The sequence below is a fragment of the Ascochyta rabiei genome, chromosome 4 (genome assembly GCF_004011695.2).
Source record: "Ascochyta rabiei chromosome 4, complete sequence".
In the NCBI taxonomy this organism is placed as follows: Eukaryota; Fungi; Ascomycota; class Dothideomycetes; order Pleosporales; family Didymellaceae; genus Ascochyta; species Ascochyta rabiei.
Genome location: NC_082408.1, coordinates 2499924 through 2570669, shown reverse-complemented (window position 1 = coordinate 2570669; position 70746 = coordinate 2499924). Strand labels below are relative to the sequence as shown.

At 39.6% G+C, this 70746-nt stretch overlaps 3 protein-coding genes across 3 annotated transcripts, besides 84 other annotated features; 1 reads left to right on the top strand and 2 right to left on the bottom strand.

Moving 5' to 3' along the window:
- Positions 1-82: part of a dispersed repeat that runs on past the window's edge.
- Positions 83-7097: a mobile genetic element.
- Positions 3813-3887: a tandem repeat.
- Positions 4336-4374: a tandem repeat.
- A 247-nt stretch (positions 7098-7344) lies between the features above and the next one.
- Positions 7345-7431: a mobile genetic element.
- Positions 7432-7952: 521 nt separating this feature from the next.
- Positions 7953-8721: a mobile genetic element.
- A 1571-nt stretch (positions 8722-10292) lies between these two features.
- EKO05_0003201 (uncharacterized protein) lies at positions 10293-10865 on the bottom strand (the record flags this gene model as incomplete). The annotated part of the gene is made up of 1 exon (XM_059636113.1): positions 10293-10865. One exon carries the CDS (start codon positions 10863-10865, stop codon positions 10293-10295), a length of 573 nt encoding a protein of 190 aa, XP_059492096.1.
- Positions 10866-12967: 2102 nt separating this feature from the next.
- Positions 12968-13357: a dispersed repeat.
- A 3-nt stretch (positions 13358-13360) lies between these two features.
- Positions 13361-13510: a dispersed repeat.
- An 18-nt stretch (positions 13511-13528) lies between these two features.
- Positions 13529-16227: a dispersed repeat.
- Positions 16228-16421: 194 nt separating this feature from the next.
- Positions 16422-16456: a mobile genetic element.
- Positions 16457-17263: a mobile genetic element.
- Positions 16761-16814: a tandem repeat.
- Positions 17264-17944: a mobile genetic element.
- Positions 17945-18074: 130 nt separating this feature from the next.
- Positions 18075-18248: a dispersed repeat.
- Positions 18249-19720: 1472 nt separating this feature from the next.
- EKO05_0003200 (uncharacterized protein) lies at positions 19721-20380 on the bottom strand (the record flags this gene model as incomplete). The annotated part of the gene is made up of 1 exon (XM_038945241.1): positions 19721-20380. The coding sequence occupies one exon, from the start codon at positions 20378-20380 to the stop codon at positions 19721-19723; it is 660 nt and encodes a 219-aa protein (XP_038801761.1).
- A 1378-nt stretch (positions 20381-21758) lies between these two features.
- Positions 21759-21793: a dispersed repeat.
- Positions 21794-23661: a mobile genetic element.
- Positions 23595-23686: a dispersed repeat.
- A 256-nt stretch (positions 23687-23942) lies between these two features.
- Positions 23943-23995: a tandem repeat.
- Positions 23943-24008: a tandem repeat.
- Positions 24003-24101: a dispersed repeat.
- Positions 24089-24092: a direct repeat.
- Positions 24093-24330: a long terminal repeat.
- Positions 24093-39160: a mobile genetic element.
- Positions 24097-24339: a mobile genetic element.
- Positions 24338-30447: a mobile genetic element.
- Positions 24540-24568: a tandem repeat.
- Positions 24852-24903: a tandem repeat.
- Positions 27919-28082: a mobile genetic element.
- Positions 27934-28046: a mobile genetic element.
- Positions 27934-28076: a mobile genetic element.
- Positions 30440-30502: a mobile genetic element.
- Positions 30503-30548: a tandem repeat.
- Positions 30549-33576: a mobile genetic element.
- Positions 31390-34557: a mobile genetic element.
- Positions 34553-34993: a mobile genetic element.
- Positions 34991-35501: a mobile genetic element.
- Positions 35502-37369: a mobile genetic element.
- Positions 36463-36575: a mobile genetic element.
- Positions 37296-37385: a dispersed repeat.
- Positions 37370-39166: a mobile genetic element.
- Positions 37767-39445: a mobile genetic element.
- Positions 38933-39160: a long terminal repeat.
- Positions 39161-39164: a direct repeat.
- Positions 39446-39537: a mobile genetic element.
- Positions 39538-40159: a mobile genetic element.
- Positions 40131-40204: a dispersed repeat.
- Positions 40140-42006: a mobile genetic element.
- A 92-nt stretch (positions 42007-42098) lies between these two features.
- Positions 42099-42167: a mobile genetic element.
- A 161-nt stretch (positions 42168-42328) lies between these two features.
- EKO05_0003199 (uncharacterized protein) lies at positions 42329-43836 on the top strand (the record flags this gene model as incomplete). The annotated part of the gene is made up of 3 exons (XM_038937966.1): positions 42329-42820; positions 42876-43123; positions 43188-43836. 3 exons carry the CDS (start codon positions 42329-42331, stop codon positions 43834-43836), a joined length of 1389 nt encoding a protein of 462 aa, XP_038801759.1.
- A 204-nt stretch (positions 43837-44040) lies between these two features.
- Positions 44041-44068: a tandem repeat.
- A 195-nt stretch (positions 44069-44263) lies between these two features.
- Positions 44264-44314: a mobile genetic element.
- Positions 44267-44327: a mobile genetic element.
- Positions 44310-44727: a mobile genetic element.
- Positions 44728-44925: a dispersed repeat.
- Positions 44729-45018: a mobile genetic element.
- Positions 45019-45038: 20 nt separating this feature from the next.
- Positions 45039-47936: a mobile genetic element.
- Positions 47198-47255: a tandem repeat.
- Positions 47935-51549: a mobile genetic element.
- Positions 49520-49543: a tandem repeat.
- Positions 49566-49590: a tandem repeat.
- Positions 49782-49858: a tandem repeat.
- Positions 51548-53169: a mobile genetic element.
- Positions 51770-53174: a mobile genetic element.
- A 9-nt stretch (positions 53175-53183) lies between these two features.
- Positions 53184-59274: a mobile genetic element.
- Positions 53383-53411: a tandem repeat.
- Positions 56762-56889: a mobile genetic element.
- Positions 56762-56919: a mobile genetic element.
- Positions 56762-56925: a mobile genetic element.
- A 2-nt stretch (positions 59275-59276) lies between the features above and the next one.
- Positions 59277-59324: a tandem repeat.
- Positions 59325-67127: a mobile genetic element.
- Positions 60805-60986: a mobile genetic element.
- Positions 60808-60956: a mobile genetic element.
- Positions 62671-62732: a tandem repeat.
- Positions 64556-64597: a tandem repeat.
- Positions 67128-67301: a mobile genetic element.
- Positions 67292-69167: a mobile genetic element.
- Positions 68093-68301: a mobile genetic element.
- Positions 68093-68304: a mobile genetic element.
- Positions 68099-68295: a mobile genetic element.
- Positions 69168-69281: a mobile genetic element.
- Positions 69264-69549: a mobile genetic element.
- Positions 69550-70746: part of a mobile genetic element that runs on past the window's edge.
- Positions 70278-70444: a mobile genetic element.
- Positions 70281-70447: a mobile genetic element.
- Positions 70512-70624: a mobile genetic element.

Here is a 70746-nt window from a genome sequence, read left to right as displayed (position 1 = left end):
TGGGGGATCCACTCAGGTTGGACATGTTACTTAGGTGGGGCAACTACTTGGGTTGACGCACTACTTGGGGGAACCACTTAGGGAACCACTTGGGTTGTAGGTCTTCTTGTTGGCTTCTGTGTCCTTCTACATGCTGTTGTCTGCTTAACCTAAATGCGGCAAACCCTAACCCTATCCTGACTTGCGTCTAGGCCTGACCGCAACTCCACTACCCTGACTTCCGTCCCGCCCTGAACCTAACTTGGCTGCACCGCTTCTATGAATCGTGAACGGAAAATTCTTTCATTTGCTACTACTGCATCTACTGCGTCTACTCAGCTAACAACCGCGTAATCTAACAAAATTCCTTAACTAAATTGTTGCTCTCCACGTTGTCTAACGGCTGCTTCTTCCCTAAATATTCGATTAACATCCTACCCAGTCCTGCATCGTCCACCCCAAGCTCCGCTAATTAGGCCTGCTATTAGGCGTTTGCCTCTGTGTAACTGAATACTATGCCTATTAATCCTGCGCTTAATACCCTGGTGTACTGACAAGTTCTGTCCTCTACTTGTTGATATCGCCCCTCCCTGTTCGGTTCCTAGCTATTGCAAATCTCCTGCGGCACGCCACCGCACGGGAAACAGCCTGAAAACATGTTAAACCGAACTTGATCATCTATCCTCTGTACCATCTCTTTTGCTTTTTTGCTTTCTGCCCTCTAACACTGCTGTATGTCGTGTCTGCTCTGCGCGTTGCCTGCTCCTTCGCATATCCCGCATCGATTCGCCTACCACGCTAACTGCCTGCGCACCCACTCTATATCGGCAAACTCTTGCTGTTGATGCTCTGTCAACGTCTGCCACAGCCCCTGACGCGCCTGCTCCTGCTGTTGATATACCTGCTGCATCTCTTCTTGTTCAGCTTTAACAACGTCTATCTCTTCTCTATCGTTGTTCTCTGTCCCGCTCTCTTCTTCTGTTTCTTCCTCTACCATCTCTTCTAACTGCCCGTCTATCCCTCGGCACACGTCGCACATCTCCTCGTTGTCCTCCTCTCTACACCCTGCTCGATCCTTCCTCCCATCCAAATACCCGTCCAACACCTCCCTCTAACAGCCAGCTGCCCTGCTCTCGCCACCTTCCACATACTCCCTCACTAACTGCTGCTTAGCTTCTGTCCTGTTGTCGTTAGTGCGTTGTTTCCCATCCTGAACAATTAAAACGGCCTCGCTTCGCAGCCCGTCCTGGCCTGCCCTGCTGCTCTCTTGCGCGTAATCTAATATAGTGAACAGCCAATTAATGTGAATGATGCACTGTACATCTGGTATGTCCACGCCTATACCTAACGCGCTTGTTGCCACAATTGCGCGCTGCTTGCCTGCTATGAAGTCCGCCAGCATACTCGCCTTGCCTACAGCATCCGCGTGATACGCGTGACAATCTAACTGCTCTGCTAACGCCTTTACCTTTGGTTTCGAATTGCTATACACAATAAGCTTGCCTGTCTTGTACTTCCGCATCTTCTGCTGCACCGTCTTAACGACCATCGACTTGACGTCCTTCTTCTTCGCGGACTGGCTGATCTTGATGGTCTGATACGCCACGTTCGTCCTTGTGGTTGGTTGTCTGAACATCTTGACCTGCCCTTGCTTGTAATGCATTCGTCGATACAGCTCGTCCTCTTCAGTCAGCAGTAATGTTGCTGTTAACAGCACCATCTGTGTCTTGGCTGCTGCCAGCCTGCCGAGCTGTTGTATCTGCTTGCGGAACGTGTAGCAACAGTTTAACACAATGTGACACTCGTTAATTACAATGCGGTCCAGCTGCCGCGTCGCTCGCAGCCGGTTCAAAAACGTCGCGAACGCTTCTCCTACTGCCGACTTGGGCGTTACGAACACGATGGCTGCTGCGTCAGGCAGGCAGCGACTCTGCCACTTGGCACACGATATCCCCAGCTCCTTGCATCGCCGCATCATGTCACTACGCAGCGAAACCAACGGCACGACAACGACCGTTGTTCCGCCTTGCTCTGCCCACGCTAGCAACATGAACAACATGCTCTTGCCTGCGCCAGTCGGCATCACGGCCACGACGGGGCTCTTGCCGGCAATGATTGCCTTGATGGCCTCCTTCTGCACGCCTCTGAATTTTGCTTTCTTGCCTTTCATTTGCTTAAGTTGCGCTGCCAGGTCTATCTTCCTTAGCCGCTCCAGCCGCTCTATCCTCGCCTCGTCGGCCTCGCTCTCGAACGGCGCCTTCTTCCGCTTCTTGACGTCTGCCACTGCGTCTACAGCGGACTGGAAACCCAAAAACCAGTGCTAATTAGTGCTCGAGTTGCGGAACAGCTGCTGCCTGTCTGCTGTAACGCCTGCTATCTCTATGATCCCGCGCGCGTATACTATGCCGGCTACGTACGCGCTGTAGCCGGCCTGCTTGTCCTGAATGTTGGCGAGCATATTCTCCTCATTCCACTCCTTGTTCTCCTCTCCCTCCTCTGCTCGAAATGCCGACAATGGCCGCAAAAACCTCTGGCTAATGCTGATGGCAATCTTACAGTATGCTGCAATTGTCAACTCTTGCTTTAAACCTACTCTGCTTTCACGCTTCAGTATTTTACAAAATTGGTCGCTTGTCCACTTCCGTCTGCTGGGGTCTGCTGGCCACATGTGCGATGATATTGCCTCTTTCTCCTACACCATTGCTTCTAACTGCTGCTAGAACAGCAACACCAACTACATGTAATACACCACCAGCTCGCCTACCTTGCGCGGCAAGTACTGGTAAATAATCTTGACATCACTGCTTACGGCATACCCCTTGTAGTACTGCGTAACAAACGCAACTATACCGTCCTTAATAAAAATGTTTCAGTAGCCCCCCTTAATGGTGTTGCTGTGTTGAACGCTGCCCAACTCTGGCTACCTTGCGGGTTGCCCTTCTGCCATGTGCACTAACGCGGCCAGCTTCTCTTGAAACGCAATTACTTGATCCATGTACCGCTCCACCTCTTTCCAGTCAATGCCTGAGCGGGTTCCTGGCTTAATAAATCTTTCCCTAACGCTGGCGTCCTGCCCTATAAGCTTAAACAGCCACTTCTCCCTATCTACGGGCATGCGCGTGCAGTGGTCCTTCAAAAAGTTCCACCCTGGCCGCTCGTCAGTCGGGTTGTCGCGCAGCTGCTCCCACGGAATCTGGGGGACTTGATCGGCTGTCTGCCTGTTGCAAAACAGCAGCTCCTCTACCAGTATTCGCTTGGTCTCAGCCTGCATACCGTGCACTATGCCGCAGAACTAGGCTATAGTAAAGTGCAAGTTCTTGTACAGCAGCTTATCCTTCCCTATCCACTTAACGTGGCCGCGCGACGTGGTGTTGTAGTGCACCTTCAGCCCGTACGTGCGTAAGTCGAGCATCTACTACATTAGGCTGTGGCTACCTCGCACTATAAACCTGTCCATTATCTGCTGCACAAACTCTAAGCAGCCTTTTGGTTGACGCTGACTAGGGAAACTGCTGCCGCTATTGCTCCCCCTGTACGCGCTGTTGTTGTTAAATGCCTGCTCTTTAAACGGCTTAGACAGCTCCAGCGCGTGCTGCACGACCATGAAACGGGTGATTTTGATTACAGACGACAAGATTGGCGGGTACAGCTTAGGGCCCTTCCAGCCGTCCTCTTTAACGCCGAGTACAGCTAACGCACACACCAACGCGCAGTTGTATTCCTTGCGGCAGATAGTCTGTTAGAGCAGCGCGATGCAAAAGTCCAAGCACGCTTTTTTGACGGGTCTCAGCTTCGCGTGCTCGGGCTCATGGTCGCGTTTGGACGGGTCCTGCTCGTCGTCGTCGTTGAGCTCATCGATCATCATCTCGTCTTCCTCTTCCTCGCCGTCTTCGGCTTGATCCTCGTCTGCTATCTCCATCTCTGCCCCGCCTACGTCTCTCTCTGCCTGCTCGATCAATGCCTCCCACGCCTCGCGCTGCTGCTGTGTGAAGCGGTACTTAGGGCTGTTCTAACGGTGCTCCCTCTGCGTCTGTGTAAAAAACATCAGTATCTGCTTCTATAGACGTGACTGCTCTTTAATCAACTTCTTGTCTATGTACGCCTGTAGCGGCGTGTACCTAGTCTGATGCTTCTCTGTACAAATGGCCTCTATGCGCACGAATATGCCTGTCCGCTTAATAACAGATGTCTGGCTTACGCAGGCCAGTCCATCTATCGCGCTCTAAATCGCAGCCTTGACAGGCTCTTTATCTTTCTCTGGGTCTATATTGGGCTCCTCAACGCTTGCCAGCAATTCCGGACGATCCAGTTTGTTCAAGTACGGCAGCTACCTAGTCCGCTCCAGCTATAGGGCCGCCTCGTCCTTCTCCCCGTCTTTGATCGTTGTCTTTGTCCGGTTCTCAACATTGGCCCACGTCTTGGCCATCTCCTCGCCTACCTGCGCCCACGCCGCCTCGCCCTCAACGGGGACGGGCTGCGGACCGCTGTCTGGGTTGTGACAAACCTCAAAGTACTATGATCTGTGCTGGCTGCTGAAAAGTCGCTGGCAGTGTACGCGCTTGCAGCTATCTTCAAGCTAGGCCTGTAACGCCTTTGCCTAGGTTCAGCTGGGGCGTCTACATTTCTTTCTAGCTGACCACCTATGTGTCGTACGCCAATGTTCTTTTAGCGTCTTTAGGCTGCGGAACACTAGTTGGCATGTCTCTGGTTCGAGTTGACACAGCAGCCCGTCGTCGAATACGGGCAGCTGGGGGATCGCCTGCACGCCGTTGCTGGGTATCTCTAACTCTGTGGGGTACTGTAGCAAGTCTGCCCACTAACGTACAGCTTCTCTAACCGCTTTAGCGTTTTTAAGTGACTTCTTGTGCTGTTTGTGCAAGTAGCTCTTGATCTAATCTGGCTATACGGCGTATCGGCACGCTCTGCACACCGCGACCTGGTACTCAGCCAAGTGCTCAAAACACAGATTCTCGACTTCTTCTGCCGACATGTTAGTGGCTTGGTTCTTGCTTGATCCAACGCTGCAGTTGCTGTTCTTATCGCTGGGTTATGTTGAGTTTTACACCCCAGCCTCTGCGTCAGCTTATGATGTACAGACTAATCTCCGTTTAGGCTGTTACCCTGGTCCAGGGGCTTAGCATAACACGACTGCTTCTTCTTTCCCCTTATCTTTAACGTTAACAAACAAACATGTCGCTATCTAATCTGCCGTGGATCTCCGCGCTGGAAGATGCCGCCAAGCAATTCGATGGCGGGCCTTGGAGCTTCCCCTTGGCCAGCGAGTCTAGCTTTGCCTACAGGCTCGCATACGACCTGCCGAACAAGGACTACTAAAAGCTGTTCTAGAGTAGGGCAACTGTCTTAAACTTGCAGTGTGATGCTCTACTCCGCCTGCACAGCGCAGGCTGGCTGGTTCCGGACGAGACGAGTGTCTGCAAGCCTGTCTTTGTCGCCTACTCTGTGCTGTCGGCGATATGGCTGTTGAGGGAGACGCTTGCTAAAAGCGCGTTGCCTGCTGATACGTGGGCGCGGCTGGTCTCTGCAGCGCAGGACCTTGCCGACAGCGCAAGCGACAGCTTTCAAACAGAACCCCCTTCAGCGCAGCAGCCCCGCGACTCCCTACTGCGGTCGACAAAGCGCGCTGCTGCGTCGAGTTCGGCGCTGCTGTTGAAGCGTCTCCGGCTAGCCACCAAGCCTCCCAGCCTAACGACGCCGCAGCTGTCAAGGTTAAACGAGTCTAACAGGTTGGAGGAGCCTGAGCCTGAGGAGCCTGTCCGTGAACAGATCAGCCAGGAGGAACCCGCCCAGATCACAACCATCACCAACAAAAATCGCTGTGCTGAGCGAGAGCGCGCCAAGAAGCTGGAGCTTATGCGAGCGCAGAAGAAGCAGGACCTTAGATTGGTACTGCTGCCTAAGTCGGCATCTTGTAGGGAACACGGTGCCTATACCTCCATCTCGCGCCAGGACAAGCTGTTCATTTCATGGATCCTCAAGCAGCCAGTAGACGACGACGACAACCTGTACAGCAGCGCCACAGCGCCTTACCTGACAGCTTCTGGCATGCTTAACAAGGCCCGCTCTATTGGCAATGCTGCTTCCTAGGTCTTGGCTGCTGCCTTCCTGCGAAGCTGGCGTATGCAAGGATCGCCTTTTGCGCAGGAGCCTGGGGAAACCCGCCTGCCCGCTTCCTCCCGCAGCCGCTGGCAGCTGTCGCAGAAGAGCAGCGCCTCAACGGTGCTCCAGAGCGCGCTCGCCTCCGCCTGGAGCCTGTGCGATCGCTACGAGCAGGAGCTGGACATTATCTACATTAAGTACCGCTGGGCCATGGCTTTCCTTGGCAAGGCCTACACTAAGAAGATTGACCAGATCTGGGCGCAGGACGCTGTAAGGCTGAATAACAAGGGCAATAACCGATACGGCAAGGGCAAGGTCAGCTCTGAGGCTATAGACGCCCTGCTGCTGTCTGTCACCGCCGCTTCAGGGCCTGAGCAGCGACAGCAGTTCAAGAGGCGGCTGCACCAGGCGCTCCGCTGGTACGAAGCAGCTAAGCAGCTGGGCTAGGGCATGCTCTGCCTGATGCTGCACGACATTATCTCCAACTTGTGGGTAGAGAACAATCTCCGCGTCCCCTTCTGGCACATCTGGCTTGAGCTAGTTGTGAAGGTGAATCTGGAGGCCTACAAAGCAAGCATGGCCTTGGACGCCTGGCTAGGCTTGGAGGGCATCTCTGGCGGATCTATCAGCAAGAAGGCAACGCTGTCAATTAAGGCAAACATGCCTATGTCAGCGACACAGGTAGAGGAGATTAAAGACAGCAAGGTGGAGGACAGCGAAGGCGGCGGGGACGAAAATGACGTTGAGCCTGCGCCCGCCCAGAAGACAGCAAAAAGCCCTGCACCCGTCCATCTAATATGCTAACTTACTTTGCTTAAGCTGTGTAAGCCTTTTTAAGGCAAATAGCGTACTACAATTTTTTATTCTGTGCTGTATAGTAAGTGTGTTTACTTCTTATATTAGTGTTTGCAGAGTTATTCTGTTGTGGTGATGCGGCGCGGCCCTGGTCCTCCGCGCGCTAGCCTAACCCTAACTAACCCCAACTACAAGCACCAACCCTAACACTACTAACCAATAGGACAATAATGCTGGGGGTTGCATAGATAACAGAGTTAAGTGCTATAAGAGCGTTGGCTGCATCTTAGCTTAAACAGACTTAAAAATAGAATTCCAGCGTACAACTGAATAGTATTCCAGCGTACGTTGTGACTGAAAATACGCAAGTGTCCTGTAGCCGTTGTCACTAACAAACCCAAAGCTGTAACTCCAGTGAAGGTACACTGCAACTACCCATTTGGGATAGGTGAGATCAAGGGGAAGAAGACGCTGAGCATCGAGGTTAAGGCTCTAGAGACGACTTACGAGGTGGAGGAGATTAAGGACAGCAAAGACAACAGCGAGGAAGAAGAAGAGGAAGCAGACAGGCGCGTTGAGATTGCGCAGTCGCAGGCCCGCTTCAAGAGCGCGCCAGCGGCGTCTCTGCGCTAGACAACGCTGCCTAAGTTGTTTAAAGCTATATAGCATAAACGTTAGTATATTTAAGTTATAGTTGCTAGCGCTTATTGTATGTTATAGTGATGATATAGTTAGTCTCTACGCGCAGGGGCGCGCTCGCTTACAAGTGGGGAAGGGGCCGGCCCCGCGAACCACCAACCTCACCTCCACCTCAACCCGCAACGTCATCTACTTTTTCCATCCACGCAGTAGTCAGGCAGCGATTCTGAAAAGTGCAAAATGCGCGCAGGGCTCGGTTGCACCCTTTCGCCGGGTCGCGTCTAGCCGGCGGCGTGGCGCTGGGGTCTTATTCTATTGTTGAAGCGGTAAATGAATTAGGGTCGCCCCGCCCTACAAACCGAAGGGGCCGCACAGGCCGCAAACAAATGAATTAGGGTCTAATTCGAAAACGACTAGGGGTTAGGACTTAAAGTTGTAAGTAATGTATTATTTGCTAACAACACTATAGACTAAAAGAGTTCTTAAGGATACGCTATTAAGCTATTTAGAGGACTTATTGCCTAGAGAGCAAATAAACAAGATACTGTTACAACGTCAACTACTAAGGCCAAGCTCCTAGCACTGTCTTAAGTAGCTAAGGAAGTAATATTTACCTCTTAACTATTAAAAGAGCTTTAGGTCACCCTAAGCAATCTAACAATAACAATTAAATATAACAATATGCAGATAATATATTAAGTTACTATAGATATTACTAAGATATAAACTAAGCTCTAGCATATTAATATACATAACTACTAGTTATAATAAGAAGCTAATTATAAAATAATTAAAGTAGAATATAACCTATCTAATAACATAATTACAGTTAGATTTACAAAGTTATTACTAATTAGCAAATAGGCCAGCTTTCTTAATTAGTTAGGACTTGTTAAGGGCTAGAAGGGTACATTAAGGGATATCCTGCTTAAGAAGATATAAGAGCAACTAGAGGACCTTATATTAAAGAGTTAATTAACTAGTTTACGCAGCTTGCAATAGGATTCTAAGCTAAGGGGGTGTGTTAAATAAAAGATATTAGAGAAATAGGTTAGGTAATATACCTGCTAAGAAACCATGCAGGGGCCCCTACTAGAACCAAGATAAGACAAAAATCACCCTCACATAGAACAACAACAGAGTATTAATACATTATCATCAACTCATTACTATTACCATCCAATCTGACAGCAGCGCTTGCTTACCGCTACCAGTGCCGGTACCAGTACCTAACCTAATGCCCTAAGCATCCCCAACATCAATTATCTTAGATAACAACACTAGAGCTCCTTAGCTCTTTCTTTATACATCTAAACGCAGGGTATAAGACTACTTAGCTGTACCAATCTTTGCAGATGCATCTACATTAGCAGAGGTGCAAGCCCCTTGTATGGCCAAGGCACGCTGTAAGGAGCAGCAAAGGACGCAAAATGAATCTCTCTTTTCTTATTGCGCGTAAAAGACTAAAAAGCGATTATACAAAGTAATATTCCTTACTACGTAGTAAGAACTACTGCACTTGCGCACACTAGCACACGCTAAGCTGCGTTCTATTTGCTCCCTAAGTAACCAGAGCCACAACAAACTAACCACCATGGACCTAGCCAGTCCAACGTTAAGTAAAGCAACTCCTAATGGCATACCCAACACTCTCGCAGCTAGAGCAGCACACTTGAAAGTGGCATCCTCTACCCTTAATTATCGCAAACTTAAACAACACTTTATAGAAGCTAAAGCCTAAGACCAGCGGTACCTTACCCTTTACAAAGGAAACGTAGTTTTTAGGTTTCTGCTGCAACAGAAGGCTTTTAGACAACCTGTGCGACTAAAGCATGTACCCTCTATAGCCTTTATAAGCTAGCTAGCTGCTAAACTCGCAATTGCATGTCCTACATGTCCCACACTCGTCGCAGTACATCCTAAGCTTGCCTTAGGTGCTGCTGTGTTAACAATTTGTAGATTTAATTACAGATCCTCCAGGAGCAGTAAAGGTTAGTCACAGGATAGGCGACGGAGCGGCACAACGTAAGTGTTACTAGTCACTGCCTTAGTCATCGCTGTGCCACAAAAAGCGCGAAGTGCGGGACTGAATGTGTAACATTATACACTGATTGAGACAGCCTTCCACTAGGCGCGTTGGCTATTCTCAAGATCCTGTCGACATGCAGCGTACAGTGGTGTTGCAGCCTTTGTAGCTTTCGCGCTGCAATCACCCAGCAGAGACGGAGCAGTGACTAGACATTGTACTTTTACTCTAGAAGCGTGACACGCGTAACTCGTCTACTTCCGCAACTAATTGTTGTCCAGACCAAGACTGCACCTTAGAGCGTTGCCTTAATCAGCGCAAAGGTGCTCCCCTGTCCCTCGCTGAGCGCTTTAACAAGCTTGTTAATCTTCTGCAACACCCAGATGCATCCTTTATCGCTCACAAGCCATCTAATAGCTTGCTCTGTGTCAGCACAAGGTTCCCGTTTCCACAACCCGTCCTCCCATGCCTTCTTTAAGCCGCAAACGTAGCCAAGCAGCTGTGGCCCAACGCCCTATTGCGCTCGCAAGCACGCGATCGCGCACAGGCCTTGTCGCTATCCTCCCGATCGCCACCGAACATAGGGGTAAACCTCATTTATGTAGAATCGAACTGTCCGCTGTCATAGCAATGCAAAGTAGATGCCTTTGCGTTCTCTTTGGCTATGACAGCCACATTTACCGCGGTACACCCTAGTTTGGTCGTTGTCGATCTGTATTCATCTTGGTCCTCGCTCCTACGCTTCAGCGTCCAAGCGTCTAAACGTGAGACCTACCTTTGGCTTCGCCAATCTTTCCTTTCTCAGCTTGCGCCTCTCTTTTCGCGACCTCCTTCTCTCATTTCGCATTCCGTCCGTCATGATCTTAATCTCCCGCTTTATTTTCTTGAGCTTTTTTCTTTGTCGCACCATCTTCTTGTGCTGCTGTTCCAACTTCTCTTCCTCCCTTCTCGCCAAGTCTCCTATTCCATCTTTAAGTCCATTGATCCCGTTTAGACCTTCTAACCTCTCAAAGATATCATCAAATATTTTGTCAGCGGATTCTCCCAGTGAATCCAGAATGTTTTCTGCTGTGTTCCTGAGCTCATACAGCTTATCTGTAGTCGCTTTTTCGATATCTTCGATACTCTGATTGCGTTTGTCTTCAAGTTCCAGCCTATAATCATCACCTTTTTCAACTAGTTCATCATCGGCGCGAGACAACGCCGCATCAAAGAATTTGTCTAACGCGGTCTGGGCAAGAGGTTCCAAAATGGTATCCAACGAAGGGACAGCTTGCAAGACTTTTAGGAAGTACCGCCTCAACCGCATTTACGATAGTAGCACGGAAGTTGGCCGTATCAAGATTCAAATCATCCAGAACTCTGCTCGATGCAGAGTGCCAGAGATTTTCCAATTTGATGCTCCAGAGCATAGCCGGTAACACTTCAGGCAGCACTGTCTTAACAGCATTGGCAACAATTACCTGGAAGTCGGACGCGTCGACATTGAAATCGGGAAAGCCGTAGAAGTCGGGAACGGTGGAAGATAGAGGCTTAGGACTTCGTGACAACGCTGTGGTAGTTACCTCAGTCACATCCTCAGTAGTAGAAGCTTCAGACACCAGAGTGGGAGGTCAAAGTTTAAGTTCCGATAATGAGGCTTCTGAAGGTAGTTTTGTCGTAGCTGCGTGACACACATTAGTAAAGGTATTCCCTTTGCGTGCATAGAGACTCACCGGTCTTGCAATGCGTTCGCACAGACTCGTACGAAGGCAAGTCGTCGTCTACCTCTTGGACACCACTAATCAGAGACCAATTTACGGGTTCGTAATTTCTGGTATCTGTGCTACTCCTGAAAGCGTTCATTTGTTGACCTTGGACAAAATATTCGAAGCAAGCCAATCTATCATGATGGAAGGACTGGTAATCGAATACTGTGCTAACCTTCTCCGCTCAAGCAAGTGTTGCGAGTTGGCGGGACATCGCAATAAATTCAGGGGGAGGCGCCATGCTTCCGAGAGGTTTGGAGCACGACACGTGACACAAAGCGTTGGTAGTGAGGTGCAAGGTCTATATGTTGGCGTTCCCCTGTCAACCAAGCCGATGTCGCTGCGAGTCCAAGAGAGGCATGTTCCAGTCCTTGTTTGCGGCAGGAGAAACCGCAATATTAGAAGCGTCATACTGAAAGGAGATTACTCGTTCTTTGTCGTTTCCAGCAACCAGAAGTAAGAATCGAAGAAAGAAAGTGAGCTCCATATGCTCCTTCGAAGCCCGGGTGGCCATGTCACATTCCAGGGTGCTTAGTACTGCTGAAGAAGCTGCTTCAGATTGGAAGTAGACCAACGCGGGTATTATATCGGGACGTTTTTCCGAGCGTTTTTTGGAGCGTTCTCTCGGAAGATGGTTCGGGCAAGTCATATCGTAGACCAAGGCTCGTCAATGCTTCCAACCACTGATTCCAGCTTGACTTACCTTTGAGAAATGCCCTCTGCCACCAAAGTGGCAAGATATACCCGCCCACCCGAGCTTTGTGTACGCCGGTCGCAATAAGTAGCTCTGACTCTGTCGCAGAAGCAGCACGGCGCCGCCTCGCCAACTGGTTGCTCTGCCGAATCCACGCTCCCAGTGTCTGCGAAAGTAACACCCTACAATAGACAAACGGCCAGCAGGTGAGGCCTGTGAGCCAACACCACCGTGCGGAATGACCTCGTAGAAAGAACGGTGTACTACGCAAGGCTACGGGCAGGCAAAAACGGCTCGGAGGCGATGCGTATGGCCAATACGGACCTAAGTGAATGGTCAAAGTGAACGGTCGAAGGGGGGGGGGGGGGGACGAGGTTTCAATAGGTAAAGACCACGCAAATCGAGTGTGTGGTGTGCGAGCGAACGAACGATGGTAACGACCGGGCCAAAGGAGGTGGGGGTCGCGATGTAAAATAGAGCGCTTATTCAGGAGGTTGGGCAGGAACAAAACTTAACCAGTGGGGACAATCTCGGTAAAACAAAGCCTGACACCACGCCAAGCACGGATAGAGCAAGGGCTGTAAGTGCCTAGTAGCATCTGTAAGCCTCGATTTCCACCAATCACACCTATCGTGCCGTTAGCAGTGGAGAGCGGCATAGCGGTTTCGAAGGGGCACAGCCATCTGCATCACACGATGGTCATGCGATGAGCCGGCCTAGAACGATGGGAGTTTGGCGAGATGATAGGGGAGTGCGCTTGCATCTTCTCTGTGCGGCACTGGTGATCAATGCCTTCCTGCGGGCAACCTCGAAGCGTCGAGTCGTCCTGTTGTCATGGCTGGCGGAACAGAGAAGCCGCGAAGCCACCGGAAATGAGACGGCCGAGACGAAACAGCTTCTAGTGCTTCCCCAATCCTAACGCTGGTGAGCGCATGATTCATGGGTTGAGCTGAAAGACTTGCGAGGCTGAATGGAGGGGACTAGGTAGTTTACTTTTCCGTGACAGATCACTGTTTCTGTGGCTTACCAAGACGCGCGGCGTAACACTAATAATAATGCCTGCTAGACATGCTGTTCAGCGTTAGTTTAGATGAAAACTCAAAACTTTTCTTAGCAGTTAACTACTAGTTTATAACTAACTAGTTATAAAGTTATAGAGTAAACTAGATTTTTTGCTATAGTGTATTTTATTACTAGATCTAAAAGATAGAGGATCTACCTAGTTTACAACCCTATACCTAAATAATAAGCCCTAGTACTACTACGTAGGTAGCGCAGCAGGCTTCTAAAGTTAAGGCCTCTGCAACAGAAGTTACTATCTTACCCTACCTCTTATTAGTGTCTATTGCGTTGTTGTTGTCAAGGCCACGGCTCTGCCCACCGTGCCAAGCATGCCAAAAAGGTAACAATGCTCACTTTGATAGTGAGACAGCGGCCAGAACAGTACTTATTTGCCCTAAGGCTTCCTACAGGTCAGAGGTGGACGCATCCACATGCCTGAGGCTTAAGAGTAAGGCCAAGAGCCTAACAGTTGTTGCAACTGCTAGTAACACTACCACGTCTACTACAAGGTCTACCCCTTAATATTAGCACTAATCTATCCTACCTCCTAACCCCTACACGCAGGTTTATTGCCTAGACACTTAAATCTCTTATTAGAGTCTTAACTTAACTACGTTAGACAGAGCTCTAAGAAGAGGTAGTGTAGGACCTAATAGCAGCAGTAATAAAGATATAAGAGGGTAGAGGCGTCTAAAGTATATAAATACACAGGAAAAGCGTGTAATTATAGAGCTAGCAGTAACTTTATATTATTACTATCTATATCTATAAAAGAAGAGTAACTTTAACATATTTATACAATACTAGTTTATTAAGAAATACTAAGAGGTATTAATTAACGCTAAAACAAAGTTTATAGACTCTTAACTACGCAATTAGGATATAGAGATAGCAGCAGACAATATGTCTAGGAGCAATATTAGGCGTAGTAGCTACTAGGAGCATGTTAACACTGTAAGAGAGAGGTTAGCGTAGTGTATAGCAGAGCACAAGGCAAATAAGGAAAAGTAGAAGAAGAGAAAGATGCTGTAGGAAACTGCTAAGCAGACTGTAAAGACAACATTAGAACAATCTTACTCTAATAAACTAAGTAAGATTAGAGTTATTAAGGGTAATAGTAACAGCTTTAAGGATTTAGATAATGTACATTTTGTGTTAGGCACTACCTCCTAGTTAATTAGAAGTAGTTTAACGCTTAGAAGTGCTAAGAAGAAGTAATAGTAAGAGAAGGATAAGTCTGTACTAGCCTTAAGTTAGTCTATAAGAGCCTTAGCTAGAGCAACAGAGGATAGGGCAGCTAAGTTAGCTACTACTGCTACTAGCATAGGTAGGGGATCTAACCTTTAGTAATTTGTTAAAGAATCTTAATAAGAGACTGTATAATGTCTTATAGTACTAGAAGAGCGTAATAAGACATATTATAAGAAGATAGATAAGATAATAAAGCGTATTTTAGCTCTATTAGGTAAATTAAGGTAGTTAGGATAGGTATATAGGCAGCAGCGTGGTATTATACTTAATAATCTAATAAATTTAGTATTTTAAGCTACTAGACAGACATTCGTTAGTAGGGTCTACATATTGCTGTTTTTAGTTTAGCACTATACAGATTAGGCGGTAGTAAGCGCTAGCGCTGTAGGGCAGTTACAGCAGCCTGCGAAACTAAGCTAATTTTCGGTAATTTTATAGATTCTGCTAGGTTTAACCTTTAGTGTTTATATAAGCTTGCTATATAAAATAGACCTACTTATAAGGTATATTCCTCTTAACCTACAGATAGCCTGTAGACAGCTTACAGCTATTAGCTTTGCATAGTTTTCTACTGTTTTTAGCACGTTATAAGCCCTATAAGTATATTAGACATAGTAAAACTTAACACTAATATACCAAATTTCTATAATTGTTACTATCCTACACCTCTACTCCTAATTTAACTTAAATTTACTGCTTACGTACTCCTTTAGCAATAGCACCTTTATACTAAATAACTGCGTAATCTAATTTATCTACCTTAGGTAGGTCTACTAATTCTATAGAAATAAGAAAACTAGAATATAGATCCTAATTAGTAATAACCTAGTAATTATTAAGGTGCGTAGTTAGAGTATTTTAAAGTTTCGTTTTACCCTACTAAAGCCCTACTTAACTACTATCTGCTTAGTTAACAATTACTAATTAATCTTCTTCTGCGTAGGTGTTAAATACTCTGTATTAACATCCTTATACAGTTCTAGCACATAATCCTAGCTTCTAAAAGCTACGTTGCCATACACGTATTAGTACTAGTTTAGTAGCAGCTAGCTTATTAATAAACTAGGTTAGCTGCTAAAGTTAAGTATAATACACGTAGTTACGTCTCTACTAGATAATAGGACGCTAGTAAAGCAACTACTAAATAATCTGTTAGGTAAGACAATTACTATATAGATAAGTAAGTGTTACTTTTTGTAACTAGAGTAGTACAGTTACTAATCTGCAAATATAGGTCTGTAAACCACAATCTCTATACTATTAACAAAGCTAAATATAAGGTTGTTAGCAGTTATAAGTAAGCTACTAATAGCTTTACAGCATGCCTCTATTGTTAGTTGTTTTATTATACTTAAATCTAACTTAATCTAACTACCCTACGTACCCTAGATGTACTGCAAAACACCATTCTAGACAGCCCTAAGCTATAAACAACTCCTACTAAATACATAGATAAAATAGCTAAAGGCTAACAGGTAAGCAGCACGCTAGTAAAACACTAGTAAGGCCTCCTCTAGTAAAGAAACTAATGCTAACAGATACCTAGATCTCTTATTACTACTATATTTAAGTAGTAGGTTAAGACTTATAGCTAGCTGCTTTATTTCTGCCTTTATAAACTAAGTAAAAAAGCAAAATAGCTTATTATTAATCCTACTGTTAGCCTTAGATAACTATACATTTAGTATTGCTTTAAAGATAGTAAACTAGCAGGATAGTCTCTATAGCTACTTTAGACCTTTACTCTTATCTAGCTAGGTAACAACAGTAACAGCAGCACAGGCAGTAGTAATTGCGTTATTAGAGGTAGTTTAGAGATACTAGGTTATAAAACTAAACACTATAAGGTGTTAATTAGCGTCTATATTATATATGTGTTTGCTAATAAATCTGAAATAAAAAGATAATTACTAATAACGTATTTCACCACCGAGCGGTCACCACCACCAAGCGGTTACCCCTTACCAACATTGCGACTATCACAGACTATTACAACAATGCCACCACAACACAACGCGCAATTAACCTACAACAAAGGCACACTCTACCTTACTATCCAGGCTACCTAAGCTACCCCTCCTAATACTACAAAACACGTGTCTAGAGCATTTAATATCCCTTAAATAACGCTAGTACAACAACGCGCTAGAAAGCGCGCCTAACATAACTGTTAACCTAACTTAAGCAAGCTAGATAAGATAGAGGAGGAGGTAATAGTAGTATATATACTTAAGCTAGATATATAAGAAATAGGCGCTATAAGGACTATAGTGTAAGAAATAGCTAATAATCTCCTTACTACACGCAGTAAAGGACCTGTTAGTAAGAACTAGGTAGACAGGTTTAGGACGCGTACTAAGGAGGTTAAGCTTTAACACAGTTACTTATATAATTATTAATAAGCCCTAAAGAAAGATCTATACATTATAGAGCCCTAGTTTAAGCTAGTTAGAAATATAAAGGAGAAGTATAGAATTCTAGATAAAGATATATATAACTTTAATAAGTCTAGCTTTATAATAGGCATAATTACTGCTTAGATAGTCTTTATAGGCTCTAAGAAGCAAAGTATTCCTAAGAAGATACAGCTAGGTAATTGTAACTAGGTTATAATTATCTAGGGTATCTACGCTAGTAGGTAGGCTATCCCACCCTTTATTATCTTTAGTAGTAAGGTCCTTATATTAAGCTAGTATACAGGACTACCTTATAACTAGGTAATTAAGACTAGCGCTAATAGCTAGATAATAAATAAGCTTAGTGTAAAGTAGCTAAAGCACTTTAATGCGCATATAAAGGAGCGTACTGCAGACATATACTATCTGCTAATTATAGACAGCTATAAGAGCTACTAGAGCTATAAATTCTATAAGTACTATAAGGAACAGAAGATTATTACTCTCTGTATGCCTTTTTACTTATTACACCTACTACAGCCACTTAATATAGGCTGTTTTGCCCCTTTAAAGCAGGCGTACTCTACTAAAACTAATAGCTAGGTAAGGTACTCTATTACATAAGTTAAGAAAGAGATATTCTTACTAGCCTTTTGTATTACTTTTAATAAGGCAATTACAAAGGAAAATATCCTAGCAAGCTTTAGAGGCTCTAGTTTAGTACCCTACAACCTAGAGCAAGTGCTATTAAAGCTTAATGTGGTGCTTTACACGCTAACACCTCTACTACTAGAGGCTACCCTATAGGAGTTAAAAACGCTAGCTACCCTAAAGGAGATAGAGGCGTAATTAACACTAGGTTATAAGCGCATACAAAGGCATAGAGAATTACTAGTCTCTTCTCTTCTATAGGCTGTTAATTTACTTATAAAAGTTATAGCTATTATAGGTTATAATTTAGTATTGTAGGTGCAGGAACTAGCTAGTTTTTATAAGGTAATAGCTACTCTAACAGAATAGTGTAGTTGTAAAAGAAAGTATATTTAAACAGAGGAGAGTCTTATAGTAGGTAATATACAGGATTTAATAGCTAAGAAGGACTATAGTAGTAGGGAGGCAGCTTAACAGCCTGTAAAGAGGGTACGCAGGGAGAGGCACTGTAGGCGTTGTAGTAAGACTAGCTATAACACGCGTACCTATACAGCAGAAATTATAAATATAAATAATAGTAACGCTTCTAAATAGTATATTAGGCTAGAGTAATTATTAGTGCAGTGTTGTAGTGTAGTGGTAATAGTCTGTAATAGTCACGATTTTGGTGAGGGGTGACCGCTCGGTGGTGGTGACCGCTTAGTGGTGAAACACGTTATGCTAGATTTACTGTACTTTAATTAACCTAAACCCCTCTGCTGCAAACCTCATTTTTCATCTCGTCCAAAGTCCTACTGGAGCCAGTTAGGGGTGAGCGACCCGCTATACCTGACCTAGTTGGCTGCTAAAATCTAGTAAGTACAACACAGAAAAGCACCTAATCCCCTCTAGTAAGACAGAGATAGGATCTAGCTAACGAAAGCTATTTAGCTTGTAATCACGAAACTGTACAACTTGTGTTTTAGTTTCATTAATATGATTATAGGAAGTAAGTGCCTGCGCAAAAATCAATATGCAAGGCTATAGCTAATCTTAGTGTGTCTAGTAGTGTAGCTTGTAAGTTAACCTACAAACATTGATATGCGAGGCTGTACCTAACCTTGGTGTGTCTAGTGGTATAGCTTGTAAGTTAACCTGCGAACATTGATGTGCAAGGCTGTAGCTGATATTAGTGTGTCTGGTGGTGTAGTTTGTAAGTTAACCTGCGAACATTGATGTGCAAGGCTGTAGCTAATATTAGTGTGTCTAGTGGTGTAGCTTATAAGTTAATCTGCGAACATTAATATGCAAGGCTGTAGCTAATCTTGCTATCTCTGGTGGTGTAGCAGGTAAGTTGACCTGCGAAGATTAACATGCTAGCCTGCTTAAGCCTCTAAGAGAGCTCTTATGCGAGTACAGTCAGACGGCTGGAAATACGGCTTTAACAACAAATCTGCTTTGGTGTTCTTAACAAGCTTACGCACAGATGCACTAGCCCTTATTAACTGCGCAATTAACCAGCCACTGCTCCTTCTGCGTGCGTATGTACTATATTAACATCAACATCAACACCTGCAATGTCGTAATTTGTTATAACAGCTAACTGCTTAGGCATGTCTTCATTGCTTATCATATCCTCCGCTCAGACAACCCTCCTCTCTTAAGCTTAGCGCAGCCACAATTATTCTAATCCCATCACCAGGCTATCACCAGGCCATTGCAGTGCAAAAAGCACGCTTACAACATACACCATCGCAACTCTTTTATCTCTAATCTCTAATTAAAGCCTCTACTAGTTGTAGTAGTTAGAGGGTTGTAGTTACAGGGTCGTAGTTATAGTAAGGCAGAAATTCTAAAGTATCTAAAGTTTTAGAGTGTCTAAAGTAAAAGAGCATTTAAAGTCCAAGAATAGCTATGCGCAGAGCTAGCGAGCTAAGAACAGAGGTTTATGTATATTCTCTATCTCCTATTTTCCATCTCCCATCTCCAGCATTTCAATACTCAACTATCCAACTACTAATTAAGAAGGTAGCTGCTTTCTTTACACGCGGAGTTTAGCAGCACAACAGAAAGACGCGCAGGCAGTATTAGCACTATTTGTTACATCTAGGACTAGACTGGAATTAAGTGTGTGCAGATTGAAAGCTATATAAGGAGATTAGCGTACAAAGATTGTTAGGGAGGAGAGAGGAGGGCTGGGGGTGTAGTAATAGAAAGTAACTAGATAGCTACGAAATTTGTAGGAATGGTGGGGGGGATGTGTAACACAAGTAAGGCAGCTAGAGAGTACTTATCTTTATGCTATACAGATGCCACTAACTATAACAATATTAAACAATAATATTAGACAAAGATATTAATCAGACAAGGTCTACGCGCAATCTCAAAACCTAGACCTTACCTGTTCTGGTATGTTGTCCAGCTTCTGCACCACGCTGTCCCTGAAAGCACTCCTTCCCCAGTCCATGATTCGCACAAGGAAAAGCACTAGCTTATTTGCACTACGCGTGTGCGTCGTGCGCCATAACCACAGCAAGACCATGTAGACTGTGCTGTTGTGGTGGAAGTGCACCCACAGCTTATAAACAGGGCCTTCGGTAACGACAGAGAAGCACAGAGCGGGCGTTGTGGATGACAGAGGTCCTGGATCCAGCGCTGGGGTCTGGGAGTTGAGGTCTTTAAGGATCTGGAGCATGGAGGCGCTGCAGATGGCTGATTGGTTCTGCGCGCTGACAAGGCTGCCATTCACGCTCAGTCCCTTCGCCTCAACAACTAGGAATAGAAAGCAAACGCCTATATCTGCCGCATGTAGGTCGCTCAGTATAAACCCAGCAGCCTGGTAGTCTATAAGCTGCTGCTGGTGGCGCAATGTAAAGGCGGTGTGTGCCAGACTAACGGTAATGTCTGGTTTCAGCGTTGAGATGTAGTATGGGTCTGCAGCCTTAAAGGTGGTGGTTAAGGTGACTAAGTATAAGTTGGGCGGCAGGGAGGGTATGGGTCCGTTGAAAGAGCTAGAGTTAGTGTTGAAGAGGCTGTACTGCATTGACGCGGTCAACGGAGTACGTGCGCTGCTGGTGTCTTCAACATTGTCTTACAGCTCTTCAGGCGCCAGATTTGCTGTTGGCTTTAGGTCTGCGTTCCAGACTAGGTGTGTTAGCACTTAATCGCGCACCGCCAAGCAAGCTCACCTTTCTCCAACATGTGTGTCCGCAGCGTTGCTGGCGTGGAGTCTGCGAGGGTGCGCACCAGAATGTTCAGGGTGGCCTTCTAGTCGCCCTTAAGCAGACATTCGCGCGCGTTGCGCCGCAATTCAGCCAGGAATGTCGCTGCTAGCCTGGTGAGCTGCGGATTGTTGGTCTGCACAGGGTCGTCTACCGACACCAGCCTAAGAATCTGCTGCACCGCGTTGTTAACGGCAGGTGGAAGGTCAGCCAGGTAGTTGATGAGGACACCAGCATGGTACATGTTGCGCGTGCGGTACGTCTGCGGCAGTGGCTTCTTGCTAGGGCTGGGCGTTTAAGCTGGGCGTTTGTTGATACGCCCTTGCCTGCGCAATGTTGCTGCCAACGTGCTGTGTGGGGTTGGTGGTGCGGTTGACATGTCTGGCGGCGGCGTCGCTATGCAGTTGTTGAGCCATTCCTGGATCAACGCTGGGGCGTGCTGGAGGTTGTCTTGTCCAATGGGCTTGTCTTGTCTAGTGGGCGTGAGCGTCTGCGTAGATAGGTTAGAGGGCAGCAGTAAAAATACGCAGCGACGTTTCTCGCTAAAGATGCTGCCATTAATGTTGGAGAGGCTGCGCTTCATAGTAGTAAAAATGAAAGTGTGTTCTTGTGGTAGGGTGCAATCATACATATGTGTTTACTGCGCTAGATAGCTATATGTTGTAACGTTTGCCCAGAGTGCCGTGTCCGTGCACTCAACAATTATTAGCCTTAAAAAAAGGCGCTTATAATAATACCCTTCTGTCCTAATCCACCATTCCACGCATTAACTGCTAAATGTCTACACTCCAGCGTTGCACCATATGCGCAATAATCTGTCTTACCGTTCCTGTCTTAAAAGCCTTAATAAGACGAAGATTTTAGATAACGTGATAGATAAGTAGCCCTGGTGTTTGAGATTTGTAGAGAAGCTGTTGTGGACGTCGTTGGAGCTATTTCGTCCATGTAGTGCCAATTTGTATGCGTCTTGAGATTGAGATAACATAAGTGTGGGATTTTGATGGCTGCAAAAGAGTAGTCTGCCTGCTGGTGCTGCTTGTGGACGGTATTCAAGCGCCTAATAGGTTTCAATGAAGCTGAAGATTGCGCGGATCTGGTCTGAAACTTGATTGATGCTATTAATAATTGCCACCCAACGCAGGCCATTTCCAACGGAAACCATGGATGGGGGTTTACTAAGTAATTACTTAGTAAAATAGTAATTACTAAATAGTAATGCCGGAAGAGATTTAGCATAACGTACTCCACAGGTGAGCGGATCAAACGGGTGAGCGGATCACTCTGCCAAGACCACACTAAACCTCCACCTTACCACGCAATGCCTTAACAACAACATTAATCTACGCCCTTAAGAGAAGCTGTAATATAGCTTGCGCTCTAGGTAATTAAATAAGACGTAATTCTTACCCTATAACACGCTGTAGCTATATATAACATACCTTATAGCACACTATATACTTAATACACAGGATAACCTACATAAGCTAATTATACGCTAGTTTAACAGATTATAGACTAGACTAAGGAGGACGTAATTACTAAGTATATCCTTAAGCTAGATACATAAGGATTTGCCTCTTAGCTAGCTGCTATAGCTAATATAGCTAATTCTTTACGTGCTAAGCATAACATAGGCTATATTAGCATAAACTAGCCTAACACGTTTATTAAGTGCTGCCCTAACCTTAAAGTAAGGTTTAATTGCAAGTATAACTACAAGAGAGCCCTCTGTAAGGATCTAGAGATTATTAGGGGCTAGTTTAGGCTTATAGTAAATGTTAAAGCTAAGTATAGTATCTAGGACAATAATATATACAATATTAATAAGACAGGCTTTATAATAGGCTAGATATTAATAGAAGTAGTTATTATAGGCTTAGAGTGTTAAGGATAGCTAAAGGTAGTGTAGTAGAGTAACTGTAAGTAGACAACAGTTATACAGGGCATTAATAGCATAGGGTAGGCTATTCTACTATTTATTATCTTTAAAGGCTACAACTACCTCTCTGCCTAGTACAAAGAGGACAATCTGCCCTATAATTGGGTTATTAGAGTCTCTAAGAACAGATAGACTACTAACAAGCTTAGTCTAGACTAGTTAAAGCACTTTAATGCCTATACAAAGACGCGCACCTAAGGAGTGTACTAGCTACTCCTTATTAATAGCTATAAGAGCTATAACTCCCTTAACTTCTAATAATACTATAAGAAAGCAAAGATTATTACACTGTATATGCCTCTATACTTATTACACCTCTTACAGCTACTAGATATAGGCTGTTTTACCTCTCTAAAGAAGGCGTATAGGTGCTAAGCTAAGAATCTTTTATATAACTATATTACTTATATTACTAAAACTAAGTTCCTACTATGCTTTATAGGCGCCTAGAAGGAGAAATTTACTTCTAGCAATATCTAAGGAGGCTTTTAAGGCGCTAGAATAGTCCCCTTTAACCTAGAATAGGTTATAATAGGTCTTAATGTCTGCCTACGTACCCTACCACTACCTCCTGTAGAAGATGCTCCCTAGCAGTCCTAAACCCTAAGTAATACCCTGTAATTAGGATTGCAATTAACGCTAGTTTAAGAGAGGATTTAAAGGTATGTAAGCAGCTTACTAACTGTAATAGTTAAGGCCTTTAAAAAGCTTACTAAAGGCGTAGCTATTATTGCGTATAAGCTAGTATTAGCTAAAAAGGAGATTACTAGGCTTTAAACAGTAAATAAGGCTGCTATGCAATACAAATTAAATAAAAGAAAGTAGTTACAGGAGGAGGAGGTCCTAAAGCTAAGGAAGGCCTTTACTTAACTACTCTAACTAAGATTAGGGTGCGTAGTAATAGTAAGAAGGCAAAGAAGCAAGTACGCGCTAAAGGAGGGGAAGTAACCTAAAGACGCTGTATAAAGTGCTATAATATTAGACATAACTTATATATATATAAGAAAGCTGTAGAAGATGTCTCTAAATAATATTATATACTGTACTACTGTATATAAGGCTAAAGTAGGCTAATGTAAGCTATAATAGGGTAGAGGTTTAGTGTGGTCTTAGCAGAGTAATCCTCTTACCCGTTTAATCCGCCCATCTGTAGAGTACGTTAATTAGTATTTAGTAATTACTATTTAGTAATTTTTAATTTTTTTTATAATCTTTTCTATGTTTATTAGTATTAGTAGCTATAGTATATTAAAAACCCCTTTAGTCTATATATTTAACTATAATAGTTTTTAATGCTATAATAGTAAAATTACTATATTAAGACTAGCTCTAAAATAGAAAAGAAAGCTTAAATAAAGGAAGTTATAAGTAGGTATATAGGTATAACATGTTTTACCACCAAGCAGCGTATCCCTACTAAGCAGCGCACCCTTACTAACATCGCGACTATTACAGACTATTACTACTGCACTACAACACTACACTAATAATTACTCTAGCCTAATATACTATTTAGAAGCGTTGCTATTATCTGTATCTATAATTTCTGCTGTACAGGTACGCGTGTTGTAGCTAGTCTTACTACAACGCCTATAGTGCTGTTAAAGTCGTACTTTAGTTAAAGACCGTAAGCACTAATTCTATTGGTTCTTGGGGATAAGTACTGGTGGATTGGTTAGGGTTATTCACTAAGCAAAGCTTGTAAAGATAGGGTGCACTAAATAGTACAGAGTAGACTATCTAGTTTAAGCGCAGGTTAAGATTCTAAAGATAAACTTAATTAATAAAGTTAAACACAAACTATAAGGGTTGTGTTCCTACTAACTATATACTTTAATAACACACAACAAAGCAAAATTTCGACATAGGGCCCTGCACACCAGAAAAACATTAGAATCTATCTTAACCCAGCGAGGATATACTATCCTAAGCTTCCTAGAGCCTCTAGGCGTCTGGTTGCTGCACGCTGCCTAGTTATCCAACCTAATCTGTTGCAAAACTTTTCGGATTTGCAGAGCACAGACCTCCACTACAACAACAACCTTATCTTATCTTATCTTCTAAGATCTTACTAAAAAGAACACAACAACTAACAAAACATCCTATCCCTACTAGAGAGCAACAAGCCTTTCCTTAGCTTTCTGCTTTTAACCCCTTCTTTCTACTCCTAGAGGTCTACTAGTTAGGCCAGTAAGAATAGAACAAAGGCAAGAATAGTAGAGCTAAGACTGCCTTTTCCTTGTTTTTCAGCTCTAAAAAGCGGATAGAGACTAGGTACCTCTTTCTGTGCAAAAACAAGCTCTCTTCTAGTTATTTCTTAGTTATTTTATCTTAAAAAAGAGAAGGAAAACCCCACCTAGGACCAGGACCTAGGACCCAGGACTATAGAACCGGAACTACCACCTAATAGAGACTAATCTCCAAACACAGGGACAATGGAAATAAGCCCCCCTAGCTCCCTAACCCCTCTAGGAGAGATGTACCAGCCTATACTAATCCTAAGACCTATATCTATACCCTTGTTGTCTACACTACACCTACAATCTACTCTAGAAATACACTAACCTAGTATATTCAACAGAACTACAACGTTACCTCTACCCTCTGCTCCCTCTAAACAACCAGCTAGTAGACCTACTACTCCAACAGCACCTAGGCTTCCCCCTTTCTAATTTAACATAGCTACTAGGCCTATAAACCAAGCTTCTATTGCTAAAACAGTAAAAGAAGCTCTATCTATTACCAGGACAATAGTTATCCAGTCTTCTTCCCTAGCTACCTTAAACAAGGAACAATCAAACCTCCTAGACCTTCTAGAAATCTTTTAAGACTACACAGAAAACAACAGGATAAACAAACAAGGCCTCTCTATCCTAGCCTCCTAAGTATCTAACCTTAAAACAGTGTCTAAATTAATTAAAACAAGAGTAAAACTCCTTTAGAAACCTACCCTAGCTACTAAGACTCCTACTATTTAACCTTCTACTTAGCCTACTTCATACGCATCTGCAGCTTCAGCCAACCTCCCTAAGAACACAGACTAGCAAACAGTTATAAAGAAGAAGCAACCTACTATTATAAAGAACTCTCTAAGTGCACGCTAACTAGTTCTTACACTAGAGCAAGAACTACCCTCTTTTGCCCCCCTAGAGATGCGTAATACTTTTAATAAGGCCTTTATAGATAAAGGAGTAAGCCTCCCTATAATTACTTCTACTAGCCTAAGTAGAAGGAACAACATTATTCTTACTATAACGCCCTACTTTACTGCAAAATACCTGCTTAAAAACTAAGTAATCTAGTAATTAGTTACTACCTATAAGGAAGCCCTTTTAATAGAACTATGGCACAAAGTAATCCTACACAACATCCCCACGTATCTAGAAACAAACCAGGACCTAGAGGTGCTTAAGTTAGAGATAACTACCTTTAACAAAGGCCTAATAATAGTAGGAAACCTATTCTAGCTAACAAGCTATAAAAGGAGACAGAAGCAACAACTAGGATCTGTCTGTGTAGCGTTTATAACAGAAAAAGAAGTACAATAAGCTATACGCAATAGACTATACCTACTAGAAGCTAGCATAAGAATAGAGAAGTTTGTTCCTACACCTTCTACTACACAATGCTAAAAATGTTAGCAATTTAGACATACAGAGAATAGGTGCCTTAATAGCACTATATATAAGATATACGCAGATAAACACTCTACAACACTACATAAGTGTAATATGTGTAGTACTACTAGCAAAGCCTGCGTACTCACTATACCTAAGTGTATAAACTATAAAGAAGCATATATAGCAGATAGAATTGAATATATAGCCTATAAGGCTATAATAAACGCACAAACACACCTAGAATGCTAGATAACCTAAGGATTCTATAAGTAAATCTAAACAAGAGCGTATAAGCTATAGAGAGCGCCTTGTAACTTACAGTAGAACTTGCTATAGACCTTGTCTTAGTACAAGAACTGTAGCTTACCCCTACTTAACAACAACCTTTAGACTACTTAGACACACGCTCTGTAAACCACCCCTCCTTTACACAAATCCTACCCCTACTACAGGACTATAGCATAAGGCCACGCGTTCTAGCCTATGTCCTACGCTTAACACTAGTACAAATTACCCTAACAGCAGATTTAAACCCTAACCTAGACTTTCTAGCTATTACAGTCTAGTAGTCTAGGTTAAACTTTACAATCTATAATATATACAACTAAACAAACGCATAAGAAACAACAACAGTAGAAAGAAAGCTTCTAAATAGCTAAACTCTGCCTACTTAATCCTGCTAGGGGACTTTAACACCTACTACCCTTAGTGGGACCCTACTATAACTACTATAACACTAAAAGCCAGTAGCTTTATTGCCTAGATAGAAGAGTAAAACCTAGAGCTACTAAACACTCCTGGTACAGGCACCTTCTACAGGCTAAACATAAGCAGGGAAAGTGTTCTAGACCTTACCTTTGCTACACACAGGCTTACAAACTAGATAGAAGACTAGCAAACCCTAGCAGGTATAGGCTTAGACTACCTAGGTATCCTATTTACAATTACTATGCCTAGAATACAGCTCCTAAACAACCCTACCCCCTAGTTTAACACTAAGAAGGCAGACTAGGACCTATTTCGGAAGGAGCTAGCAAGGCAATTAGGAAAAAGCGTTGCCCTAAACACTTTAAGCCCTAGACACTCTACTAGCACCTCTCTACTCCTAATCTAAGGAGAGGACAGAGAGCTAGAGAAGCAGCTTAAAGCATTAGGGAAGGAGCTTACTACAGTAATAACAAACGCAGCTAAAACTGTAATCCTACAAAGCTCTACTAGTGTAAGGAGCAAACCTTGGTAGAACCTAGACCTAAAACTACTAAGGACAAACATGCTTAACAAACAACGCCTCCTACAGAGAGAACTAGCTAATAGCCCTACAACCACATACATATAGAAAAGGGACTACCTAATTACTAGAAACAACTACCTATAAACAGTAAAAGTAGTAAAACGCAACTACTAGAATTAATTCCTAGAAAAAGAGGACATAAAATTAATCTTTAAGGCATTATCCTATACTAGGACTATAGGTAACTAAAGCATACCTGCTATACAAGGCCCTAGGGGAATAGAGAACTCCTTTTAAGGCAAGTGCTCAGCACTAAGAGACACTCTCTTCCCTAGACCACCTTCCTCTCAGCCTATAGAGTGGAGGACCTACTAAGAAGGTAGCTAGAAATAGCTACCCCTTACTAAAGAAGAGCTAAAACACGCCTGCTCCTTACAAATCTAAAGTAGCTCCCTAGGACTAGATATAATAAACTAGGAGATTATTACTACAGTATATAAAGCAGAAACAGACATATTCTTCTATGTGTTCTCTACACTATTTAACCATAGATACCACCCTTAAATCTAGAAAAGGGTAATAGGAGTTATCCTAAAAAAGCTAAACAAACTAGACTATACAGCCCCTAAAGCCTACAGGGTAATTGCTCTTCTTAGCTGCCTAGGCAAAGTTACAGAAAGACTAGTTAATAAACGGCTTAGCACACTAGCTAAAACAACTACCCTACTACACCCTTTATAACTAGGTAGAAGAGTACAAAAATCAGCTATAGACGCCTCTATACTACTGCTAAACCAAGTGTAAGAATAAAGAAAACTAAAGCGTACAACAACTACAGTGTTCCTAGACATTAAAGGAGCCTTTAACCATGTCTTACTAGGCTAACTACTTACTATCCTACAACAACTAAAGCTACCCTGCAGCCTAATAGCCTAGATCTAATCTTTCCTCTCTAGACGCCAACTACAACTGTCTTTTAATAGAGAAATAGAAGAATTTAGTAATATAAACGCTGGAATCCTATAAGAAAGCCCTGTCTTACCTATCCTGTTCCTAATATATATCAGACCTCTATTCTAATTAATTACAAACTACTTGCTGTCCTACCTAGACGACCTAGCTATTACAGTATTGTCTACTAGCCTAAAGAAAAACATCTACCTACTAGAAAGAGATATAGCTAGCCTATTTACAAAAGGATCTAGCTGTGTAATACAGTTTAATGCACTAAAAACTAAACTTATCTACTTTACTTTAAGCTAAGAAGCAGAAAACTACACTCTTACCCTGCTAGACAGGTCTACTATAACACCAAAAAAGACTGTTAAATGGCTAAGAATCTACTTTAACAACAGGCTCTTCTATAAGGAGCATGCTGCTATAAGGATTAGCTAAGTAAGAAACGCCTTCTACAGAATGTGCAGACTAGCAAACAGCAGTAATAGCCTTACACCTACTGCTCTCTAATAAATATACCTAGCCTGTGTTATAAGCATAGCAGACTATAGATACCAAGTCTTCTAGAAGCAACAAGCTAGGATAGCAAAACAACTACAAGGACTACAGAACCTAGCACTTAGAAAAATCTTAGGCACCTTCTAAACCTTACCTATAATTCCCTAGGAGGTAGAGGCAGCACTAGCCCCTCCTACAATAAGGCTAAACACTGCAATAAGAAAGTACGCCTTTAGAGCAAGGAAGCTCCTAAAGAACCACCCTATCTACACTGCTACAACACAGCTAAAATCCACCCTACAAAACACAGACCTAGACTCTAGCACAGAGTAAAGAGAGGTTAACTGTACTAGGCTAAGAGTAGGACCTCCTACACAGCTTATGTAAATTACACAGTCTATAGAAAAAGCTATACCTAGCATAAGAGAAGAGAATCTAAAAGACTTCTACTTCTGCCTCTAGAACAAGGCTATTGCATACCAAACAGAAATCTTAAAACTACTAAAAGAAGAAGAAGCAAAAGCACACAAAACACAGATGCTACAGAAAGTAGGAAGTAATTTACTAGCTATCTACATAGACGCTTCCTCTGTAGAGGGAGGCCTAGGGATAGGAGTAGGAATCACAGCCCTAGACTACAACTAAGAGCCTAAGGAAATCTACACTATAAACTATAACATTAGTAAAGGCCAAATTGTATGCAACGGAGAACTAGAAGGAATAACAAGAGGCTTTGAAATTGTAGCTACTATAGCTACTACAGGACAGAACGTCCAAGTCTTTGCAGACAACTAGGCAGCCATCCTAAGACTAAAAACTCCTTTAAACAAGCCTGGACAAGCTTGGCAAATACGCTGCATAAAGGCAGCTAAAACTATTAAAGATAAAGGAGCCACAATAAGCCTTAAATAGACCCCTGGCCACTAAGACATTACAGGAAACGAGAAAGCAGACCTTCTAGCAAAAGAAGCAACAAAAAAGAGCTCTACCTCTAACGCTACAAGCATTGCTATAACTAGAATCTAAGTAAAAGCTATTACAAAAGACAAATAGATTCACAAACTAGTTACCTACAGAGCTAAAGTAATCCTAAGGAAAACAGACACCTACGCAGCAAAATACTGGCTAGGACCAACAAACAGGATTAAACTACCTAAAAATACTAAACAAGAGATAGCAAGTGCCTACTACTAACTAAAACTAGGACATAGATATAATAAAGCATACCTCTATAACCTATAGAAGGTAGATAGTAACAGATGTATCTGCAGCCACACACAAACAACTTAACACCTTCTATTAAGCTATAAAGAATACAAACAAGCAAGAAAAACAATGCAGGACAACCTACAAGGACAACGACTCTTAATAAACCTACTACTCCACGCAACCTAGGGAATTCTAGCTACTCTAGCTTTTATTTCAGACACCAGAATAGGCACCTGCAAGTGGTACCTACAATAAACAACAGACACCTAAAAAATGCTGTTAACCCCCTAGAGCACAGGCTCTCACTACAGGACTCTGAACCCATATTTACTACCTTTTACAACCACGCTCCTTAAACTACCAGAGCAGCTTAACTGCTCTCGTCTTATATAGTCTTAGACTTACACAGGACGTTAAACTTATTAATTAATTAATCTATATACTTTAATAATAGTGGTAGTAAGGTAGACTAATTAGTGTTAAGGATCGTCTAATCACACTAATCACTAATCACACTAATCACTAATCACACTAATTACTAATTACACTAATTACTAATTATACTAATTACTAATTGTACTAATTATGCTAAGCCTAATTATATTATGTGATCCTTAGCCTCTTACTAAGTATAGACGCTGTTATGTTTGCTTACGCTAAGCCTAATAACTTGTTATACTTACTGTGCCCTATACACTATAATTAGCTTACATCCTCCCTATATTCTATAGATTGTAACACCATCCCTCTTCTGTATTAGCTTAGTCTCTTAAGCTTATTTATATAACGAAGGGCCTGTCCTTAATTAGTAGGTAGTTTTAATAATGCTAAAACAACTAACTATCTTACGTTTAGCTTGCTGTTATTGTCTATATAAATTTATTAATTCCTTTAAAGAGATTATAGTGCAAAAATATAAAACTTATATAAAGCACAACTGCATATGTAAGGTTTATATTTAATCTAGAAAGTAGAGTAAGTGCGTTTGCCTTAGGCAACGTTGTAACATAAAGGTAACTTAATCTAAGTTTACCTAGCTAACGTCTAAAAAAGAGAAATTGCGTGTGCGTATAAAGGAGAGTTACAAAGCACAACTTAAGCACTTTAAATATTAGAAAAGGCTATAGAGGACTTGCATGTAGCTTATACGCGCAAGAAGTAGTTATAATATTAAATAGATTTATTAGACTGTTATACTAAGGAGGCTATTGCAGTAGAGGAGCGCGGTATAGAAGAGCAGGAGCAGTTAGAGGCAGGGACTATTAAGTTAACTAATCCGCCTAATAAGTTCTTGTTGCTGTCTAGTACCTAGGGTGCCTTTAAAGGCCATCCCTTAGAGTACTAGGAGAGCAATGTGGCACTGCCTAATTAGTCTCTTTAAATTGCTTTAATAACTGCTAGCAGTTTGTAAGGTGTGTAGTTAGTTCCTATGTGTATTTTAAGTTAGGGTATTCTAACCACTTTACTAGATATTTATCCTAGCTACCTTCCTTTTAGTGTTATATTATTTTTTTAACTTCCTATTAGTCTTTACTATTAGCTTAGAAATAGAAGTTCTTCTAGATAGGCGTTCTAGAGTTAGCTAGTTCTAATAGTAATATGTGGAACACTAGATAGATCTTTGTATCTTTTAGCAGATTAAGTCTATAGTTATCTAGGCTTATCTGCTTTAAAATAAGAAAGGGTCTAACTTTAAGGTAGTCTAGTTCTTTTGTTAGTCTTTATATGCAAAGGTTTTTTATAAGGAGATAGACTTTATCCCCCTCTTTTAGCTAAAGTCCTATTTTTCTTTTCTAGTTAACATATAAGATTGCTTATTCTTAAGCCTTACTAATATTTTCTTATACTTTCTTATACACCTCTTTTAGTCTAACTACTAAGAATATTACTAATTTAGTCTAAATTAGCGTGTCTAGACTTCTAGTAAAGAGATTTTAGTGTATTCTGTAATTTAGGAAGAGCAGTAATTCTTCTATTACTTCTAATAATTTGTTATTGTATGCGATTTGTGCTATAGGTAACAGCAAAACCTAGTTATCTTACTACTAGTTGCTGTAAATTTGTAGGTGTGTTTCTATAGTCTAATTTGTTCTTTTAGTCTATCTGTCTGTCTACAGATAATAGGCTGTTAAAAGCTTCTTCTTGGTACCTATAGCTGCTAAGAGCGTAGTCTAATAATTTAACATAAAGAGCTTGTCTTAATTACTAATAATTAATTAAGGTATACTATAATACCTTATATGTTAATCTAGGATTACTTATATAAGCTGCTCTGCAGTATAACTATATTAAAACAGTATTATCTTAGCGTACTTAGTAAATCTGTTAACTATAACAAAGATTAAGTTATAATGTGTCTAGTTACAGGGTCTCTTAAGATAGGTAGCTGTGTAATAAAGTCTATTATAATATTCGTCTATAGTGCCGTAGGTAGCTTTATTACCTACTTTTCTCTATATTCTGCGTGTGTACTGTGTTTATTTTACTAACAGTTAACACAGTTCTTAATATATCTACTAACCTTGTCCTTTATATTACTAAACTTGAAGTATTACTTAATAAGTTCTATTGTGTGTGTAATTACAGGGTGTCTATATAGCAGGTTATTATAGTAATTAGCTATATTTTGTCCTAAAGTTCCTCTAGTACGTCTAATATAATACGCTGTTTGTTTTTAATTTACATTATATTATTTAGTTGTTGTAATAGTCTAAGTAACCTATAATTATTAATTCCTAGTACTACAAACTAGTTTATTGTTTTTTCTCTAGTAAGGTTATGTTGTCTGCTAAGCGCATTAGCTCTACTATTGTCTTTACCTAGCGTATACAATATCTTAAATTTATATTATCTAAGTATCTTAGACTAACGTACTTGTTATTAATTTAAGACCTTAGTAGTAGTAAAGTATACTAGGTTCTTATAGTTAGTGTAGATAGTAAGTTCTAAGCAGCTTTCTATGTATAGTTGCTAATGTTCTAAGGCTAATATAATTATAAGTAATTCTTTGTTATACACATTATAGCGTTCATTAGGTCCTAAGAACTTATATAAGTAGTAGGTAACAGGGTGCTATAATCTATCCTTTTCTTATATAATACATGCGCCTAATACAAGATCTAAGGCATTAGTCTCTATGCGTATTAGTTTGCTACAACAAAATATAATTAACATAGGAGGTGTAATACAGGCTTATTTAAGTGCCTTAAAAATATTATTCTATTCTTATCCCTACTTAAATAGTGTATCCTTCTGCATAAGCTTTGCTAGCAGGATTACAATCTTAGAGTAGTCCTTCATAAAGCGTGAGTTAAAGTTAACAAATCCTAAGAATTCCTAGATCTGTTTAAATGTTTTTAGCGTCTACTAAGTCTTAACTACTTCTACCTTTGTTAGACTAATCTTAACTCTATGTTGTCCTACAATATACCCTAAAAATTTAACTTCCTCCTTATGCTATTTACACTTCTTAGGTTTAAGTTATAGGTCTACCTGCCTTAGGCATTCTAGCACTTCTGTAACGTGTTGTTTGTACTCTTCTAGTGTCTTTAAGTAAACTAGGATATTGTCTAGGTATGCTACTACAGTTCTATTAAGGTATACTCTTAGAACGTTATTAATTAACTCCTAGCATGTTACTAGTGCGTTTGTTAGACTAAACAGTATAACTAGGTACTTGTAGAGTCTATATTGCGTCCTAAATACTGTTTTCTATTCTTCTTCTTCCTTTATGCGTATAAGGTTTTACGCGCCTTATAGGTCTAATGCTATAAAGTACTAAGCTCCTACTAGCTATTCCTACAACTCTGTAATGTTTAGAAGCAGGTAGCAGTTTTTAATAGTAATTTTATTAAGCTTCTTAAATTTAATGTAAGGTTATAGATTGCTATCCTTCTTAGGAACAAACATAGTTAGGTACCCTGCAGGTAATTCTAATCTTCTAATAAATCCCTTCTTAAGGTTCTCCTTAATGTACTTACAAAGTACTTTAAGTTCCTTTTCTAATAACTAATATAATAGCCTAAAAGTTAGTGTCTTTCCTTTCTAGAGTTTAATCTTGTAATCCTAGGGTTTATGCTTAGGCAGGGCTTTTACTATAAGCTCTTCTTTAAATATCTCTACGTACTATCTGTACACGTTAGAGATAGCAGAAGGTATACTCCTCTCCTCCTAAACTTTTATTTTGTAATCTGTAGAGCGCTTAGCATTTACAGAGTTAACTACTCTATCTTAGCACGTCTTATATTTTAAAGAGACATTATTAATCTCTTTCTTATTTACTAGCTACTGCGTGCGCTGCGTAGGCGTAGATATATTAGTACTGCATTTATATCCTTCTAATAAAAGTCTTTCTTATACCTAGTCTATCTTTAGGTTATACTTTTATAACTAGGAAAGTCCTTATATAATATTGTGTATAGCCTTTATAAAAACTTCTTTGTTTATTTTCTTATAGTGCCCCTGTATCTGTAAGGGTGCTGCTATTACTTTAAACATAATTAGCAGTTTGTCTAGCATTTATTCTCTATTAGCTACTTAAAGTAACGTACTCCACGGGCGAGTCGGACACATAGGCGAGTCGGACACTTAAATTCACACCAAAAATCACAATTCTTACACCTTAATATCTCTACAACCACACAATAAAATTGTCTAGAAATTTAAAATCTATGCTGCATCTATATAAAAATAAAGAGTCTAGAAGCACTAAGCTCTATTATAGATACACATAGAGGTATTTAAAAGTACGCTAAAATAATCCCTGTATTTTATATCTTACTTACTAACTTCTACATTAATAGGAGGAAAGCTAAGCGCTTCTATAGTCTTTATCTTTATATACATACAGCGTAGTATATTAATTTTTAAATAATTCTATTGTGTAGTTGTAGAGATATTAAGGTTTAAGAATTGTTATTTTTGGTGTGAATTTGAGTGTCCGACTCGCCTGTGTGTCCGACTCGCCCGTAGAGTACGTTAAGTAAGGGTTCTCCTTATAATATAATCTAAGTCTAGCTTACTATATTACTGTTCTAGACATATAACTTGCTTATACTTCTAAGTCTAAAAGTGCTATTAAGGCTACCCTATTTAGTTTAATAGGTAGCTTAATAAGGTAATTGTCCCTAATGCTATTAATAGATTAATCCCTAGGGCTCGTAGGCGCTGGCCTAAAAAGGTTCCCTCTTTACTAAACCCTTAAAACTCCTTTATACTGTAATACTTCTTATAATCTACATTAAAGTAGTTCTGCTAGTGTATATTGTAGCAACTTTTATTAACTACTAGCTGTATTTATATTATAGCCTGTAGGTTATCTATTCTAGAAAAGTGTGCTTTCTAGTGTTTGTTAATAAGATAAAGTTTACATAAGTTATTGTAAACTAGTACTATTAACTGCAATAGAGGCTTTGTTGTGCTAGGGACTATTCTACGCTAAGCTTCTTATTATAGTAGATTATACATTTGTCCTTAGTGTTTACTATCTATAACGTACCCTACAGGCAAGTCGGACAACAGGCGAGTTAGACACTTTTGCTAAGCCCCCACCAAACACCTCCTCCTACACCAATGTCTTCTTAACAACACTATTTAAACGCGTTAAAGGAAGCGCAGATACAGATTGCGCTCTAGGCTCTTAAACAAGACGCGACTCTATCTCTGCGACGCGCTGCTGCTATCTACAAGGTCCCTTAAAGCACACTAAGCAACTAGCGCACTAGACAACCTTTACGCGCTAATTCTATAGCCAACTTACAGAAGCTAGATAACAATAAGGAGGAGGTAATTATTAAACATGTTCTTAAGCTAGATGCGTAAGGATTTTCCCCTTAGCTCTTAGATGTGGCTACTATAGCCAATTCTTTGCGCGCTAAGCGTAATCTAGGCCCTATTGGCATAAACTAGCCCAGTACGTTTATTAAGCAACACCTAGAACTTAAAGTTAAGTTTAATTGTAAGTACAACTACAAGAGATCTCTCTATAAGGATCCTAAGGTTCTACAGGGCTAGTTTAGCCTAGTAGCTAACACTAAAGCTAAGTATAGCATCTAGGATAAAGACATGTACAACTTTAACAAGACAGGCTTTATAATAGGCCAGATCTCCCTAGGAGCAGTTGTTACAGCTTTAGAACAACAAGGTCGGCTAAAAGCTATCCAGCTAGGCGACTAGGAGTAGGCTACAGCTATAGTGAGCATTAATACTAAAGGATAGGCTATTCCAGCCTTCCTTATCTTTAAGGCCTACTACTACCTCTCTGCCTGGTACAAGGAGGAAGAACTGCCTTAAGACTAGGTTATTAGAGTCTCTAATAACGGCTGGACTACCAACAAGCTTGGTATAGACTAGATAAACCACTTTAACAGGCATATAAAGGAGCGTACTGTTAGCACCTACTATTTGCTCATTATTAATAGTTATAAGAGCTACAACTCTCTTAAATTCTAGCAATACTGTAAGGATAACAAGATTATTACTCTCTGTTTGCCTTCTTACTTATTACACCTTACACAGCCCCTTAATGTAGGTTGTTTTACTGCTTTAAAGAAGGCGTATAGGCGCTAAGCTAAAGTACTTATATAGAACTAGATTAACTACATTATAAAGATAGAGTTCCTACCATACTTTATACGCGCCTACAACGCTGCAATTACTTCTAAGAATATCTAGGAAGGGTTCTAAGGTGCTAGATTAGTCCTATTTAACCTAGACCAGGTTATAATAGCCCTTAATGTGAAGTTACGCACTCTATCACCACCACTACCTGTTAACAACAAGCTCTGGCAGTCGCAAACCCCAAGTAACAGCCTTAAACTTAGGTTGCAATCAACGCTTGTAAAGATAAGGATTTAGAAGCATATAGATAGTTCGCCTACCTCTATAGTTAAGGCGTTTAAGAAGGTAGTAAAGGGGGCAGCAATAATTGCGCATAAGCTAGTGTTGGCGCAATAGGAGATTACTTAGCTTTAAGCTGCTAATAAGGCAGCTACACAACAAAAATTACACAAAAGAAAGCAAGTTTAGGCAGAAGGGACCCTAACAGTTAAAGAGGGCTAGCGATTAACAGCTCTTAAGGAGTTTAGGGCGTGTGGTGATAGGAAGAAGGTAAAGAAGCAGGTGCGTGCTAAAGGAGGTAAGCCCTCCTAAAGGCGCTGTGGACGGTGTAATCAGACAGGACATAACGCGCGAACGTGTAAGAAAGAGGTAGAAGTAGTTTCTAAATAGTATTACAGACTATACTGCACGTTACAGCACTAAACTAGGTTGTTTTAGGCCATAATAGGGTGGTGTTTGGTAGGGGCTTGGCAAAAGTGTCCGACTTGCCCGTTGTCTAACTCGCCTGTGGGGTACGTTATAAGGTTTCTATATTTTAGGTTTTAGTAGTCTAGGATGTACTATAGTTATAGGCTAATTGTAAGTAGTGCTTCTTTCTACTTCTGTATACGTTCTAGGCTAAGCTATATTTCTTACTTACACTAAAGCTAGTCTTTAGCTTCTTCTAGGTTATTAGCAAACTGTTTACAATAGTTAATTTCTTTTCTAAACTAGTAAACAAGCTGTTAGAGTTCTAGTGTTATTTCTGTAATTTTAGGTACTCCTATAGAACTAACAAGTTCTTAATATATTTAGTAAAAGGCTTCTTTATTGTTACGCTTCTAGCGTTGTTAAGCTATATGTTCTTATTTGCGTGTTAGTAGGGCGCTAATTTAGTTAAACTCTTGTCCTAAGGTGTCTAGTAGGTTGTCTATCTTTTACTAGTTGTTGTTAGAGTAGCACTCTGTTTCTTTACCTGTCTAGGCGTTCTAGTAGGGTGTTGCTATACAAATTAGAGGTACAATACAGTTATTATTATCCTCTAAACTAGACTCTAGGTCTTCTAGCAGTTGTCCTATGTTATTAGTAAGAATTTCCTATTTACTAGCATCTGTATTATTATAATTACAGGTAAGTACATTTAACTAGCAGTAAACCTTGTTTATCTAGTAGTCCCTAGTAAAGTAGCCTAGTTTGCTACAGTTGTAGCAGTACTTACTGCCTCTGTGTTAGTTACCCCTCTTAGGCTTCTTTTTCTATTGCTTTAGTAGTCCCTTATTAAGGTTTAAGAGGTCTATTGCTTTAGGTCTGTAGTATCTACTCTAAGTGTTGCTATAGATGTAACAACTAGTATTTAGCTTACTACAGCCTCCTTGTTGTCCTTAGTTTAAGTTGGTGCGCTACTAGTTCCTTAGTAGTAGCCTGTTAGTATTAATAACAGTAGTATATGCTCTAAGATTATCTTAAAGTTCTTACTAAAGTTTATAGAGTTATACGTTAATATTAATAGCAGTATTAATAAGCTTATTAAAGGTTTCTATGCTTGCGCTAGTACGTATAAGTTCTTCCTTAACCTTAGGCTTTAAACCTTATTAAAACATAGTAATTAGGGTAGTATTATCCTAGTTAGTGTTAGCAGTAAGCTACTAAAACTCTGCAGCGTAGTTAGCAGCTAACTTGTCCTGTCTAATCTTCTAAATATTACGTTAAGTAATATATTGTCTATTAGAGACTCTAAAGATTAGCTTAATCCTTTCTTTAAATAGGTTAAAGTCTTTTATCTACTTATCTATATTATTTAGGGCCTTACTAGCTTAGTACTGCTGTATAAAGGGCTTAATCTATATAAACACCTTACTACGCATATAGCTAGCTGCAAGGTCTACTTATTTAGCCCTAGGTACCTTCTTACCTTAGAATGTAAAGAACAGGTCCTACTACATAAGCTAGTTATTAAGCTTGCTATAATCTCTGTAGTAAAGGTTAGGCTTATTAACGTTTATAGTGCTGGTGGTAACAGTTACATCTATGTTAATGTTGCTAGACGTAGAGTTACTAGGGGTAGTATAGGATCTAATAGTACTTATCTTAGGGGTGTTTAAAATGTTAAAGTTGTACTTTAGTTAAAGACTGTAAGTACTAATTCTATTAGTTCTTAGGGATAAGTACTAGTAGATTAGTTAGGGTTATTACCTAAGTAAAGCTTGTAAAGATAGGGTGTAATAAATAGTACAGAGTAGACTGTCTAGTTTAAACGCAGTTTAAGATTCTAAAGATAAACTTAATTAATAAGGTTAAACATAAACTATAAGGGTTATGTTCCTACTAGCTATATACTAAGGAGATATAATACTTATTAATAAGTAACTAGAGTTTATCTAATATAATATATAAGGGTGCTTGTAGATAAGCATATTATACTATACTTATTAATAAGTAGTTATATATATTATGCTTATTAATAAGCAGTTATATGTGTTATGCTTATTAATAAGCAGTTATGTAACAACCCTTTCTGTTCTGTCCTTCTCCCCTGTTTGTTCCTTTAGGGCGGAGTTAGGGGTCTTGGTTGGCTGGTACTTATGTTTGTGCCGTGCCCTAGCACAGGATTGTAACAGGCACACACACATAAAATTAGCTATCTAAACAGATAATTATTAATTAATTACCTTTATTATCATCTTTACATATTAAGCATATTATCTAACACTACTACTACATTAACTATATTACTAAGCTTAAGCTTCTACTACTGTTTAAGGCAGCCTTTAATTAATTGTTTATATTAGCTTATATATACTTAGCTTTTTAAAGTATAGGCCTTATTCCTCTCTAACTAGACGCTGTTCTGTTAAAGCTAGACGTACAGCTCTGTACACCTTCTCCTTCTACTCTACTAGAGACTATCTAGGAGGCTTAAACGCCAAGTAACGTACGTAAGCTTAATAGTTAATTAACATTAAGACGTAATTGTGTACGCTGTTACAAGAGCTTATTACCTGCCTTAATTATTAAGGCAATTAATTAGCTTAAGAAGGGGGCTGAGGTGATAATGCTTTCTGCTGAGCTGATGCGCAATCAGATTACAAGCCTTAAGAGAGCTAACAAGGCAGTGTTAAAGCGAAAGCAGCGTATAAAGAAGCGCATACAGAAGCAGGGGGTCTTAACAAAGGGGCCTAGAGAGGATATACTTGCTTCGCATAAGGCTAATTAGCAGATCTCTTATAAAGAGCGTCAGGGAGGAGGGCAATTAGGCCTTAGCTGCCAGGCCCTTGCGCGCTGTAAGAAGTGTAGGGAGCCTGGTTATAACTTAACGTACTCCACGGGTAAGCGGATCAAACGGGTGAGCGGATCACTCTGCCAAGACCACACCAAATCTCTACCCTATTATAGCTTGTATTAGCCCACTTTAGCCTTGTATACAGTAGTGCAGTACATAATATTATTTAGAAACATCTTCTACAGCCTTCTTACATGTACGTAAGTTATGTCTAACATTGTAGCACTTTGTACAGCGTCTTTAGGTTACTTCCCCTCCTTTAGCGCGCACTTGCTTCTTTGCCTTCTTACTATTACTACGCGCCCTAAACTTAGTTAGAGTAGTTAATTAAAGGCCTTCCTTAGCTGTTAGGACTCCCTCCTGCTGTAATTGCTTTCTTTTATGCGATTTATGTCGCATAGCAGCCTTATTTGCTGCTTGAAGCCTAGTAATCTCCCTTTAAGCCAACACTAGCTTGTGCGCTACTATAGCTGCGCCTTTAGCAAGCTTTTTAAAGGCCTTAACTATTAAAGTTAGTAAGCTGCTTGCATGCCTTTAAATCCTCTCTTAAACCAGCGTTAATTGCGACCCTAATTGCAGGGTAGTGCTTGGGGTTTGGGACTGCCAGGGCTCATCTTCTATAGTAGGTAGCGGTGGGGTACGTAGGCGGACATCAAGACCTATTATGACCCGTTCTGGGTCAAGGGGGACTATTCTAGCGCCTTAGAAGCCTTCTTAGATATTGCTAGAAGTAAATATCTCCTTATAGGCGTCTATAAAGCATAGTAGGAACTTAGTTTTAGTAATATAAGTAATATAGTTGCGTATAAGATTCTTGGCTTAGCGCCTATATACCTTCTTTAGAGGGGCAAAATAACCTACATCTAGTAGTTGTAAGAGGTGAGATAAGTATAGAGGCATACATAGTGTAACAATCTTTGCTTCCTTACAGTATTGTTAGAAGTTAAGGGAGTTATGGCTCTTGTGGCTGTTAATAAGGAGTAGCTGGTGTACTCCTTAGGTGCGCGTCTTTGTATAGGCATTAAAGTGCTTTAAGCAGTCCAGACTAAGCTTGTTAGTAGTCTATCTGTTCTTAGAGACTCTAATAACCCAGTTATAGGGCAGATTGTCCTCTTTGTACCAGGTAGAGAGGTGGTTGCAGCCTTTAAAGATAATAAAGGGTAGAATAGCCTACCCTGTGCCATTAATGCCCTGTATAACCGTTGTCTACTCTTAATTGCCCTACTGCACTGCCTTTAGCCGTCCTTAACGCTCTAAGCCTGTAACAACTGCTCCTGTTAATATCTGGCCTATTATAAAGCCTGTCTTATTAAAGTTGTACGTATTATTGTTCTAGATGCTATACTTAGCTTTAACATTTGCTACAAGCCTAAACTAGCCCCTAATAATCTCTGGATCCTTACAGAGGGCTCTCTTGTAGTTGTACTTGCAATTAAACCTTACTTTAAGGTCAGGGCAGCGCTTAACAAACGTGTTAGGCCAGTTTATGCCAACATGGCCCATATTACGCTTAGCACACAAAGAATTAGCCATATCAGCTACAGCAGCCAGCTGAGGGGCAAATCCTTGTGCATCTAGCTTAAGGATGTACTTAGCAATCACGTCCTCCTTAGTCTAGTCTATAATCTGTTAAACTAGCGTATAATTAGCTTGTGTAGGTTGTCCTGTATATTAAGCGTGTAGTGTGCTGTAAGGCGCGTTATATATAGCTGCAGCGCGTTACAGGGTAAGTGTTGCGTCTTATTTAATTGCCTGGAGCGCAAGCTGTATCGCAGCTTCTCTTAAGGGCGTAGATTGATGTTGTTGTTAAGGCATTGCGTGGTAAGGTGGAGGTTTGGTGTGGTCTTGGCAGAGTGATCCGCTCACCCGTTTGATCCGCTCACCCGTGGAGTACGTTACGTACATGTAAATTTGATACTATAGATACTACTTAATCTACCCTGTTAATACACATCTATTATCTTAAGAGGTGGTTGAGCTGTACACTTATAGAGGCGTAGAAAGTTGGTAGGGTAGGCCATTTGCTTGTACGGGCCACTCGCTTGTAAAACACGTTAACGGTCAGTACGCGCTAGTGGCAGTTGGGGACCTAATCATGGATGGCGAGCGCTAAGCCCGTCCGTGCGAGGCCGAGCTACTCGGTGTGGGTTGTCAACAAAAACGAAGCACCAAACCAGACAACACTCGCCAGCAACGCAAGAATGTCTTGACACTCACGATATGTCGAGCACCGACATTGTAAAGATCTGGCTCAAATCCACGCACGGGGCTCGCTACCCACCGACCCCTCCGCCGGAACACGTTATTGCGCCGCAGCGTCACATGCGCAAGCACAAGCGCAAGCGCGCCATGTCCCTCCCTGCGAATGCGTCCGGCACCACATCTCACCAATGCGAGAGCCCCAAGCGGCGCAGAGTCGATGATGCAGAGGACGCTGAGCTTGCACAAAGCGCGTCGCAATTCGGAAGCGAGAATGTGCTGCCGCTCAGGGACAGCAACACGTTTCCGCCACCAACCAGTCGTGCTTCCTCCAATCTCTCGCGTGCCCGAAGTCCGACACGCGAAACACCCATCATCCTGAAGAGCGCATCACCGCCAGTGCTGACGGAGAGCCTCAACGGCCTGCAAGAACCCCCGCCTCAGCACGTCGAATACCTCGGCGACTATCTTGCTGCGGGCGTCGACTTGCACTTCGTTCCCCAGGGCCTGAAGGTACGGTGTACATGATTGACGCCCTACTTTCCGGGCTTCGTTGACGGCCGTGTAGCATATAATCAAGAACGATTCCGATGTAGGCCACCAGATCACCAAACCTGCAGACTTCAATCCTGTCGATCTGCGTTCCGCCGAAGAGCTAGCTGCAATATGGAGGAAAGTGAAGACGATATTTCTCAACGCGCGTGACTGCAAAGACGGTGGTCGAGATGAGAACGCCTGGTGCGATGATGTATTCCGGCCATTGCTCGGTTTGGCCATACAGCTGTACGGCAAGAGCCGATGGTGGCTTCAAAGCGTGTGAGTAACCAGCTCTCTACCTACCTCACCCAAGACCAAGATCAAGACCACTAAGACGCCACAGGCAATCGCAGTCGATCGACCCCCGTTACCTGTCGACCGTCACCGCTCGTGGCCCCACCGATGGCCGGCGCAAAGCTATCGACCGCAAGACCGATTACGTCCTCTCATACTCGCATCGTCACCCAGCTACCTCAGCACTCTATAAACAGCTCGGAGAAGCAAATATGGGCGATGTTGGGCATACCATGGACGCGTTCACCAGGCGGACGGCCCTTTTCTCTGGCTTCGAAATTAAGCCTGCGTCCGGCGACCAGACTGAAGCCGAGTTGCAGATCAGTATATGGTCAGCTGCATCTATCCGCAAGAAGCAGGAACTTGCAAGCTTGGCCCGGCTTACCATCGAGCCCGCAGCAATGGTCGAGCCAGTGTTCACTATTGTTGGACACGAGCACCACGTTTACTACTGTTATCCCCGCGACAATCTCGTTTCAGGAAGAAGCGGGGTCCACGTGCTTGGACCAGACCTTGACCGATTCGAACGACTTAGTACGGATTCTGTGCGCGGAATCTTTCGACTGCTCAGACTCTATGGAAACGTTCTCGCTTACGGAGTTGACGAGGAAGATGATCGGTATTGGGGCGGGGTTCTTGGGAAGACGTTGACCCGCCTAGCTGGAATGTCTGAGTTTGAGGCGGATCAGCCTGGTTGAAACGATCTTGCATCAAAAGCTGGACAAGTTTGTCTTGCGTCCACAACAGCAGACCGCGACCAGTGTCCAGCACAAAAACTCAAACCACAATGTCGCTACACCATGAAGAAGCACGCTCAGTCGACAACAGGAGTCCGCCATGGTGAAGTGCCAAAGACATGGAATACCAAGGGGGTGGAGTGCCAATCCGTAGCAAGCAGGTAAGTAAGCGTAAGCGTAAGTAGCGAAGCGTTGACAAAAGACAATGATGGCATGATCGCGCCTTATGTCAAATTTCTACCTACAACGCTTACGCTTACGCGTACTGTTTCTTCAGCCTGCTGCTGAAATCAACGCCGTGTCTGCGTCTGCAACTCTGGCCCGTTGACGTTCACGGATCAAAAGTAAGATTGTCAAAGGTCTCTAAGGTGAACTTACGCTAAGCTATAACGTGTTTCACTAGTAAGCGGCCAACACCAGTATCCGGCCAACCCCACCAGTATCCGGCCAACCCCACCAGTATCCGGCCAACCCCACCAAAACGCGTCAAACTGCTTTCATCCCAACTGTGATGGCTCAACTACAACGTACTTAAGCCTCCCTTACAGAGGGTAGATGCCTTCTTGCTGCCTCTGCTGTTAAATCAGGACGCGTTTAGTTAAATAATAGGGCTGCTTTGCTCTACTAGGTGCCTTGTACAACACTCTGCTGCTGCCTCTAAAGTATTAAATTAAAAGACGTAACAACGTCTGTTAACCTTAAGCTTAGCCCTGTTAAAGAGTAGTCCCTTATTTAGTAGATGTTAGACCTTAATTGTAATAGATTTCTACCCTAGATTATTAATATGCAATAAATAGCAGACACACTCCTTACTGCCTACAGCTAAAATCCTCCTCCTCCTTTGCTAGGCAAGAACTAGGTAGCACGCTTTATTAAGCGCCAGCTAGAACTCTAGACAGAGTAGAATAGGAAATCCTACTTACAAAGGGCACGCTGTAAAGATCCTGTTAGAATTAGTGCGTAGTTTAGGCTAGTAGAGGAGACACGCTCTATATATAGGATACCTAATAAGGACATCTACAACTTTAATAAGACTAGGTTTATAATAGGTGTTGCCTTAACGTCTAATGTTGTTACTAGCTCCAACACACTTAGACGCGCTACTGTTGTTCAGCTAGGAAATTGCAAGTAGGTAACAACGATTAAGTGTGTTAACGTGTTAGGTTGGTGTTAAATGAAAGGTATTAGAGAAATGGGTTAGGCGATATACCTGCTAAGAAACTGTGTAGATGCCCCCACCAGAACCTAGATAAGACAAAAATCACCCTTAAATAGAACAACAACAGAACATTAATCTATTATTATTAACTTATTACTATTACCATCTAATCTAACAATTTAGAGTATTACTGCTGCTACAATAAGCGCTAATAACAAGTAAAATAACAAAATTTAGAACTAGAGGGAGGTAATAGTTATTCTTACTAACTTAAGTAAATAGATCCCCTAGTATAGCTAACTTAAGATGCAATGCAAAGCTCTATAAATCTAGGACATTATAGACCTAGAAGGTAACACTTGACTACGTGTAAAGCCTATTAAACTATAACCTCTACTTATCTTAGAATATAAACCAGCCTCTGCTCTAAGGAGCACTTAGGTATCCTTCTTAATATAAACTATAAGAGGTAATACACATATAACTAGATAAAAATTAATTAACCCTATATATACCTTAATAGTAACAACTAATACCCTATAATAATACTTAGTACTCTTAGTAGAAGAAAAGGAAGTATATAACAGCAATACATAAGAATTTTAAATAATTTTTAACTTAGATAAAATATATAAGTAAAATTACTAAGATTAAAAGAAATATATAGCTATAATATTTAAATACTTAAATACTATAGTTAGCCCTTATCTATAAGTAAGCTGCTTTAATAAACACAGTACCCTATAGACCTAGATTATAAATGTCTAGGTAGTAGTAGGAGTAGATCTTAATAATAAGATTAGAAGGGTATAAGAAAGGTACTATAAAGCACTAAAGCCTATAAGAGTTCTATAAAATTAGGAACTATAGCTTAGTAAATATAACCTAGCTTTAGCTTATATAAAAGCCCTTAAAATAAGGGACATAATATAGAGCAATCTAGTTATAGATAACTTCCTAAAAGCAGTCTTAAGAATTACTCTAGTATAGATAGTAACATTTACTAGTATAGGAAGCAACTTAAGTAATATAGAAAGAAGATAGATAATAAAACTCGTTTATAAGTATATAAGCCTAGCCTTTCTAATATAAGATAGAATAAAAAGTGCCTTTATAATAGATAGTAGAGCCTTTGCAGTAAGCAATAAGTCTAATTTAAATATACAGAGGGATGCCTTAAGTGTGTAAATTAGAGCGCTATCTGCAGCCCTACACTAAAGGTAATTAAAGCGTAAAATAAATATGTCTAGCAATAAGTCTAAGTAATTCTAAAGAAGGAATGTAGTAGAAGCTGTAGACATATGTCTAGCTTACAAACAGCGCTGTAATATTAGTAACTGTTACTACGTTAATAATAGTTTAGAAACTCTAAGTAGTTTAAACTAAATTAAAATATTATAAAGCTAGTACAGTATAAACTTTAATATATGCTAGACTTATAAAGAACAGTAAACAAACTAAATACTAGTTTAAAGCAACCCTGCCTAGTAATAATAAACTCTTAATTAATAACACCACACATTAAGATGTCTTAAACACTAGACAAGATTATTAAGTAATTAGAGGGCTAAGAAATTGCTTAGGTTAATAAAGATAGTATAAAAGCAGTAAGTTATATAGAGTAAATAATTAAGGATATCTATTAAAGAAGGTATTTCTTCTAGATTCTGGCTTAACTACGCATATCTATAATAACCTCTTAAGACTTAGAGACGTATGCTAGCCAGCAATAGGAGACTATATCTAGACTAGGAACTCTAAGGTCTAGATATAGGGATATAGTACTGTTAATATAATAGTAGAGGGATCTTAAGGGAAACAAGTACTATGCTTAGACAATATTGCATAGTGCCTAGATTTCCTCTGCAACCTAATATTATTTAGGCTACTCTAAAGACAAGGAATATAGTAGGATAACTAAGAAGATCTAACAACGCTATGTTAAAGAAACAGCAACATTATAGCTATCCTAACAGAAAGCTCTAGATAGTAGGTTATTTAACAACCAAATATAGCTATAGTAGCACTCTATACGCATATAAATTATAATAGAAGATTACTATAAAGAGTAACAGCTATAATGTAGCATAATAGGCTTAGATATATAGAACTATCTACAATTAAGCACCTTATGTATTAATCTAAGGGGGTAAAAATTATAGGTATTATAATAGTATAATATAACGTATGCAGATAATCTAAGTTAATATATTAAATATAAAGAACCCTATAATTAAATAACAAAGGCCTTAGTAAATAAATAGCTATAGACTTCTATAAATATAAAGTAGGAAGCTTTAAGAAGAAAAGGAGTTAAACACTTTTTACCTGCTAACACTCTTAGTACGTGTAGGACTTCTACTTTAAGGACAACAGGCCTATAAGATCTATTATCTGTTTACTTAGAATCTTTATCTAATTTTTAAAGAAACAATATAATATTATAGTTAAGGTAATTAAGATAAATAATAAAATTATTATAGTTAAATAAAAGGTTAAGAGATAACACAGGTCCATCTTAATAAGAATTAAGCCTTCTACTCTAGACACACAAGCTTAAAATAGAGAAGCTAAACGCTGAGGGGGTGTAATAAAAGAGAAGGTACGTGCAATTTAACTAGACGCAAATCTACTATAGGAACTCTGGCTAGAAATTACTAGAGCAGTAGTATACCTGTACAATTAGACACTAAATTATCTAAATAAGTAGAGATTACTGTATAAAATATTCTTTAAGCGTGCAGCTGCTATAAATAGCATAGTTACTAGACCTTAAAAACTAAGCTAGGCTTACCTAAGAGCATACAGATACAAAGCATTTACTATAACTAATAATACCTATTAAAGAAAATTAAGGCTATAAAGACTAGACCTAAAGGTATAGATTAGATACTTAGTAGAAGGGATGTACAAAACGATTACGAGGGAGGATAGGGTTAAAGAGGATAGTAGGTGTATTAAGGTACGTAGTATGTAGTAACAAGACTAATCACTAGAGTATTAGCGATAACCTCTAACACCTTTATATAGTCTGGGCTGACTAGCCCTATAGTAGCTCGCTAAGACTAGCAGAGGTACCCCTAGGCCTAGCGCCTAACAATGCCTCCCTTCTCTAGATTGTTTGGCTTAAACAGTAGTATAATTAGCAATACTGTATTAATTTAGCCTAGCTTTAGACGTGTTTACTCTGTCTGTCCTGTTATAGCTAATTCTAACTAAGTTTAGGCGTTTATAACGCCTTATAAGGTTAGATAGGGCTTAATACTAATTCTACCTTTACCTAGTAAAAGTTAAACAGAAATCCTCTCTTACCTCTTACTTTACCTCTAGGGTCTAGGCAGCTGTTTGCGCGGCTAAAGCTCTAACTAGGAGGCTGGCAGCATATAAGCTATCTATACCCCCAGTTTTATTAGTCACTACTATATCCCACTTTATTTTAGTAAGTACTAACCTACTCTGTCTAGCACTTTTATAAAGATAGCTAAGGGATTTTCTAGGTCTTTCTAGTACGTTCTAACACGTTTTAGCAGATAGCACTATATAATACGCCCTAGTAACCTCTTTAGACTGTTCCTAACTGCTACCGCCCACTACTAACTGTTACTAACTGTTACTAACTACTATTTGCTATAGCTGTTATGTCTATGCCTACTTACTGCAAGATTAACATTTCTGTAAATAGTAGGACTGCTAAGCAGTGCTGTATGCTGTGCCTCTACTATATCACTAATAGTAATGTTAATAGGGACTGTTAGTTCTCTACTATCCTAGCTTTGTAGGGTAGCCTCCGTTATAGGGACGCCTAGGCCTACTACTACAGAGAATGTTATAATAGTAATAAGAATTGCCTATTAGTACGTGTTTTATCTCCTTTTAGCTTATTTTAGCATCTTTTAACATATTTAGGGCCCTAATAGGTATACTAACAGCTATTTAAGGATTTCTAGCAATATAGCGCGCCTTTGCTCTAGTTGTTACGTAGTTACTACTGCTTATACTGCTATTATTAATGTAGCTAGCGTTAAGACTACCCCTATAACACTTGCTACTACTATACCTATATCTATTAATAAGAAGACTATATTAGGCAAGTCTATTATTACCTAGGCTAGCTTGTTACTAGGTATAATTTAAGAGTACATTCTGTCTCTTTTTAGCTTATTATAGCATAATCTAACCTTTATAGGAACTATTTACTGCAGGAAGACCTACTTACACTCTATAATAGTAACACTTACGCACATAAGTTAACCTTATCTAGCATTTACATTAAGAAGCAAGATTAATCTAAGGCTAGCGCTGTTAAGGCTAAGATAAAGCAAAAGAAGATGTTAGAGGAGAGTAGTAGCAAGACTAATCTAGACGCTCCTATTACCCCCTACAAGAAGGTATTATAGCACATTTTAACCTGTTTTAATAATATCTAACTTCTTTTATAGTTAAAGTACCAGATTGCAGGTACTAGAAAGACCCTTAGTTAGCTCTAGGAGGAGTAGGAGGAGCAGGAGGCTGCTGAGCAGGCCGCAGCCAATGCTGCCGCTGCTGCTGCTGCTGCTAAGAAGCCTTGTAGTTGCAATACTTCCACTTATGCCTATAGTAGCAGTCTTAGTTAGTAGATATTCCCTATAATAGAAGGTTTATATTAATAATTCCTAAGTTTGTAGTTAGTAGACCGTCTTAGGCTAATATAGCAATTAGGTGCATTACACTCTTAGATAGTCTAAATAATACTAGGAAGAAGTTCTTCTATACTTATTCTTCTATATTTACTTATAATTATAGCTATATAATATAGCATATAACTTTCTTTATTTCCTTATATTAGAAATAGCTATAATAGGCTAAAAGATATCTGCTTTAGCTAGTCTATATTTCTTAGGGTAAGGTAGGGTTATGTTTTCCCTTAGCGTAAACTATTAAATACTTATTAATTAAAAAACCCCTGTAGGGAAAAATTATAATTAAGTAGAGGTATTTAGCTTTTTTAGTCCCCCCCTTTTTTAGGGTTTAACCTTAACGTCCTATTACGCAGTCTAAGCAGTTACTTTATTATTTTCTAGTATTGTTTAAGCGCTTCCTTAGAAAGATTCGCGCTAATTTCCTAGGAATTTTCTAAGTTAGGGAATCTGTCCTACTTAATAAGGTAATCCTACTGTCTATTAGCTAGTTACCTTCTATTAAGGACTTTCTTTATATCCTACACCTTCTCCTCCCTCTTAACTATAGTTTCTTGTATTTATTCCTATATAGTTAGAAGTTAACTTATTAGTATATATAGGTCTAGCAGTAACGCGTAGAATACTAGGTAGATCTCTTTTGTTCCTAGCAGGTCTACTCTGTATACACTAGGGCCAATCTAGGCTATAATAGTCCTAGGTCCTAGGTATTTCTAGTCTAGCTTCTTTGTTAGGCGTACTGTCCTAATGGTCTTACTAGAGACTAGTACTTTATCGCCTACTTTAAAGGGTGCTAGTAGTTGTTTCTTATCTAAGTGTTTCCTTAGTTACTTGTTTAACTTTTCTATATTTGCTTTACAGGTAGCCTGTAAGGAAATAACTCTAGCAGCTAATTCCTTTGCAAGGGGAGATTCTCTACGTTTTAATGCTAAAGTAGGCTAATCTTTGCCCCTTAGATCTATACTGTAACAGGCTTAGAAGGGTGTTATATTTATAGATGCGTAAATACTATTGTTATACGCAAATTCCGCAATTAAAACCTATAGGGCCTAATTGTCTTATTCTAGAGTGTAGTAGCAACCTAAGTACTGTTTAAGAGTCTAATTTTGCCTTTCTATTTAGCTATCTGTTAAGGATAATAGGCTAACATCAAGACTCTTCTTAAATTTAAATAGTAGTTAAAGGTTTCCTACGTCTTTAAGTTTATTAACAGCCCCTAATCTAAGATAATTTGTGCAAGGGCGCTGTATAGTTAGATAATTTCTCTAATCTAGGTATATACTAGATCTTTTCTATTCTAATTAGCCCTAGCTAGTATGTAGTGTAACATCTTTATTAATTTACACACTACTACTAGTATAGAGTTATACACTAACCTAGCCACCTTACTAGGGGGTAATCTAGTAATAAAATCTATTGTTACGTCCTCCTAAAGTTAGCTAAGCACTAGTAAAGGTTGTAATAACCTGTACAGTTTGTGTTAGGCAGTATCTAATCTCCTACATACTAAGTAGTTGTGGCAGTAGTTAGATATATCCTTAGTAATGCCCTTCTAGGTATATCTGCGCTTATTCTTCTCTAAGGTCCTTTGTGCTCTAAAGCTTCCTAAAATTAGATTATTGTAACATTCTTTAATTACTTACACCTTATCTTCTAGCCTTATAAGTAAGATGCACTTCTCCTTAGCTATATTGTCTTTTCTTCGGTTATTTTATCCGATTTTAACGGTGCTTAGCTCTGTTTTAGTAATAGAGAGTTTTCTATGTTGTGTAGGTCTGTTGTTAGCTCTATGTAACTGTTCTCTCTTAATTTTTCTCTTTTAAGGTCCCTTATATCCTTGTTACGATCCTGTGCTAGGGCACAGCACAAACATAAGTACCAGCCAATCAAGACCCCTAACTCCGCCCTAAAGGAACGAACAGTAGAGAAGGACAGGACAGAAAGGGTTGTTAAGTAACTGTTTGTTAACAAGTATAGAATAATATACTTATCTATAAGCACCCTTATACATTTTATTAGACTAACTCTAGTTACTTATTAATAAGTATTGTATCTCCTTAGTATATAGCTAGTAGGAACACAACCCTTATAGTTTGTGTTTAACCTTATTAATTAAATTTGTCTTTAGAATCTTAACCTGTGCTTAAACTAGACAGTCTACTCTGTACTATTTAGTGCACCCTATCTTTACAAGCTTTGCTTAGTTAATAACCCTTACTAATCCACTAGTACTTATCCCTAAGAACTAATAGAATTAGTACTTACAGTCTTTAACTAAAGTATAACTTTAACATTTAAAACACCCCTAAGATAAGTACTATTAGATCCTGTGCTACCCCTAGTAACTCTACGTCTAGCAACATTACTATAGATGTAACTGTTACTACTAGCACTATAAACGTTAATAAGCCTAACCTTTACTACAGAGATTGTAGTAAGCTTAATAACTAGCTTATGTAGTAGGACCTCTTCTTTACCTTTTAAGGTAAGAAGGTTCCTAAGGCTAAATAAGTAGTCCTTGCAGCTAGCTACATGCGTAGCAAAGCATTTACCTAGATTAAGCCCTTTATGCAGCAGTACTAAGCTAGTAAGGCCCTAGACAGCGTAGATAAATAGATAAAAGACTTTAACCTATTTAAAGAAATGATTACGCTAATCTTTAGAGTCTCTAATAAACTACACATTACTTAACGCAATATTTAGAAGATTAGACAGGACAAGTTAGCTACTAACTCTAATGCGGAGTTTCAGCAGCTTGCTGTTAACACTAACTAGGACAACACTACCCTAATTACTTTGTTTTAATAAAGATTAAAGCCTAAGGTTTAGGAAATACTTATACGCACCAGCGTAAGCACAGAAACCATTAATAAGCTTATTAATACTGCTATTAATATTAACGTACAACTCTATAAACTTTAGTAAGAACTTTAAGATAACCCTAGAGCCTGTATTACTGTTATTGCTACTAATAGGCTACTACTAAGGAACTAGTAGCGCAACAACTTAAATTAAGGTTAGTAAGGAGGTTATATTTAGCTAAATACTAGTTGTTACATCTATAGTAACACGCAGAGTAGATACTATAGACCTATAGTAATGGACCTCTTAAACCTTAATAAGAGACCACTAAAGTGATGGAACAAGAAGCCTAAGGGGGGTAAATAACACAGATGCAGCAGAGACTACTATAACTGTAGCAAACTAGGCTACTTTACTAGGAACTGCTAGATAAACAAGGCTTACTGCTAGTTAAATGTACTTACCTGTAATTATAATAATACAGATGCTAGTAAATAGGACATTCTTACTAATAACATAGGACAACTGCTAGAAGATCTAGAGTCTAGTCTAGAGGACAGTAACGACTGTATTGTACCTCTAATTTGTGTAGCAACACCCTACTAGGTCGCCCAGACAGGCAAAGAAACAGAGTACTACTCTAACAACAAGCAGCAAAAGATTACACCTTTACGACAAAGCCAAATTTCGACACAGGGCCCTGCACACCGAAAAAACATCAGAATCTATCTTAACCCAGCGAGGAGATACTATCCTAAGCTTCCTAGAGCCTCTAGGCGTCTGGTTGCTGCACGCTGCCTAGTTATCCAACCTAATCTGTTGCAAAACTTTTCGGATTTGCAGAGCACAGACCTCCACTACAACAACAACCTTATCTTATCTTATCTTCTAAGATCTTACTAAAAAGAACACAACAACTAACAAAACATCCTATCCCTACTAGAGAGCAACAAGCCTTTCCTTAGCTTTCTGCTTTTAACCCCTTCTTTCTACTCCTAGAGGTCTACTAGTTAGGCCAGTAAGAATAGAACAAAGGCAAGAATAGTAGAGCTAAGACTGCCTTTTCCTTGTTTTTCAGCTCTAAAAAGCGGATAGAGACTAGGTACCTCTTTCTGTGCAAAAACAAGCTCTCTTCTAGTCATTTCTTAGTCATTTTATCTTAAAAAAGAGAAGGAAAACCCTACCTAGGACTAGGACCCAGGACCCAGGACTATAGAACTGGAACCACCACCTAATAGAGACTAATCTTTAAACACAGGGACAATAGAAATAAGCCCCCCTAGCTCCCTAACCCCTCTAGGAGAGATGTACTAGCCTATACTAATCCTAAGACCTCTATCTATACCCTCGTCGCCTACACTACACCTGCAATCTACCCTAGGAATACACTAACCTAGCATATTTAACAGAACTTTAATAGTACTTCTACCGTCTGCTCCCTCTAAACAACCAGCTAGTAGACCTACTACTCTAACAGCACCTAGGCTTCCCTCTTTCTAATTTAATATAGCTACTAGGCCTATAAACTAAGCTCCTATTACTAAGACAGTAAAAGAAACTCTATCTATTGCTAGGACAATGGTTATCTAGGCTTCTTCCCTAACTACCTTAAACAAGGAACAATTAAACCTCCTAGACCTTCTAGAAATCTTCTAAGACTACACAGAAAACAACAGGATAAACAAACAAGGCCTCTCTATCCTAGCGTCCTAAGTATCTAACCTTAAAACAGTGTCTAAATTAATTAAAACAAGAGCAGAATTCCTCTAAAAAGCTCCCCTAGCTACTAAGACTCCTACTGTTTAACCTTCTTCCTAGCCTACTTTATACGCATCTGCAGCTTTAGCTAACCTCCCTAAAAACACACCATAGCAAACAGTTACAAAGAAGAAGCAACCTACTATTATTAAGAACTCTCTAAGTGTACGCTAACTAGTTCTTACACTAGAGCAAGAACTACCCTCTTTTGCCCCCCTAGAGATGCGTAATGCTTTTAATAAGGCCTTTACAGATAAAGGAGTAAGCCTTCCTGTAATTACTTCTACTAGCCTAAGTAGAAAGAACAACATTGTTCTTACTACAACGCCCTCCTTTACAGCAAAATACCTACTTAAAAACTAAGTAATCTAGTAATTAGTTACTACCTATAAAGAAGCCCTCCTAATAGAACTATGGCACAAAGTAATCCTACACAACATCCCTACAACCCTAGAAACAAACTAGGACCTAGAGGTGCTTAAGTTAGAAAATCTACCTTTAACAAAGGCCTAACAATAGTAGGAAACCTATTCTGGCTAACAAGCTACGAAAGGAGACAAAAGCAACAACTAGGATCTGTCTGTGTAGCGTTTATAACAGAAAAAGAAGTATAACAAGCTATACAGAATAGACTATACCTTCTAGAAGCTAGTATAAGAGTAGAGAAGTTTGTTACTACACCTCCTACTACATAATGCTAAAAGTGTCAGCAATTTAGACACATAGAGAATAGGTGCCTTAATAGCACTATATGCAAGATATGCGCAGATAAACACCCTACAACACTACACAAGTGTAATACATATAGCACTACTAGTAAAGCCTGCGTATATACTATACCTAAGTGTATAAACTATAAAGAAGTACACATAGTAGATAGCATTTAGTGTGCAGCCTATAAGGCTATAATAAACGCATAAACACATCTAGAATACTAGACAACCTAAGGATTCTACAAGTAAATCTAAATAAGAGCGCACAAGCTATAGAGAGCGCTTTACAACTTGCAGTAGAACTTGCTATAGACCTTGTCTTAGTACAAGAACTGTAGCTTACCCCTACTTAACAACAGCCTTTAGACTACTTAGACACACGCTCTGTAAACCACCCCTCCTTTACACAAATCCTACCTCTACTACAGGACTATAGCATAAGGCCACGCGTTCTAGCCTACGTCCTACGTTTAACACCAGTACAAATTACCCCAACAGCAGATTTAAACCCTAACCTAGACTTTCTAGCTATTACAGTCTAGCAGTCTAGGTTAAACTTTATAATCTATAATATATACAACTAAAAAAACGCATAAGAAACAACAACAGTAGAAAGAAAGCTTCTAAATAGCTAAACTCTGCCTAACTTAATCCTGCTAGGGGACTTTAATACCTACTACCCTTAGTAAGACCCTACTATAACTACTATAACACTAAAAGCTAGTAGCCTTATTGCCTAGATAGAAGAGTAAAACCTAGAGCTACTAAATAACCCTAGTACAGGCACCTTCTACAGTCTAAATATAAGTAGGGAAAGTGTTCTAGACCTTACCTTTGCTATACACAGGCTTACAAACTAGATAGAAGACTAGCAAACCCTAGCAGGTATAGGCTTAGACTACCTAGGTGTCCTGTTTACAATTACTATGCCTAGAACACAGCTCCTAAATAACCCTACTCCCTGGTTTAACACTAAGAAGGCAGACTAGGACCTATTTTAGAAGGAGCTAGCAAAGGAATTAAGAAAAAGCTCTGCCCTAAATACTACAAGCCCTAGACACTCTACTAGCACCTCTCTACTCCTTATCTAAGGAGAGGACAGAGAGCTAGAAAAGCAGCTTAAAGCAATAGGGAAGGAGCTTACTACAGCAATAACAAACACAGCTAAGACTGCAATCCTACAAAGCTCTACTAGTGCAAGAAGTAAGCCTTAGTAGAACCTAGACCTAAAACTACTAAGGACAAACATGCTTAGCAAACAACGCATCCTACAGAGAGAACTAGCTACTAGCCCTACAACTACATACATATAGAAAAGGGACTACCTAGCTACTAGAAACAACTACCTACAAACAGTAAAAGTAGTAAAACGCAACTACTAGAATTAATTCCTAGAAAAAGAGGATACAAAATTAATCTTTAAGGCATTATCCTATACTAGAACTGTAGGTAACTAAAGCATACCTGCTATAGAAGGCCCTAGGGGAATAGAGAACTCCTTTTAAGGCAAGTGCTCAGCGCTAAGAGACACTCTCTTCTCTAAACTACCTTCCTCTCAGCCTATAGAATAGAGGACATACTAAGATGGTAGCTAGGAATAGCCACCCCTTACTAAAGAAGAGCTAGAACACGCCTACTCCTTACAAATCTAAAGTAGCTTCCCAGGACTAGATGCAATAAACTAGGAGATTATTGCTACAGCATATAAAGCAGAAACAGACATATTCTTCTATGTGTTCTCTACACTATTTAACTATAGATACTACCCTTAGATCTAGAAAAGAGCAACAGGAGTTATCCTGAAAAAGCTAAACAAACTAGATTATGCAGCCCCTAAAGCCTACAGGGTAATTGCTCTTCTTAGCTGCCTAGGCAAAGTTACAGAAAGACTAGTTAATAAACGGCTTAGCACACTAGCTAAAACAACTACCCTACTACACCCTTTATAACTAGGTAGAAGAGTACGAAAATCAGCTATAGACGCCTCTATACTGCTGCTAAACTAGGTGTAAGAACAAAGGAAAATAAAGCGTACAACAACTATAGTGTTCCTAGATATTAAAGGAGCCTTTAACCACGTCTTACTAGGCTAACTACTTACTATCCTACAACAACTAAAGCTACCCTGCAGCCTAATAGCCTAGATCTAATCCTTCCTCTCTAGACGCCAACTATAACTGTCCTTTAATAGAGAAACAGAAGAATTTAGCAATATAAACACTAGAATCCTATAAGGAAGCCCTGTCTTAACTATCCTGTGCCTAATATATATTAGACCTCTATTCTAGTTAATTACAAACTACTCGCTGTCCTACCTAGACAACCTAGCTATTCTAGTATTGTCTACTAGCCTAAAGAAAAACACCTGCCTACTAGAAAGAGATGTAGCTAGCCTATTTGGAAAAGGATACAGCTGTGCAATACAGTTTAATACGCTAAAAACTCAACTTATCTACTTTACTTTAAGCTAAAAAGCAGAAAACTACACTCTTACCCTGCTAGACAGGTCTACTATAACACTAAAAAAGACTGTTAAATGGCTAGGAATCTACTTTAACAACAGGCTCTCCTTTAAGGAGCATGCTGCCACAAGGATTAGCTAAGTAAGAAATGCCTTCTACAGAATGTGCAGACTAGCAAACAGCAGTAATAGCCTTACACCTACTGCTCTCTAATAAATATACCTAGCCTGTGTTACTAGCATAGCAGACTATAGATGCCAGGTCTTCTAGAAGCAATAAGCTAGGATAGCAAAACAACTACAAGGACTACAGAACCTAGCACTTAGGAATATCCTAGGCACCTTCTAAACCTTACCTATAATTCCCTAAGAGGTAGAGGCAGTACTAGCCCCTCCTATAATAAGGCTAAACACTGTAATAAGAAAGTACGCCTTTAGAGCTAGGAAGCTCCTAAAGAACTACCCTATCTACACTACTACAACACAGCTAAAATCTACCCTATAAAACACAGACCTAGACTCTAGCACAGAGCAAAGAGAGGTTAACTATACTAGGCTAAGAATAGGACCTCCTATACAGCTTATGCAAATTACATAGTCTATAGAAAAAGCTATACCTAGCATAAGAGAAAAGAAACTAAAAGACTTCTACTTCTGCCCCTAGAACAAGGCTATTGCATACTAAACAGAAATCTTAAAACTACTAAAAGAAGAAGAAGTAAAAGCACACAAAACACAGATACTATAGAAAGTAGAAAGCAATTTACTAGCTATCTACACAGACGCTTCCTCTGTAGAGGGAGGCCTAGGGATAGGAGTAGGAATCACAGCCCTAGACTACAACTAAGAGCCTAAGGAAATCTACACTATAAACTATAACATTAGTAAAGGCTAAATTGTATACAACAGAGAACTAGAAGGAATAATAAGAGGCTTTAAAATTGTAGCTACTATAGCTACTACAGGACAGAACGTCTAAGTCTTTACAGACAACTAGGCAGCTATCCTAAGACTTAAAACTCCTTTAAATAAGCCTAGACAGGCTTAGCAAATACGCTGTATAAAGGCAGCTAAAACTATTAAAGATAAAGGAGCTACAATAAGCCTTAAATAGACCTATAGCCACTAAGATATTACAGGAAACAAGAAAGCAGACCTCCTAGCAAAAGAAGTAATAAAAAGAGGCCTACCTCTAACGCTATAAGCATTGCTATAACTACAATCTAAGTAAAAGCTATCACAACAGACGAATAGGTTTACAAACTATTTACCTACAAAGCTAAAGCAATCCTAAGGAAAACAGACACCTAAACAGCAAAATACTGGCTAGGACTAATAAATAGGATAAAACTACCTAGAAATACTAAACAAGAGATAGCAAGTGCCTACTACTAACTAAAACTAGGATATGGATATAATAAAGTATACCTCTACAACCTATAGAAGATAGATAGCAACAGATGTATCTATAGCTACACATAAATAACTTAACACCTCCTACTTAGCTGTAAAGAATACAAACAAGCAAGAAAAATAATGCAGGACAACCTACAAGGACAACAACTCTTAATACAACTACTACTACACACAACCTAGGGAATTCTAGCTACTCTAGCTTTTATTTCAGACACTAGAATAGGCACCTGCAAGTGGTACCTACAACAAACTACAGACACCTAAAAAATGCTGTTAACCCCCTAGAGCATAGGCTCTTACTACAGGACTCTGAACCCATATTTACTACCTTTTTCAACCACACTCCTTAAATTACTAGAGTAGCTTAACTGCTCTCCTCTTATATAGTCCTAGACTTACACAGGACGTTAAACTTACAAATTAAATCAAATCAAATCAAATCAAATCAAATCAAATCAAATCAAGCAGCAAAAGATAGATAACCTACTAGACACCTTAGGGCAAGAGTTTAACTAAAAGGCGCCCTACTAACACGAAAATAAGAATGTATAGCTTAAAAACACTAGAAGCGTAATAATAAAGAAGCCTATTACTAAATGTGTTAAGAACTTGTTAGTCCTATAGGAGCACCTAAAATTACAGAAATAACACTAGAACTCTAACAGCTTGTTTACTAGTTTAGAAAACAAATTAATAATAGCAAACAGTTTGCTAATAACCTAGCAGAAGCAGAAGACTAGCTTTAGTGTAAGTAAGAAACACAGCCTCGCCTAGAACGTATGCAGAAGCAGAGAGAAGTATTACTAACAATTAGCCTACAACCACAGTATATTCTAGACTACTAAAACCTAAAATATAGAAACCTTACGTAGATAGCATACACTAAGGACAAATGCATAATCTAATACAACAAGAAGCTTAGTGCGGGATAGTTCCTAGCACAACAAAGCCTCTGTTGTAGTTAATAGTACTAGTGTTATAATAACCTATGTAAATTTTATCTTATTAATAAACGCTAGAAAGTATACTTTTCTAGAATAGATAGCCTATAGGCTATAATACAAATACAGCTAGTAGTTAATAGAAGTTACTACAACACACGCTAGTAGAACTGCCTTATTGTAGATTATAAGGAGCATTGCAGTACTAAGGAGTTTAAAGGGTTTAGTAAATAGGGGCCCTTTTAGGCCAGCGCCTACAAGCTACAGGGATTAATCTATTAATAGCATTAGGAACAATTACCTTATTAGGCTACCTATTAAACTAAATAGGGTAGCCTTAGCAGCACTCTTAGACTTAGGAGCACAAGTAAGTTACATATCTAGAACAGCAATATAGCAAGCTAGACTTAGATTATATTATAAGGAGAACCCTTGCTTACTTTAAGTAGCTAATAGAGAATTAATACCAGACAAACTACTAATTATGTTTAAAGTAATAGCAAAACCCCTACAGATATAGGGGCACTATAAAGAAATAAACAAATACATTTTTGTAAAGGCTACACATAACATTATATTAGGACTTCTCTAGTTATAAAGGTATAACCTAAAGATAGATTAGGTATAAGAAAGACTTTTGTTAGAAGGATATAAATACAGTACTAATATATCTACGCCTACGCAGCGAACGCAGTAGCTAGTAGATAAGAAGGAGATTAATAATGTCTCTTTAACACATAAGATGTGCTAAGATAGAGCAGTTAACTCTGTAGATGCTAAACGCCCTACAGATTACAAAGCAAGAGTTAAGGAGAAGAGGAGTGCACCTTCTACTATCCCTAACGTGTACAGACAGTATACAGAGATGTTTAGAGAAGAAGTTATAGTAAAAGCCCTACCTAAGCATAAACCCTAGGATTATAAGATTAAGCTCTAGGAAGGAAAGATACTAACTTTTAGGCTATTATATTAGTTATTAGATAAGGAACTTAAAGTACTTTAAAAGTACATTAAGGAGAACCTTAAGAAGGGATTTATTAGAAGATTAGAATTACCTGCAGGGTACCTAACTATGTTTGTTCCTAAGAAGGATAGCAAGCTACAACCTTACATTAACTTTAGGAAGCTTAATAAAATTACTATTAAAAACTGCTACCTACTCCTAAACATTACAGAGTTGCAGGACTAGCTAGTAGGAGCTTAGTACTTTACAGCATTAGACCTATAAGGCGCGTACAACCTTATACGCATAAAGAAAGGAGAAAAATAGAAAATAGTATTTAGGATGCAATATAGACTCTATAAGTACCTAGTTATACTATTTAGTCTAACAAACGCCCTAGCAACGTGCTAGGAGTTAATTAACAACGTCCTAAGAGCACACCTTAACAGAACTGTAGTAGCGTACCTAGATAATATCCTAGTGTACTTAAAGACACTAAAAGAGCACAAACAACACGTTATAGAAGTGCTAGAATGCCTAAGGCAGGCAGACCTATAACTTAAACCTAAGAAGTGTAAATAGTATAAGGAGGAAGTTAAATTTCTAAGGTATATTGTAGGATAATATAGAGTTAAGATTAGTATAATAAAAGTAGAAGTAGTTAATACTTAGCAAACGCTAAAAACAGTTAAACAGATCTAGGAATTCTTAGGGTTTGTTAACTTTAACTAACGCTTTATTAAGGACTACTCTAGGATTATAATCCTGCTAACAAAGCTTACGTGGAAGGATACACTATTTAAGTAGGGATAAGAACAGAACAAAGCATTTAAGGCACTTAAGTAAGCCTGGATTACACCTTCTACATTAATTATATTTTATAGTAGCAAACTAATACGTATAGACACTAACGCCTTAGATCTTATATTAGGCGTATGTATTACATAAGAAAAGAATTGACTATAGCACCCTATTACTTACTATTTACGTAAGTTCTTAGGACCTAAAGAACACTATAATATGCACAATAAAGAATTACCTACAATTATATTAGCTCTGGAACATTAGCAACTATACGTAGAAAGCTGCTTAGAACTTACTATCTACACTAACTATAAGAACCTAGTATACTTGACCACTACTAAGGTCTTAAATTAATAACAAGTACGTTAGTCTAAGATACTTAGATAATATAAATTTAAGATATTGTATACGCTAGGCAAAGACAATAGTACAGCTAACGCGCTTAGTAGACAACACAACCTTACTGGAGAAAAGACAATAAAATAGTTCGTAGTACTAGGAATTAATAATAATAAGTTACTTAGACTATTGCAGTAACTAAATAATATAATGTAAATTTAAAACAAACAGCGCATTACATTAGATATACTACAGGAACTTTAGGACAAAATTATAGCTAATTACTATAATAACCTACTACACAATCACCCTAGAATTATACGCATAATAGAACTTTTTAGGTAATACTATAAGTTTAGCAATATAAAGGACAAGGTTACTAAATACATTAAGAAATATGTTAACTGTTAGTTAAATAAACATAGTACACACGCAAAATACAGAGAAATACACGTAATAGAGCCACCTACAGCACTATAGACAAATATTACAATAGATTTTATTACACAGCTGCCTATTTTAAGAAACCCTATAACTAGATACAACTACAACTTAATCTTTATTATAGTTAACAGATTTACTAAGTACGCTAAGATAATACCTTTTTAACATAGCTATACTGCAGAACAGCTTACATAAATGTTTCTGGATTAACACATAAGGCATTATAGTATACTAGAATTAAACATTAGTAATTAAGACAAGCTGTTTATATTAAATTATTAGACTACGCTCTTAGCAGCTATAGGTACTAAGAAGAAGCTTTTAACAGCCTATTATCTGCAGACAGACAGATAGACTAAAAGAACAAATTAGACTATAGAAACATACCTACAGATATACAGGACCTAGCAGTAAGATAACTAGGTTTTACTGTTACTAATAGCATAAATCGGATATAACAACAAATTGTTAGAAGTAATAGGAGAATTACTGTTCTTCCTAAATTACAGGATACACCTAAATCTTTTTACTAGAAGTCTAGACATGCTAATTTAGACTAAATTAGCAATATCCTTAGTAGTAAGACTAAAAGAAGTGCATAAGAAAATATAAGAAAATATTAGTAAGGCTTAAGAACAAGAAATCTTATATGTTAACTAGAAAAGAAAAACAGCTTCTTAGCTAAAAAAGGCGGATAAAGTCTATCTCCTTATAAAATACTTTTACACACAAAGCCTAACAAAAAAACTAGACTATATTAAAGTTAGACCCTTTTTTATTTTAAAGCAGAGAAGCCTAGTTAACTATAGACTTAATCTGCTAAAGGATGTAAAGATCTATCTAGTGTTCTACATATCGCTATTAGAACTAGCTAACTCTAGAACGCCTATCTAGAAGAACTTCTATTACTAAGCTAATAGTAAAGATAAATAGGAAGTTAGAAAAATAGTAATATATAAGGGAAATAGCAATTAACAAAGGCACCTAGTTAAATAGTTAGGATACCTAGACTTAAAAAATATATAGGAACCACCTGCGCACCTTATAAGCTACTGCTAATAGGTACGTAAGTACTATAATTCGCCACAGACTCTTTAATTAAACTAAGAACACTCTATGTAGCTAGCGAGGCATATATGCCAATAGACGCTACAGAACAGTTAAGATTAACTTCCTTAGCTAGGTCTAACTTACTACCCTTAACTATTTAATTTACTAAACTTAGCGCCTTTTACTGTTACAAGTATTCTCCCCACGCTAGGAGATACCTCGGCCAGGTCCTACGCTAAGCCTAGGGACCTACCGGCCACACACGTATATAATATTCACAAACCTTAAGACTTACCTATTAAGGATTTGTCTTATCTCTTAAATATTACCCTATTATTTGTCCTATCTTGCTCTGCTCTATTGCCTGCCTACAGTAACCTTATAATTTAAATCCTTTATACTCCTCTTAGAACAGGCAGCTAATTAGCAGCAGAGGAGTAGGAAAAACCTAGCTATTACAATAGCAGGAGGACAACGCAACCTCTACTTAGCCACTAGCAACGTAGAAGAGCTACCCCCTTGCAATAACCCTAGTTAGGAGCTAGACGCTTAATAATGTAATAATATACTTAGGGTGTTGCTATTACCTATAGAGCTACTACTTAACCCTTATATTAGGGGTAAGTTAGACACTATAATAGTAGGCGTTATAACACTAGACGTTCTAACGCTACGCGCTACACAACCTGCAATAGAATTACTACAAGCTTCTATCCTGTTGTTGCTAGAAGCACTTAATAAGGCAGAACTGTCTAGCGCTACTAAGCGGGAGATTAAAATCTAGCAATAACAATTTAACTAGGCAGTGAAAACCCTGCAACAGACGCATGCTGGACACGTACCAGGTAGCTAACGCCTAGCGTTTAATAAGGCTAGCAGAATAATGTAAGTCCTTAATAATGTTTAGCCTAAGCTAAAACTTAGGACAGACAACAAGCCTCTATTAACCTAGTAGGTAGACTAGTAGATTAAGGATATAGACACAGCGTTCTAGTACGCTTAAGTACTTAAGGACTCTATAACCTATACACACTAGATTATAGGCACTATCTACTATAGTGTCTACTAGGAGTTAATTTAACAACGTATTAATAAGGGATTAATCTAGACCTAGACTAACCTCCGCGTAGAAGAGGAGTAGCTTGTCTAAGACCTAGTCTCTACACAGTATAAAAACTATAACAAGTACTTTAACTATAAGTAGAAGTCTAACAATTTAGTTAATAACTTCCTAATAAAGTTAAATAAGCAGGAGTCTCTACTACCCTATAACTTTGTAAAGTTTAAAGACAGCAGTAACAACTATAAGTTTAAGATAGCATTTGTGTAGAGCCTTACACCTCCTACACTCTAACATAAAATCTAGTAAAACAGTAGTCTAGAATATATTACTAAGTAGGCGGAGTTTAAATAGGCCCTCTAAAATATAGAAATCTTAATAGTCTTCTTAAACTTAGGGTTACAGACTAAGAGTAGCGGCAGAAATAAGAGACCTCTTTCTTTAGATGCTAGGAGAAAGTTTAAAAGGCATAACAGTTAGGTGTTAATCCCCTCTAGGAGTAACACTAAGAAGCACCTAGGAGACTCCTAGCTAATAACTAGTGCTGCTAATTTATTAGCCAGAAGATAGAACCCTAAGGGAAACAACTATTAACAATCCTAAGGTTAACTACAGAACTAGGGACAACAGCACTAGGGATACCAGCAGTAGGGCTATTAGAGAGGCTGCAGAGGCAGCTATTAACATTCTAGTAGCACGCTAAATCTAGGAAATAGCAAGCCCTAGTTACTAACCTGTCCTACCTGCAGCTAGGGTTAGAAACTAAGGGGAAGTAAACCTACATAACAGTTACAGTCTAGCTTAATAACGCTAACAGTAACCCTAGGACTCTTTAGGCTCTGTGGGACTTAGGCTTAGAGCTAAACCTTATTACTAAGCATACAGCTAGGGACCTAGGGCTTAACCTAGCAGGCACTAACTAACAATTAAAGGCTGTAGTCCTAGACAATACAGAGCTGTCCTTAACTAACTAGTACTAGTTAACAGTAGTCTACTACAACAGCAAAGGAGTACCTAAGATAATTAGACTAAATAAGTTCTAGTCTATATTATTTATTAGGTATAACCTAGTCCTAGGTTACCTATAGCTAGCTAAAGTAGATCTATGTATCTATTTCTTAGTAGGAACCTACAAGTAGTTTGCTAAAAACGCTAAGAGAGTCTAGCTGTTAACAGCTAAACATTTATTTAGTAAACTAGGTCTAGGCAAGCAGCTATATCTACTACATCCTAGAAGCCTAAATATAGGCAGTCTAACAGATACCTACTAGGCAGACGCTAGACAGGTATTAGAGGCAGCTCGTTCTGCTAAACAGTTAAGAATTATAGCAGTAGGACTTAACAGCAGCGCTATCCTAGGAGACAACGCCCTAGATGTAGAAGAACTTAAGTACGTGCCTAAACACCTCTATTACAAATAGTTTACCTTTAGTAAATAGCAAATAAGTGTGTTAGCAATACACTAGAAGTACAACTACTCTATTAAGATTAAGGAGGGAGCTAAAGTTCCTAACCTCCTAATCTATAACCTGTCTTGCAGAGAGCTAAACATCCTTTAGGAGTACCTTAAGACAGCACAGAAGAATGGCTAGATCTGCCTAAGCAAGTTGCTGGCAGGTGCCCCTATTCTGTTTGTCTCTAATTTAGACAGCACTATAAGACTATGCGTTAACTATTAGGAATTAAATAGGGTAACTATTAAGAACTAGTACCCTATACTGCTAGTTAGCAAGATAATAGACTACCTATTAAAAGTAAAGGTCTTTACTAAGCTAGATCTACATAATACCTACTACAGGCTCTAGATTAAGGAAGGCAATAAGTAGAAGACTGCGTTTAAGACATAGTACAGTTATTTTAAATACCTAGTAATACCTTTTAGCCTAGCAAACGCGCTAGCCACATTTTAATCCTACATCTACTAAGCCCTAGGAGGCCTACTAGATAGAACCTGCATAGTCTGCCTTAATAACATCCTTATCTACTCCTAGGACAAGAAGGACTACAACAAGCACGTTAAGGAGGTCCTAGATTGCCTAGTTAAGTAGGGGATGTTTGCAAAGGCTAGCAAGTGCGTCTTCTCTAGCAAGTTAGTAGAGTTTTTAGGATTTATTATTACTCTAGACAGCGTAGTTATAGACCCTAAGAGGGTACGCACTATTACTAAATAGCCAGAGCTGTTAAGCTACAAGGACATTTAGGTGTTCTTAGGCTTTATAAACTTCTATAAATAATTTATTTTTAACTACTTAGGAATTGTCTAGCTGCTTAAAGATTATATAACAGCCGCCTAGAACCTAACAGAGGACTAGGGGGTCCCTAGTCTAGAAAAAGGGAAGGTAAGACTAAAGAAAAGCTAAAAGGGACTAACAAAATAGTATAAACTATAGCACTGGCTAGAGGAAGCCTGCACAGCGTTCCTTGTAATTAGGGAGAAGTTTACAAAAGCCCTAGTGCTACAACACTTTAACCCTAATAAGCCGCCTATTATCCTTACAGACGCGTTAGACTTTGCTATAGCAGCTATCCTGTTACAACCCTAGACGTCTAAAGTAACAACAAAGCAGCACTAGAAACTAGTAGCGTTCTAGAGCTGGAAGTTCTAAGGTCTATCTATTAGATGGCATACCTATAACAAGGAACTCTTAGCAATTGTTAAAGCTTTTAGGTAGTAAAGTTTTTCCCTCTACAGAAGGTTTTTCTAGAGCTTAATAATGTTGCTGGAGACCTCTCTACAGTTCAGGACGAACCTTTAAAGAGGGAGGGGCTATTGTTACAAGTATTCTCCCTACGCTAGGAGATACATCAGCCAGGTCCCAGGCTAAGCCTAGGGACCTACCAGCTACACACGTATATAATAACGTACCCCACAGGCAAGCCGCTTAACAGGCGAGCCGCTCACTTTTGCTAAGCCCCTACCAAACTCCACCCTATTATGGCCTAAAATAACCTAGTTTAGTGCTGTAAAGTGCAGTATAGCCTGTAATACTATTTAGAAACTACTTCTACCTCTTTCTAACACGTTCGCGCGTTGTGTCCTGTCTGATTGCACTGTCCACAGCGTCTTTAGAAGGGCTTACCTCCTTTAGCGCGCACCTGCTTCTTTACCTTCTTCCTATCACTACGCGCCCTAAACTCCTTCAGAGTTGTTAATTACAGGCTATCCTTAACTGTTAGGGTCCCTTCTACCTAAACTTACTTTCTTTTGTGTAATTTTTGTTGTATAGCTGCCTTATTAGCAGCTTAAAGCTAAGTAATCTCCTGTTGCGCCAACACTAGCTTATGCGCAATTATTGCTGCCCCTTTTACTACCTTCTTAAACGCCTTAACTATAGAGGTAGGCGAACTATCTATATACCTCTGAATCCTTGTCTTCATAAGCATTAATTGCGACCTAAGTTTAAGGGTGTTGCTTAGGGTTTAGGACTGCTAGAGTTCGTTGTTGACAGGTAGTGGTGGTGATAGAGTGCGCAACTTCACATTAAGGGCCATTATAACCCAGTCTAGGTCAAATAGAACTAATCCAGCACCTCAGAACCCTCCCTAGATGTTCTTAGAAGTAATTATAGTATTATAGGCGCGTATAAAGTATAGCAGGAACTCTGTCTTTATAATATAGTTAATCTAGTTATATATAAGTATTTTAGCTTAGCGCCTATACGCCTTCTTTAAAGCAGTAAAACAACCTATATTAAGGGGCTGTGTAAGGTGTGATAAGTAAGAAGGCAAACAGAGAGTAATAGTCTTGTTATCCTTACAGTATTGCTGGAATTTAAGAGAGTTGTAGCTCTTATAACTATTAATAATGAGTAAATAGTAGGTGCTAATAGTACGCTCCTTTGTATGCCTGTTAAAGTGCTTTAACTAGTTAAGACCAAGCTTGTTAGTAGTCCAGCCGTTATTAGAGACTCTAATAACCTAGTTGTAAGGCAGATCCTCTTCTTTGTACTAGGCAGAGAGGTAGTAGTAGGCTTTAAAGATAAGGAAGGCCAGAATAGCCTATCCTTTGGCATTAATGCTCACTATAGCCGTAGCCTACTCTTAGTTGCCTAGCTGGATAGCCTTTAGCCGACCCTGTCGTTCTAAAGCTGTAATAACTGCTCCTGGGGAGATCTAGCCTATTATAAAGCCTGTCTTGTTAAAGTTGTATATGTCTTTATCCTAGATGCTATACTTAGCTTTAATGTTAGCTACTAGGCTAAACCAGCCCTGTAGAACCTCAGAATCCTTATAGAGAGCTCTCTTGTAGTTGTACTTACGATTAAACTTAACTTTAAGCTCTAGGTGTTGCTTAACAAACGTACTAGGCCAGTTTACGCTAATAGGGCCTAGATTGCGCTTAGCGCGCAAAGAATTAGCTATAGTAGCTATATCTAAGAGCTAAGAGGAAAATCCTTGCGCATCTAGCTTAAGAACATACTTAATAATTACCTCCTCCTTATTGTTGTCTAGCTTCTGTAAGTTGGCTATAGAATCTGCGCGTAAAGGTCGTCCTATATGTCGGTTGCTTAGTGTCTTTTAAGGGACCCTGTAGATAGCTGCAGCGCGTCGCTAAGAGAGATTTGCGTCTTGTTTAAGAGCCTGGAGCGTAAGCTGTATCTAAGCTTCCTTTAACGCGTCTAAATAGTGTTGTTAAGAAGACATTGGTGTAGGAGGAGAAGTTTGGTGGGGGCTTGGCAAAAGTGAGGGGCTCGCCTGTTCAGCGGCTCGCCCGTGGGGTACGTTATTCACAAACCTTAAGACTTACCTATTAAGGATTTGTCTTATCTCTTAAATATTACCCCATTATTCGTCACATCTCGCTCTGCTCCATTGCCTGCCTACAGCAGCCTCACATTTACTGTGCGCGCTTATTTGCCTATTTTAGGATTTTCTTATTACGCAACAATTGCGCAATTATAGTTGTAAGGAGCAACTTATCTACTTCTACCTTTTTCTTATACTCCTTATAAGTATTATCTAATAATACCTAAGACATATTTACACATAGCTTGCTAGCCTTTATACACTTAGTATACTTTAGACCTTTTAAACTACCTAGTATAATATAGCACTTATAGCTACTAAAGAAACAATAATCATAAGGGACTTTAGCAGGTGTTTTAGCTTAACGTATTCAACGGGTGAGTCGGCCACACGGGCGAGTCGGCCACTCTGCTAAGACCACACCAACATTCTACCTTATAACGCGATAACTCAACAACAACATAAACCTACGCCCTTAAAAGAGGCTGTAATACAGCTTGCGCTCTAGGCACTTAAACAAGACGCGAACCTTACTATATAACGCGCTGCAGCCATATACAACGCGCCTTGCAGCACACTACGCAATTAATATATAGGATGACCTACACAAGCTAATTATACGCCAAGTTAACAAAATATAGATTAGACTAAGGAGGATGTGATTACTAAGTACATTCTTAAGCTAGATGCACGAGGATTTGCCCCTCAGCTAGCTGCTGTAGCTAATATGGCTAATTCTTTGCGTGCTGAGCGCAATATAGGCCATGTTGGCATAAACTGGCCTAATATATTTGTTAAGCGCTGCCCTAACCTTAAAGTAAAGTTTAATTGCAAGTACAACTATAAGAGAGCCCTCTATAAGGATCTAGAGATTATATAAGGCTAGCTTAGGCTTATAGCAAATGTTAAAGCTAAGTATAGCATCTAGGATAATAACACATACAACTTTAATAAGACAGGCTTTATAATAGGCTAGATATATGCAGGAGCAGTTATTATAGGTTTAGAGCGTTAAGGACAGCTAAAGGCAGTGCAGTAGGGCAATTAAGAGTGGACAACGGTTATACAGGGCATTAATGGCACAGGGTAGGCTATTCTACCCTTTATTATCTTTAAAGGCTGCAACCACCTCTCTACCTGGTACAAAGAGGACAACCTGCCCTATGACTGGGTTATTGGAGTCTCTAAGAACGGATGGACTACTAACAAGCTTGGTCTAGACTGGTTAAAGCACTTTAATGCCTATACAAAGACGCGCACCTAAGAAGTACACTAGCTGCTCCTTATTAATAGCCACAAGAGCCATAACTCCCTTAACTTCTAACAATACTGTAAGGAAGCAAACATTATTACACTGTGTATGCCTCTACACTTATCTTACCTCTTACAACCACTAGATATAGGTTGTTTTGCCCCTCTAAAGAAGGTATATAGGCGCTAAGCTAAGAATCTTATACATAACTATATTACTTATATTACTAAAACTAAGTTCCTACTATACTTTATAGACGCCTATAAGGAGACATTTACTTCTAGCAATATCTAAGGAGGCTTCTAAG